Genomic DNA, 69,016 nt, shown 5'->3' with positions numbered 1-69,016 from the left:
CCCACCTCCTGCCAGAGCGATTCCCTTAGTGGTGGAACCGCTGCAGGCAGCTGAGGTTGGCTCCATGCAGTCTGCTGCTCCTCCACCAGCTCCCTTTCATCCTGCTTTAGGGTTCCCAGATGGTTTGCTGCCATCCGCCTGGCCTCCGTTGCGACCTCTCCCAAGGAGTTCGCTGACAGCCGTGAGGCTCCAGCCGTAATCTCTTCCCTGCCCACCTCTGTCAGTGAGCCTCGCCTCTGTGCTAGGTTTACGGTCACCTCTGGGCTTTTTCTCTGCCTTGCCTCTGCAGTAAATCAAGTCCACCTGCACATCAGTTCCCTTTTGCCAGCTTCTCCCCCCACCCCTGCCTGCTAACCTATCCCTAGATCCAGCGACCTTCAGCCGGGGAAGAATCCTCCTTAAGAGCCTTTTCCAAAGGGGGCACTCGCACTGTTAAATAAAAATCACACACCAGTAATAATCACCAGAGGGCTGGCAGGGACTTCAGCGAGCCTTTGAAGCCATCTTCCCCCCGCCCCCTGAGGTGGAGTCACCCGGAGCAGTGCGAAAGGCTTCTAGCCGTCGGACCACAGCCCCAGCAGCCCCCTGCGACCCAGGAGACCTTCCTGGGAAGAAAGCACTTTCCTGAGTGCAGCCCAAATCTTTTCTCCTGCAGATTAGGCCAATTACTGCTTGTCCTTCTCCTAGCGGAGCTGGATCACAGTTTGCTTTATAGCAACCTTTTATATAATAACAAGACAGCTTTTAGAGTAACTGAAAAAGAGGCGTTTGCTCACTTGCAAAGTCAGGACATTCCCTGCCAATGAACATTCTTTGTCGGGGATCCTTTGCCAGCATAGGCTGAGCGCTAAGCCCCACAATCTGCATTTTCCTTTTGAATGACTCCCACAAAATAAACCAAATATCACATCCAAGGAGATTTATTACATCCCTTCCAAGGGCGAAACATTCCTCAGCTACATTCCACTTCTGTCTTTTGTGCTTAGGAAAGGGGAAAAAAATCTCTGTGATGCCTCTGGATCCCACCCCTCGAGGGCTTCTGTCATTAATAAAGCCGAGCAGCTGGAGCCAGATTTCAGGCTACTTCTGAATGGCTGGCGCAGCGCTGCCTGCGGGAGCAGCACCGCGAGGGCATCGCGAGGCGGCCGGGGAGGAATGCTGCCCCTGCTAAAGGACAGATAAATCGTGGCAAGGCAATTCCTCAGTTCAGGCACCTCTTGCTGTTCCGAGTGACACCCCGTCCTTGTGGCAGCAGCTGCCAGAGTGGATCTTCTCACTTCCTAGCTGCTCAGGCTTCTCCTGCCTCTGCATGATGCAAGAGCTTGCAATGCTTTTCGGGAGCTTGGACGTGCTCTCAGGGACTCTGAAGCAATTGCTCTCTCTAGGCTTTGCAGTGAAGCTTTTATCCAGATGTGTAAAGGAGGATGTGTATAGAGGGAGGGCAAGGGGGTGAAAACTCTGTTGTATTATCTGAGCTTAATTAAGCTTCTCCCTAAGTAGACACTAATTGATTGACCCCAGGACTGCAAAAGGGAGCAAATTTACCCAAGCTCATTAGAACAGCAGAGTTTGGAATTTTATTATTATTATTATTATTATTATTATTATTATTTCAGAGATGAAAACTTCTGACTGATGCCTCGCTTACTGATACCCAGTGAAACAAACACCATTCAAAAAATGTTGGTAGGTGGATTTAGCTTCTCAAATACAAATGGGAGAAGTGGTGTGTCCTCACATGCCCTTTTGTCATCACTGTATGCCACCATTTATAGGTATCACTTAAAAGGAGCTCTGATATTCCTTTCTGCCCCAGCCTGGGCTGTGCCAACCAGCCTATAGTCAGTTTGAATCCATTTCAGTTTCACTGACTTTGGAAGTATTTCCCAAAACTGACAACAGAACCCAACAGAAACCAAAAATCTGTTCACCCACCATGAAATGCAGCATCCACTGCAGAGGTGGTGAGGCCAGCTCTGCGACAGCATGGGGCAGTGCCACAGCTTGAGCATTCATTAACTGAAGGGGAGAAGATGCTGCGTCCACGGGGAGCCACAGGAGGAGTGAAGGGAAGAAGAGCATCCCCTCCCAAATGGCTGGGACACTGACTTTACCAAACATGCTGAGATCATTCCAGCCTGATGGTGTTCAGACCTGTTTCACGCCATTCAGCCCCTAGGCAGACCCACAACAGCACAGAGCAGTATCTAGGCTTTTTGTTGGTGGTGTTTGACATGATGAAAGCTCACCCCACTGGGACTGAGACACAGTCTGAGACACATGCATGCCTGAAGGTGATGTAGAACAACATGAGCATGAGGCGGCTGGAAGAGCAACCGCTGGCCAGGTAGTTTAAAGGCCAGCTTTCAAAAACAGCCCAGCTGAAGCTGCTGGTATCACTCAGAGCCTTATATTTCACAGTGGCTCCAGTAGGCCTTAGAGCCAACTCAGCTGGTCTTTAAAGCTATTTAGAGCATGGAGGGAAAGCCCTGGTGGGATGGAAACTGAAGATGTTGTGTGAGCAGCCTGGGTGTGAGGTGTTGGTACAGATTTGAACTTTCTCCAGTCAGCCTGTGAACTGCTTCTCTTTTTGACCTCACTAGGACAGACTGGTGTCCCATTCCCTTCTACTCTCCATCCCTGATACGCTCACCTCTCCCTTCCCAAGAGGTTTCCATGCATTCTGCAAAGCTTTGCAAGGACTTGATGAAGCTGTCATCTGAGCAGTGCCATGGAAAAATGACACCTATATTACACATTTTTTACCACTAATACAGCTTTGCATCCGTGGCTACCTAGCCCTGTCCTAGTCCTGTTTGTCTGTAGGCCCTGAGCACTCTGGAGGTGCTGACCTGTCTTCTCTTACATTCGACATAAGCAAGCGTTGACAGGAAGGTGCCAACTTTCACGCCGTGTTTGAAGGGCACTGGTTTGTTGGGTCCCTGTGGTGGCTGCAAGAGTAAATCTCAGGGCGTACCTGTGAGGAAGAGGGACTGCCGTTCTCTCAGAGGTGAAGTGGCATTTGTCAGCCAGGAGAACAGACCCTCCAGAAGATGCTGCTGAGGAATGAGATGAAGCCTAGTGTATCCCCTCCAGAGCACATGGGCTTCTCCGTCCTGAGGAGGACGCTTGAGACCCTCACAACCCTCCCCCTCCCGCCGTCTCTGTAAGCCTCTTTCTTCTTTTCCTCTCTCCTCAACCACACCCACTATTTAACCATTTAGACATAAAAATAAAAAATAAAAAAACCACCCAACCCACTAGACAGAGGGTTTGCTAAAGAAGGGTAATTTTAAAAGTAAGTCGTTGAGGTCAGCGGGTAATTGTAACATTGGGACTGTGCGATCCAAGACAAAAATACTCTGCTGGGTATCTGGTCAAGGAGGAGAGGACGGCAGCCTGCTGTGAGGGAAGAGCAACTTACATGGGATGGGTCAGCCAGCAAAAGGCTGGGCAAATGTACCTGCTGGCCCCAGGACGAATGTTCTTGTGGGACGCTGCAAGATGCCTGGCCTGCAGCGGGATCGGAGAGCTGCTGCGGCCTTGTAGGCCGGGCGCTGCCGTGGGACACTACGCAGCCTTTCATCTCTGTCCTTCCTAAACTGAGCTGCTCTCACGTTTGCTCCCAGGTGAAAGCACCATAAAAATCAGGCTTTTACTGTGAAAGAAGTTAAGAGTACCTGAATTAATGCCTCTGTTGTTTTCATTGCAGGATGCCCTGCCACCAGCCCTCCAAGCTTTCACCACAGTTCAGCACTTCCCCTTCCCAAACCACTGTCTGGCCATGAAAGGGATTTATTTTTAATCAGAGGCCAGCAGCGGCTGCAGGGGTCTTTACTTCGTGACCTTCAATTCTGTTTCTAGGAGGAGACAGTGGGTTTCAGTACCTTCTTGCTGTGGCCACCCCTGGGTCAGCCCTTCCCAGAACAAATGCCACTGATGCAGGAGGGCTCGCTGCCTCCCCTTTATTTAAGTGCTGGTTACACAGCTCCGCCAGGATCCGTTGCAGTCGTAAACCACGCTCCAGGGATGAGCAATTTAGGGTTTGGAGTCATTGTGGACCAGCCCTGGAGACCTCAGGCAATTGTTTTTCATCTTTCTTACACCCACAGATTTGCTAGAGGAGAGTTGCAGCAGAACCCAGAGAGTTTCTGAGTTGAATTTGAGTTGGGAAAGACACACAAAAGAAAGGAATTTGTGTTGTAAATTAGATTTCTCAAATTTCAGTGATTTGTCATGGAAATGTGGTTCAATCTATGCAGTCATAAAAAACATTTCACATGTTCAGCCCCTTCTTGTGCTATTAACTTCCCCAGTGTGGCATGGTACAGCGACTGTAGGAGGTAAGGTTATTTTCAAATCAGCTGTAGCAAAACACAGACTCAGCACCCCGGCTGGGGAAGCATTAAACCTGCAAAATGAGGATTAACCTAGAAAACATTCCTCAGGCCTACTGATCTATGCTGGAGGACTGTATTTTTGGCTCGAGTTGTTTTCTGCCCCTTCCGAAGTCTCCAGCGGGGCACAAGCTTCTGCTGCTCTGGTTTGCTCCTGGCTGCTCCCCCTGCAATTGCTGCTCAGGAGTCGAAATGACTGCCCCAGCTGGAACCTGCAGCCCTGGTGGGGGCAAGGGAGACCGAAAGCCTCCCCACTGCACTGCACCCCAAAGCCAAATCTGCCATTCGCGGCCCAGGCCGTGGGGGTGGTCTGAAAATAACAGGGTTGAAACCGGTGAGCAGGGATTTCATGTGTCTGTCTGCCTGCATCACGGCCGGGGGTGTGCCTTCAGCTGGGTTTCTGCAACCATCAGAAGTCGCCTAAGGAAAGAGCGGGGAAGGTGAGGAGCTACCAGGCCTCCAGGTGCCTTAGGAAATGCACTGGGTGTCTGTCGACTCTCGGACAAGGAAAAAGATCTGGGGATACTGTTATCCCCATTCGCCACCCGGCCCCGATCCTCTCGTTTCTCTGCCGTTCCTGGCACAGCTGCCCTCGGGCATGCTTGTGCATCGCGTTCAGGCTCTTTGGAGGCGAGGCCGGCATGGAGAGGGGCAGGGGAGCTGGCTGCTCCCAGCGACATTTCTGCGCGCCCGCCCGCATCTGTCGCCATGGCAATGCGCGTCTGGGGCTGAGCAGAGCGCGTCTTCCCTCAAGTTGTGAGTGGAGCTCAGCGTTATTTATTTAAAGCCAGCCGTAACGAGCGATAGAGAGCGGAGAGGCACGTTGCAAATCCCCTTGCGCAGGCCGTCGCCAAATGAGTCAGAGGCACCGCAGGCTGTAATCAGCCCACCTGACGTCAAAGCTCTCCATCAGAGGAAAGTGCCGCCTGGAAATGTCAACATGCCCAAGTGGGAAGGCCAGAAGGTAAATCTTTTCCTGTGCTCACTCACCGAGTGGGAAAGTACAATTAAAATCCAGCCCCGTCCCCAGACACATCTGAGCAGCAATCTGATTGAAGTCTTTTCTTCTTTCCCTCCTCTCTCATCCCTGCCTTTAGCCGTGTGGGACGGGGCTCTCAGTTTATAGGACCTTACTGATACAAGCCCCAGACCTGGCCAGAACGAGGTGTCACCACCAGGAAAAGAGGCTCTGCAGGTAAACTCCTGCTGGTGAAACCAGCCCTCCCGTACACACCGACGTCAGCATGCCACCACGAGCAGCCACAAGGCTCACGTGTGGATGCCCAGGGGCGAGGACAGGAACTTTGTTTGCATCCATATCACTCGCTGACAGCAAGTACAAGGGAGGAGAAGAGGAAAGCAGTGGGAAGGAGACTGCATTTGCCACAGAAGGTGTCAGCCCCCCTCAGAAACCTGCACCACAGCAATGGGCACAGCCATGTGCCATGACAGAAGGGATGTCCTGCACAGAGGTAAATGCCTTCCTAGCAGAGCTGCCTGTGGTACAGGGAAGACAAAGTGAGAAGAAGCCCTCAGCTTTGGATTCTGGAAGTCTGCTCTTCTGCACGTGTCCTAACCACAGGTTAGGTGTGCAAAGGGAGGGGGCTTGGCCACGGATGCCACTGACCAATTGCCATGGATCTGCCCCTCTGAGGAGAGCCATCCCTGGGGGCCCCATCCCTTCCTTGCCCGGTGGTGCTTGCCAGGGGTGACAAAGGGACACGCACAGGCAGTCAGGGACACGAGCGAACTAGGAAGGAAGGAAGAACATCAGATGCAAGCCACAGTGCTTAAAAACCAGGGCGGCTCGCCAGTTCTGCCAAAGCGCTCCCCGCGCCCAGTGCTGTGCAGAAGCCAACACAGTGGGCTTCTAATCTTCCCAAATCACTTAACACTTCTCCCCCTTTTATTTTTGTGCTAAATGTAAGCATTTTGCTTTGGTGGCTGATCCTGGCATCGTGCCCCAGACATTACTCTGGGCTTGCTTTTGCTCTGGGAGATAAGCCTGTAATGAAGGTTTCCTCCGCCGTGTCTCTCGTTCCCCCGTTAGTGAAAGTCTGTAATTACCACCGAGGGGCGAGGCAGACAGGACTGAAACAATGTCATTTGAACTGGGGTGAGACATGCCCGAATTGCTGGTTTGTGCTTTTCTCCTCTGCAGTGCTGCCTGTGGATCCAGACCTCGCTGTTAACCCCTGGCCCCCCGCTCCCGCAGACCCCTGTGTGCCCGCTCTGCTGGGCTGATCCTCCTCTGCAGTCCTGAGCTTCTCTCGCACCCAAATTTCCTGAAGGGAGGTTATTTAGAGCATTCCGATAATGGGTTGTGTCTTTGGCTGCCAGCAGACTGCTGGAGGAGATGCCCACATGCCGAAGTTGCCCTTCCCTCAGTTGTCACCCTGAAAGTTGTGTGGTGCTCCAACAACGGAATGGGAAAGCTGAACTACAGACCGGGCAAAGCAGAGGGCTGCTCTTAGTCCACCATGAACTGAAGGAAGTACAAACTGATTTTCCCCCTTTACCGATTACCTCCAAAGTTGCAAGTTTTCAGTCCCCACCCTCCGCTATTCACCCCTTAACTATTTGGGGGCTTTGCTTTCCGGCGTGCCTGATCTTGCCACCGGCAGCTCAGCTGCCTTCGTGAGAGGCCGAGGGGCTCCATGCTGGAGCGAGCCTGGGCTCTCCGGTCTCATGTTCAAGGCTTTCCTTTCCCCAGGTCTTGGTCTCCCTCCATCCCTGCCTGCTGGCCCAGACGGCTGATGGGGACCTCTCTGAGGGCCCAAAGTTCACCCCAGGAAGAATAATAATTGTGGCATCAAGCTCTGCAGCTTCCCTTTCATTCCCCACATAGCACCAGGGTGCTCACTGAAACCACAGCATTCATGGATCCCTGCCATATGCAAACATGCAATTAATACGCTCTTCACTTTCCCCTGCACTTCCCAGGCGAGGGGGGGAAGAAAGCACGATCTGTGCTGTACGTTCCCTTCACACACGCGCGCGTGCATGTGTTTGCGCCTCGCTTGAGTGCTCCGGCACGTCTTGCACCTAGCTGGGCTCAGCAGTTCCCTGTGAAATGTGTCTGCTCGCAGGCAGAGCTTCTCTTTGGTGCAGCACCCGCACCGTGCAGCTGCACGCAAGGCAAGGAGAGCAACGCGACCTGCTCCTTCTTGGCACGGCAGCAGCAGGTTCGCAATTTCATGGGTCTCCCCCAGGGTGGAAAATAGCGGAGCTAGGTGTGATTTCCTCCCTGCTGGCAGCAGGAGCAGGTGCTCCGTTACCTGCCTGGGAGGCAGGGAATAGGGAGCAGCTGGAGGGAAAAGTGTCTAAACACACCGCTGGAAGGAAATTAAAACGGAGCCGGATTTCCCGGATGAGGCGGGGCTGTTGAACACAGGGCAGAGAGTGACTCTGGCATCTGCAAGTCCTTCCTCGAAAGTTGCCTCTTGCTAGAAGACGATTTTTTTAGACTCTTCACCCCCTGCTGTCACTTTTTCACAGGTTTTGAAATTGTTCCCACAAAAACTACATGAAGTCACAGCCAGAGAGCTGGGTCTGGAACTGCTCGTGTCCTCACACACCGTCCTGAGGGATTGCCTGGGGACTGCCGTGCCTCTTCCATGGACAAGGTCAGGTCCCGTTTCCATCCTCACCATGTTCTCCATGAGAACCCCGGCCAGAGGATCCCTCCTGTAGCACAGCAGTGCACATGCAGCAAACCAAAAACCACTGACGTATGCAGTTCGCCCCACATTCCTCAAGAAACACTCATCTACGAGTTTGTGAAACCTCCTGGCTCGCTCCGGGGGAAACAAAAGCTCCAGCTTTGCAGGCTGCACGGTGCCCTGGATTGCTGCACACGTGTCCCAGCCCAGTCCCCTTGCCTCGTGCCACAAGGGACTTGCACTTCCCACTCTCCCCCCACAGCCATGAAGGTGTGCAGAGGCAGCAAGACAGGGCAGAGTGGAGTACGAGAGAGCTGGATGCTTTTGTTATGAGAACGGGGCTGATTATTCCCTTATCAGCAATGATAAAATGATCTTGGGCATCCATGTGCATCCGCAGCATCAAACGCTGCAAGGCCAGGAAGGCTTATCTGCTGTCGGTTTGAGACTTCATCAGTCTAAGCACACTCAGCTGCTGTTTCAGTCCCCTGCTGCAATCAGACTGCAAATCAATCTAAATATAAGATCAGAGACAATAGAGCTGAAAAGGAATTTGAGCCATCACGTGGTGCCGCCCCTACCCGAAGGCTGGCTCCAGATCAGCCCTGTATGTGTCCCAAGAGAAGTCTGCAGGACTTGCTTGTAAAGGTGCTCCAGTGAGGGACACACTGCCGCTTCCCAGGAACCTCATAGTACCTTTGTGTCAGTTTTTCTGTGACCTGAGCTAAAGTTTTCGTTCTAAGGAGCGAGTCTGTTACCGCTCAGCCCCCCAGCGTGGCGATGGAGAGAGATGTTGGTCCTCCTGCCTCCTGCAGCTGTCTGAATGCCTGCAGACTGCAGGCACAGGAGCCTTCTCCCTACGCCAAAGCAGCCCAGTTCCCTCCATCCCTTTTTAGGGCCCCTTTTTCTCCACCCCGTCATTCTCTCTACCTCCTCTGGCCTCTGCCCTGCTATCCCCATCTTGCTCCAGGTGTGGCATGGCATTTTGGCTATTCTGCACCGGTCCTTGGCAGAGCAGAAGGGGAACTCTGCTTGTGTTAAAGGTTTGCAGGAGGATTCCTACATTTATAACCCAGTGTGCCATTTATCATTTTCACAGCCATGCTTTTGGCTCCTGAGGATCAGCAGCAACACTCAGGGAGGTGACGTTTGCACTGCCCAATTTCAGTGTTTAGAGATCTTTAAATCTTCAGAACGGACCTTACAATTCCTGTCTGAATGTGCCAAAGCGTTTTTCCCTTGGGGTGCTGACAGATGTTTGCTTTGCTTGACCTTTGGGCCGCCCGTGCTGCGCACGCAGCAGCCACAGCTCACAGCATCTCAACCTGCCGGCCTCGTGCCGAGGGCAAACACAGTGCCTGTCCCGAGAGGAGGCTGCCTTGTGCTCATGTGGGCGAGGCGTGGAACCAAACATCCGTGTTTGGCCATGGATTTTACCATCCCTTTACCGTTAAGGAGCCAGCCCAGCCCTTGTCTCCATGCGGAGGGAGTGTGCACCCATGTGGGGTTCAGCCTGCGGGGACAGGGCGGCCCGGAGAGGTGCTCGTCCGCTGTGGGAGAGCTCTGAGGTGGTCCTGTGCCACAGCCCTGGGTTTGTCCCAATTTACCACCACCACGGAATCCAAGTGCCACTCTATGGGAACAGCAAGCATCTCACCTGTTTAGACAATGATTTCCGAATACCATTCCTCTCTCACTTAAGTAAGAAAATAAAAGACTTTGCGGGAACAGCAGCGCAACTCCATCTTGGCTGAATTTATGTCTTTGACCCTTTCACCCAAGGCTCTTTACACTTGGCTGAAACATGAGGTAAAAGTAAATGTGACTGAAAGAGCCCATTGTGCGTGCAGGCATAAAGGCTTTTGTGTGCAGGAGGCAGCGTGCGGCCGGTTGTGCGAGGAGCAGCCCAGGAGTGCCGGGGTTGTGCTGTCAGTGCTGGGACCTGCGGGGAGCATGGAGCACGAGCCTGTGGCGGCCGTGCAGAAGGAACCCGGGGCCTGGCCGGGGGATTTTCAAATGTGGGTCTGGCCTTGGGACGCCGGCCTGTTCCCTTCAGAGCCATGGAGCAGGGACACGTTGAGGCAGCACCGGGGCTTCTTTGGCGGGATCACTATAAGTGGTTTTCCCGCTGGTGGTGGGAGCAAGGATCAGAGGGGACGGGGATCCACAATCCTATTTACCTGAGGCCATCTAATCTGCCCGAAGCTCTTTACGGGCGCCCAACTCTAATCACACAGCAGCCCAGGGGCTGCCTGCCCGCGGGGCCTCGGGGCCGGGGGTCGCCGCGCTGACCCGGGGGGGCTACCGAGGGGTGCCTGGGGGCTACTGGGCCGTGCGGGGACGGCGTGAGGGGGGAGCCCCGGCGGCTCCGGGCCGCCTGAAGGGGGTGTCGGCGCGCTAGGGCCCGCCCGCCGCTTCCCCAGCACGGGGCGGGGGCGGGCCGCCGCCGGCCGCCGGCGCTGCCCGCCCGGCCCCTTCGCAGCGGGGCACTGACAGCTGCCCCGAGCGGGGCACCGGCACGGCTCGGCTCGGCTCGGCGCTCCCCTGGCCGGCAGGAGGCTGGCCGCCCACCCCCGGCCCCGCCGCCCCATGGACCGCCGGCGCCTGGGCGGCGGGAGCGAGCCGCCGCTGTGAGCCCGGCCGGCGGGGAGCGGCGGAGCCCCCTCGCCGAGCGCCGAGCCTCCCCCGGCCCCCGGGCACCATGGACAGTATCCTGGAGCCCTTCCCCGCCGAGCGGCTCTTCCCCGCCGCCGGACCCGGCTTCCTCGACCTCGGCGACTTCAGCGAGGCGGATTTCCTCAGCAATGTGGTAAGGGGCGACCCCGGCTCTGTGTGCGTGTGTGTGCTGCCGCAGCCCCTCGCTGCCTGCCGGCCACCCCTCGGTGCCCGCCCCGCGGGGACACCGCTGCTTTGCCTTCGCTTCTTCTTCTCTTTTTTATTTTATTTTTTATTTTTTCCCTTTGCAATGGGAGCACAGTGCGGTGGGACAGCGGCGGGGGCACAGCCGGGCGGCAGCGGGACCCCAGGGACTTGGGGTTCACCCCCTCTGTCCGCCCCTGGCCCTTGGGCAGGGTGGCGGCGGGGCACGGAGCATCCTTCCCTCGTCCACCTCGGAGCGGAGCGACTCGGGAGGGAAGGGTGCTGCCAGCCCCGAGAAACCAAAGGGGCATTGTTCACCTCCGAGGAAACTGCCCGGCCTCTCCGAGGAGTCTGGCGAGTCCCGAGGCTGGCAGCTCGCTCTGCGCAGCGTGCACGGGCTCCCGTCCTGCCCCAGCACCGTGAGCCCGTCTCTCTGGGCGCATTGGTGCTGCAAACCCCGCTGCCCCTCTGCCCTGGTGCAGGAGGGCCCCACCACATGGGTGGCAGGGCCAAAGGTGGGCGAGCATCTCTCCCGTGCCCCCATCCCACCCCAGCACCTCCTGTGCTCCCAGCGTGGCAATGTGGGCACCTCGGAGCACCGTCCTTGTGGCAGGAGCAGGGGTGATGCCAGCAGCGTGACACCAGAGCAGGAGACAGGGAGAGGAGGGTTTTATTTGTTAAGCGCCTGATAAATCCACTTCTGAACGTAAGATACCCAAAGATCCCAAGATACCTTTTTGCACCGCCTCCGGCGTGGAGGAGAAAGTAGAGGTGCAGAATTTGCATTTATGCTAGGTGCACCGCGCTTGGTGTGTGGAGGCACACCAGCTCTGGGAAAGAGATTATTCGGGCGGTCCCATGCCTCAGACATCTCACCAGCTCCTACTCTCCGGGATACTGCTGTGCCTCAGGGACCGGCCACGGCCGGGCACTGCAGGAGGCAGCGGAGCCCGGCTGTGTGCTCGCAGCTCCCGCTGGCGACCGCAGGGCCTCAGCTGCTCCGACACCCATCGCTGGGAGCCTCGCATTTCCCCTCCTTCCCTATATACCCTGCATGGATGCAGCTGTGCTGGTACAGAAGTGCTGCGTGCCAGGACCCTTTATTTTCCTACCTGTGTGGAAATACTATGTCTCGGCATCAGCACTTTGACCTAGTTGCAACAGGGGCTGCAGTCAGAAGTCAGGAAACCCCTCGCCCATATAGATGGTACCTCCTTATAGTTTAAATACAACTTCTGCCTGCAAGCAGAGCATGAGAAAAATAAGCTTTTGTGTAAGAGTGCCATCTGGTGCCACCTGCCAGGACAGTGTGTTCAAAGTGTGCGGTGACCAGGGGTAGGCTGCCGCCAGGTTGGGGTGACTCTGGCATCGTTGTGCTCCACTTCCAATCAGAAAAAGAAGTGCTGTGTGGATTTTTCCGTAGCTACCCGCACCACAAACTTCTGTGGGAGTGCACGAGTCAAGCTGGTGCCTTCTCTTCCCAGATGCGATAAACAGAGGAGATTCTGTAGCTGTTTCCCACCTTCCAAATCAGTTGATGATACATGCCCCAGAACATAATACGTCAGCCTCTTTGTTCCCTTGCTGCATGACAACATGGGGGGAAGGAATATACTTACATTTTCCTACTAAATCCAGCAAACCTCCTGGGGTCTGGAGATGTGCTGAGAAGTTCTTTTTACACAGAACTGTGCGAAGCATCACCGTGCACAATAGATTGCAGAGTTGCCAGTGCCTTTGCTTCAAAGATGGGCAAACTTTTCCAGATATTGTTCAGCAAGTATTTTTCTTAGAATAGGCCAGAAATTTTGGCCATAAAATGCCAGTATGAAACTTTTTTTTTTTTTTTTCTGAGGATGATTTCTTCTGTTCAGAACAGAAGCGGAAAGAAAGGATGGGTGAACCTTACTGCAGAGGCTGTGCTCCTCTGGGGCAAGAATTACGTGGCTCTGAACTGCTCGCCTTTCCTGAACCGTCGATCCTCATTAGTCATCTTGTTCTTTTAAAAATGGCTCTCTGCATTGTTCATCTAAAGCTGTGAGAAAGAAGTAAGGAGAGCATGTCTGTAGATGCGTCCTCAAGGAAGTCTGTGTGCTTGGAACAGAAAAAAAATATTAATTGGGGGGCTGCCATTCAGAGGAGCCTAGGCAGGTTGTAGGAATGGCTCGAAAGGAGCCTCAAGAGATGCAGCGAGGGCAAAAAGCGACTCATTGACCCCATCTGGGGCTGGCTGGGAGAAGTGCTGCAAAGGTCCTGGGGGTCCTGGGTGGCAAGAGCTGCGTGCGAGCCAGGGGTGTGCAAAGAAGGCTTGGAGCTGCCAACAAATGTGGCTGTAAGGGAGAGGGAGGGAAGCGATCGCCCCCTTTTCCATCCGAAATGTGGTGTCTGTTTTTTTACGTGGGATATTTTGGACATTGATAAATGTGCAGCCCCCTCTGCACCCTTGAGGAACTTGCTGAGAAGAAGGAGACAGGCTCTTAACATCAGTGCACGGCAGGAGGATGAGAGACGGTGCTCATAAATCAGAACAGGGAAGGCAGAGACTGGGTATGAGGAAAGGATTTCTCACTGTGAGGACACTCAGGAGCAGGAAGAGGCTGCCCAGAGACATTGTGGAAACTCCAGCCTCGGAGGTTCCCAAGACCAGTCTGGATAAAGCCCTGAGCAACGTGGTCTGCATTTAGCGTTGGCCCTGCTCTGAGCAGGGGCTTGGATTAGAGACCTCCTGAGCTCCCTCCCAGCCTGCACGGGTCTGCGGTTATAAGATTTCTGTTTGGTTTGTTTGTTTGGTGTTTTTTGTTTTTTCTTTTGTTTTGTTTTGTTTGTTTGTTTGTTTGTTTTGAAAATCTTAAGGAGATTGGTGTCTACTTGCTAACCCGACTTATATACGATGACGTCTAAAAACACCACCAGCTCCTCTTGCTCAGGAGGCTGCCTACTGCTTTTAAACTGAGACAACTTTGTTCCTCCTTTTCTACCAGAAGGGACCCACTGTAAATGAGACTAATCCGTCATGCGGTGATGGCTTATCGATTCCACCTGTCCGTCCCCTGTCCAGCCCAGCACTTCTGGTTGTTCCTGCTAGGACCCATCTATTCACTTTCCATCTATTATGGCTGCACTCACAGAGCTCTTACTCTCTCCGCTGTTATCGGTGTTGTGAAACTCTTCAAAGGGCTTATCTTCTGAGTCAGATCCACCACTGTGCTTCACTGGGTCTGTGACACTGATGTCAGAACGAAGCCAGAATAAACCAGCCAAACAGGAGGCATGTGTTCCTTTGTAACCTAGTACCCCAGTGGGTTTGTTTCTTCCTTGTGTTTCTGTATTTTATGGTGTGAAAAATACCTTCAAAGATGACTCTGGAGGTTGGATATTCGTGTAAACACAGCTCCATTTTGACTCTGTGCTTTTCAAAGCGTATCCTGTGTCTCCCTCTGAAAGGGAGATATCAAGGCAAAAAAAAAGAAAGTAACCTACAAGTTAGTTGAGGTCTCCACTGTTAGAAGCTTGTTAGAAGCAAAATGGCAATTCAGTCTGTCTCTGTAGTGTTCACCCAGCTGCTTTGGAGGATGCACAATAGCGTGCTCTGTCATTGTGTGAGCTGATGATGTTCCTGGGCAAGGTGACAAGCAGTACCTGCTGGAGCCCGCTGCGATGCCGCAGAATGGGAGAGGAACCACTTGTCTCTGCAGGTTGCTCCTTGAGTGCAAACTGGGTTTTGTGCCTCCCATTTGCTCTTCTCTTTAGCGTTGTCACAGCCTGCAGAAAGGAGGAAAGCGGCAGGACTGTACATAGTGAGCACGCCAAGAGCAGTGCTGGTGCAACTCAAAGGGGAGCTTCCTCTGAAGATAAACACAGGCTACTCACCAGGGATGATCGTCGCTCCTGTGAGAAGCCTGTACACATTTCTGTTCCTCCTATGCTTGCTAGAGGAACATAAATAGCACTTAAGTGTTGCTTAGGTCCTGGACTGATTTCTGGTCCAAGTGAGTTTCATGCTGTGTAAGCTCCCTCCCACCACCTCAGCACGCAGTGAGGACGAAGAGCTCAGCAGGTTTGGCCATCCATCGTCCTCCCTTCCAGTGGGTAGCGAAGGGGGTTCTGCTGTGCTTGGAGGTCTGTCAGGGGTCTGACACTGCCGGTAGTCCTGCACAGGGACACATGCACAAAGCATTTTGACCCTCTTGTCCCTGTGCGTTGTAAAATTTGGTCAGTGACACATCCCTGGTTGCGCAAGACAGGACTTTTTTCTTTAAATTTTTCTTGGAACTTGCTGGTCAGAGATTCCCGTGGGATCTGGAGCATAGATACAGAGAGACCTGATGGGGTTATCAGACCTGCTCTAATGGAAATAAATCTCAAAACAGCAGTTCCCAGATCTTCCTTATCTCATTAGTCTCTTTGGATCCATCCCACCGTTCCTCCACTTTGTGCCCATGCTGCTCCTCATTGTCTCACAGCTGGACTTACACCTGCAGAAGTGCTAGCCGCAGGGTGAAACCACAGCTGAACACAACAGCTCGTGGGCCTCTGAACCTACAGCATCATCACTGCAGAGTCATCACCAGAAAACATTTCCATTTTGGTAGCGAAGAGGGGGAGAGATGTGAGCTCCCTTTGGAAGACCAGGAGAGCACTTCCTCTGCAGAGACTTGGGGATCACCTGCACATCCTTCCATGCCAGAAACTGAGAGACATCTTGGATACTCTTCCAAAATAATAATAATAATAAAAAAAAAGTTCATCTGTAGGACGGCTGGCAGCACATGCTGGGGATCCACCAGCCAGAATGAAAATCTCTGCTGAAGCAGGAGAACTCTTCAGCCATAGAGGTCGGCTGGGGCTAGGAGAGAGGCTGTAACTCAGAGCAGGAGTGCAGGAAGGCATCTGACCCAAACAGGGTTAAACAGCAGAGACAGAGCCACCGTCTTGGTGGGGAGAAGCAGGAAGGACGTCAGTGAAGTGCTTGCAGAGCAAACAAAGGGAGTGCTGGCAGGGGCTGGAAGCACATCTGTGCCACTGAGGGAGGGCGTCAGCAGCACCAGCTGGGAGGAGCCGGAGGCACACACAGCTCTGCCAGGTGATCCCCGTGCACAGCTCTGCCGGGTGATCCCTGCACCTCTGTCAGTAAGCAGTCATTTGATGCTGCCGTCACTTTCAGAGATGCGGAAACCCAGGGGTCACACCAGTATGGACCAGACTGTAGAAAGCCTGAGGTGGTCTGTGCTCCACTTCTTCTGGTCCCAGTACGAGTCCCTAGGCATGGCTTGGTTTGACTGGGACAACTAGGGAACATCTCTCAGCATTTCTTGCCCCCTCCCATAGCCCAGAAGCAAGGTGTCCTCCATGCCCAATGCAGGAGGCACAGCACTCCGGGAAATACCTTAGTGTCTAGTGGCTTCTTCATCCTGCGACAGGCGCTGGCTTCATCAAAGTGCCTCCTGCTGCCCACCCAGGGTGGCCCCATCCGGCACCGTGCTGGCTCACTGAAGCCTGGGATGGAGCTGTCTCTGGTAGGGAGGGGAATTTCCTTGTGCTCACATATGAGGAAAGAAGACCTTGTTTTGAAGCAGGGAAGGGAAGTATTAGAGTGACTTCGCAGCTGTAGTCCCGCTACTCAAAATAGGGCCATGCTGATACCTCTGCAATGTACTCCTGTTTCCTCTGAGAAAAGTCTAGTCCTGGGCTCACTCTGTTTTTTCTCAGCACTTCCCTGTAAGTTTTAAGACTTTAGTATTTAGTTAACATATAGTATATTATTTAACAAATTCTCAGTGCTGGAGGAAGGGAGTGAAAACGCTGCACTCTCTGAAGTTGTCTCTGTGATGGCCACATGGCAGGTTCTCTTCTCATAGCCACCTGTTGCTTGCTGTGAAGATTTGATTCCCAAGACTGAGTTGTATCAGCACATTTTAGGGAAGGGATGAGTCCCCAGTGTGTCTTTTGTCCTGTTGTGGACACAAAACCCAGTCGGTGAGTGTCCTTGCTGCAGTTGCAGGGGAGCAGGTGGGGCCTAGGGGTGAAGCGGACCATTACAGCTCCACTAAGAAATGGCCAGGAGCTGTCTCTTGGCCTGATTTGACCAGGAGACTTCCCAGGGAAATGCCAGGTCTGTGGTGCAAGGTGAGGGGCAGTCACCAACGCCTGACAGGCTTCCTTGTGCCAGCTTTGTTCCTCTGCAGGGCAGGCGTCTGTGGGAAGTCAGCCCTCATTGCAGGCTGGCTCTGTCCTGGGGTTACTACATCCCAAAGACCTCAGCTTTCTGTCAGGGACTGTATTTTTCCTCCTTTGCTCATCTGAGCCTCTGGGACTTCCTATCTCCACACGGGAGATGAGAAGTGAGAGTGGAACCAAAGCTGTGTTTCATGGGACAGGATGGTTGCCTGCACAGAACTCTCCTCTAACTCCTCCCTGCCTTTGGAGCATGATTTTGTGAGTAGTTTGCTGTTTTCTTGGGCTGGTGTCTGCATCACCCCTCCGAGCAGAAACAGCTGAAGGTGTGAGGAGCCGAGGGCAAGGCCAGAGCAGCAGGGGGCTGCAGGTAACGTGCTGAAAGGCAGGCTGTGTCTTCCAACCCCGGTGCTCCCCACAGATGCCGTGCAGTGTTTACATCTGTCTAACTTATTCCCAGCTGCTCGAGAAAGCAAATGTTTGTTTCTGCTTTCCTGTAGGGTCATGTCGTTTTAAGGAAGATTTTCCTTTTCTGCAATCACCCGAGCCTACCTGAACACCCCAGCCCTTCCCCTGTCACCCCTCCCTTTCTGACTTATTTATCCACCTTTTCTTCTCTTTCTTTGCATCTCTCCTTTTATTCCTTTTTTCTTAAATCTCTCCAGGGCTGTCTCCCTTCAAGTCATTTGGAGCTGCTCTGGTCAGTGTCCAAGTGATAGGTGCCTGACATCGATCTTGACACGCTGTTCAGCCAGAACAAGGTCCCGTGAAGGCTGTAACTGCACCATCCCACAAACTCTTTCACTCCTTCCTTTCTACTGCATGTAGAGGCACATCCTATTTCATCTTCTCACTCCCTGGGATTGCAGAAATTCTTTGTACAGGATGGAAGCAATGTGCATGGCTATTCTCACTGAAACTAGCGTGTAATTTAAAGCAGTGCTGGGTTGGATGGGGCTAATCAGTACCATCTTTAGGGATCTAAGGTGATGCATTATATGGGGTCATTCATTATGATCACTGTCCAGCCTGTTTCAGAGGAAACTCACCCTTGACTACCTCTGCAAAGTTGCTTTTGGCTTCCTCACACTGTGACTTTGTCTTGATCAGGAAAAGCGTTTGTTTAGGTTGGTCTGGCTGACCCGAGTCAGCAAAGCCTGCTCAAAACCCAGCTATCAGTTTTCCTAGAATAGATGCAGAGTAACGTGTTCGGCTCTGCGAGCTGTGTCAGGAGTTCCCATGCAATAGGAATATCAGGTCTCCCTTGGGAGGAATCTGGCAGCTGGATCTGGAGGAGGAATACAGTTTGGGCCAGCTACCAAGCATGTTACACAGGAGGGAGCTGGATACAACATCCACTTTGGGCACTGATAGTTGGACTGTCAGCATCTCCCCTGCGGGTGAACTTCCTTAGACCAGTGCCCAGAGAAATCTCCTCATGCTGAGCTTCCCCACCCCAGTGTCAGGAGGCTGCTGGCTTCTCAGGGTGCCATGGAGAGTCCGGGTGGGAGCACTGTGCTCAGGAACATCTCTGCTGGACAAGGGGCAGGGGCTGACCTCGCAGACATGCTCCTCGCCCTGCTGTAATGGTCACGATCCCACCTGTAGGGGTGGCTGAGGCACAGGGAGAGCAGGATGAAGAAGAGGACCCGGGTCCGGAGCCTTGGTAGTTAATTGCTGCGTGTCAGAACAGCTCAATGCTGTTGCCATAAATTCATGACAGTTGAAGGAAGGTGCTGGGCAGGTGCTTTTGGCTGAGCTCGCTGCTGCCTCAGGGGAGGGACTGCAAGCCAGGCAGCTCAGGGAGGAGGAAGCTATCGCTGACATTTGTGAAGGCTGCTGATGGAAGGTTTCTTTCAAAGCCTTTTCAGTCTCTCGATCTGAGAGCTCTTTGCCCAGGGAGTGCTGGAAATCTGGCTCTTCTTTCCCAGGAAATGTGCAGACTGTGAGAGTTGATGAGGTGCTGTTGAGCCACAAATACTGAGTTGCCAATCGAATGATGCTGAGTTTGTTCTTGTTGCCTTTTTTTTTTTTTCCTTATGGACAGTGATGCAGCAACTGGGCATGAGGTTGTCAGGGATGGGAGAATGCTAGTCCCAGCTCTGCCTGTTGTTCAGCATGCAATCTTCAGGGTGTCTCTTGGTACGACACAGCTTCTGCTCTCTAAAAATTAATGCACAGCCTTATTCTTACTTGCACAGTGCAATGCCATCAGTGGGTGAAGCAGACCCGTGACAAGTTAAGCTGGGGCGGTGGGGTTGCTTCCAGGTGCCTGCCAGAAATGGTCTGTAGGAGCTTGTTTCCCCGGTTAGTCTCTTTGAATTACTTTGCAGCTAAAGATGATATTTGTGACATTTTCTGTTTGGCAGCTCCATCCTCGACTCATGTCCCAGCTATCCACTGCCATTCTCCCGTTCATGCCACCTATGGACTGTGCATGGATGATTTTGACCTCAGATATTTCAGGTTAATCCAGAGTAATCTTTCAGTGTCAGTCTGGATGACTAAATTGGTCAGTGTTGGGATTTAAACTGAAGTACTTGGCCCATACTGTTGCTGGCCCGGCTTCCTTGGGCCATACTGAAAACCAAACAATTTGTGCTTTATAAATCCAGTGAATGGGCTGTACTCATACCTCATCCTCCACTGAACAACCAGATCCTGGCCGAGCTGTAAAACTTAACCTTCCCCTGGGTTTGGGCAACTTGCTGAGAGCACCCCGTTACATTTCTGCCCGAAATTGCTGCTTGGTTAGGGCTGTGCCAAGCTCCCAGGCTCCCAGATTATGTGTGGGCCGCTTTGTGTCTAAGGAGCTCACGAGCTGAGAGTACCAGAGTGCCATGGCTTTGTCAGCCCGCTAGCAGGGCATTAAAGACCCATGGTCCCTCTCGGTCACTCCTGCTGCTCACTGCATGGTTTTGTGCTTTCCCTTTCTCCTTGGAGGTGCCCTTTCCCCACAGAAAGTCTGCCTGAGCTGCTTAAAGTTAGGGTTGCTATTGCGCACCAGGAAGAGCAACGCTAAGGTTGTTTTCCCGATCTCTGCTGCCTCTCCTGCTCTTCAGGATTTGTCAAAGATAATTGGCAGCGGTCCGACAGCTGGATTAGCATTAAATAGCAAGCAAATGGCCTGCAGGCCTTTTTCAGGCCCAGCAGAGTGCACACCTTTAATTCCTTCCTTACACGTCTTCTAGCCCTGTTTTTATCCCACTGGGAGACAGCTGAGGAGCAGCGCTGGCCTGGTCAGCTCTGGGCACAGAACACAGGGTACTGGGCTCGTTTCTTTGTCACTAATTAGTGCCCTGGTGGCAGCTAGCAGCTGCAAGCTCTGACAGCAAAACTGCTTTCTCGCTGCCCCTGGTGCTGCCGTCAAGGCGAGCAGTCCGTGGCAGCTGCGAGCAGCTGGGGTACGCTGCAGCAGAGCGGCAGCAATGCTCATTTCTTCATGCTCCAGGCTCCAGGGGAGCTGCCCTGGCAGCATCCTCCCTTGCAGCCAGGGGCTGAAGTCCCCGTTGAGGTGAAGGCTCACATCACCGTGGTGCAGTTGCCCAGCAGCACGGGCATCTATGAGCAGGAGCCAGAGCCCCGTGCCCTGAGTAGTGCCCATCCAGTGCTCTCAGATGGCTTTCTGATATTCGATGAAATTGGATTTTGTAGAGTTGCCAGAGGTTTTATTTACTTATTCTGGGAAAGAGAAGAGGGAAAAAGGCCAGGAGGGATGGGGAATAGGGAAAGAAAGAGGGAAGAAAAAGCAAAGACAAGAGAGAGGTAGCTATGCAGTTAGCATTCCTGAGCCATCTGGACCTGTTGGCATGGCCCCAGCTGGACGGGCTCGCAGGTTTATCCACAGCATGATGTAATCTCCATCGTCCAGCATTTGATTTTTCTCCTTGCTCTGGATGGCCTCGTATCGGGTGCATGTCTGGAGCGGGCATTTTGATTTCCTGTTGCTATTTGTGGACTTTTCCTGGCCGATCCTCAAGAGCAGCTCAGGCGGTTTGCATTCCTCAAGCCGAAGAAGCAATGCCACCCGGCAGAGGCCAGCAGCAGCCAGCCCGTCATCTGGGGAGGGTCCGGCTGTGGTTCGCACCGTGCTGCAGCTGCAGAGAAGACGACACCTCTGCCTGGTGCTCAGGTAGCTGCAGCTGAGCCCAGCAGTCATCTCGGCCTTCAACAGCAGCACAGGGAGGGCTGTGGGGAGAGGCTGGCAGGCCACCCCTTCCCAGCCGCTCATGGGCTTCCCTGGCCTGCTCAGTCTTGCAGTAGGACGGGAGGAAGGAGAGTTTTATTTGGCCACGACCTATTCCTCCCTTTGGTCAATGTGAGCAAAAAGCAACAGATGATCTCAGTCCTTCTCCTCTGCTGAAGGCAGCACCGGGGCTCTCGGCTGCTCTGTGAAGCAGGTGGGCTTCCCGTCCCCGCAGGTGGGAAGGGCAGCAGGGGAGGACAGTGATCCCCTTACCTCCATCACTTGGTGCCACTACCAGGGCACGGCTGTGATCCTCGAGGCAGGGCAGTGTAACTGGACAGATTCAGGTTTGTGTTCCCCACATGCTCTGCTGGAGACAGCCATGCCTTGCTGGGGCAGGCCATTTCTTTCTTCCCGAGTCCTTCCCGGCACACAAGACAGAGAGGGTGTGCACTTCAGCCTCCACAAAAAGCATGCTGTTTGAACACGGCTGGTGTGATTTCTCTAGGTGGGGTTTCTCTCTGTACAGTTCACCCCTGCTGCAAGCAAACTTCACACCCAGCTACATGAGGGGCCTGCTTCAGAGCACACTGCTCTCTGCTCTGACTCGAGATGTGGGTAGCTGTGTGATGGGCCATTAGGCAATAGCTTGACAGTCGCAGACAGTATTCTCTCCCTCGCGATGCCTCATCCTGGCCACATGCCTTGCCTAGCTTTGTTTCCTCCAGGGCCCGGGGGACGGGGGAGTGGAGAGCAGTGACCCCCAGGGAGCAAAATGCTGTTCAGTGGAGTATCCCACCACCTGGCTCAGAAGTTGCCCTGGTTGCATCTGGAGGGAGCAGGGCTCTGCTTTCAGTAACACCCCAGGGACGGCCAGTCCAGAAGCGCTGGGATGGACTCACTGGAACCGCAGCACCAAGCTTTTCCACCCGACTCAGCTCTGCTGAGCGAGAGAGTAGCTGAGGAAAACGATGGCCTCTTTATAAAGCAACTGGCAAAACTCTTGCATCTCTCCTGGGAGCAGGCCAGGGATTCTGAGTCACTGCTTAAGCTGGTTGCAGCCAAGGTAGTCTTACCCAAGACATTAAGTGAGAGAGGAGAGGTCCACCCAGGAGTGCCAGCAGAAAGAGAAATAGTCCTAACTGTAATTAACAATAATATAATGATGAAAAGATGCAGAAATGCACTGCCCGCTCCAAAAATAAAGTCTGAGGACAATTCAAATGCTGTAAAGAAAAGAGGAGAGGAAAGAGTCGAGAAAGACCGCCAAAGCCTGCATGTCAGCTGCAATGCAAGGAGCCCCGTCCAGCTGGCCTGGGTTCAAAGAGCTCCTATTGTCCAACAGCATTTCCAAGACACCATTCAAAACTTTCAGAAAATGAACCCAAGATGCAGGGTGAGATTTATCGCACAATAAAGCCAACCCAGATGTGTGCACCCTTTCAGGAGGAGATGGGAGGAAGGCGACGGAGGAGCGTGAGGGAAGAGGGTTGCATGAGGTCTGGGTCTGTGAGCACCCAGACAGGAACAGGGCTGGGTGCGTCCATGCTGGGACACGCACCGGGCACTTGTGAAGGATTTCATGTATATGGAGAGCTCCATGCTTAGGGAAAGTCACTGGGCATCAGGATTAAGGTACAGAGGGGTAAGATTTCATTGAAGCTTCTTCTCTTTTGTTGCACATAAAACCAAGATGGATACTAAGAGCCTGCTGTTGCTTCTGGTCCTGGATCATACACATGCAGAATTAGGCCCTATCTGATAGGATGCCTGGAAGCCAAACCACTGCAGATTCCTTCTTGGTTTTCTCAGTCTTTGTTATTGCCTTGCAGTACAAAGCCACTGTGGCAGGGCTGTAACTTCTGACACAGGAACCACTGACTTCCACCTGTGCTTTGATTATGTTAAAACCTAGTAATTAATTATACAGAAGGCAGTTTAATCTTTGAATCTGCTGCTAATACGGACTTACATGACTAGAGCCTGCCGTCATTAATTAAGTGTCCAAATTCTCCCTGCCTGCAACGAGACCCGTGGTGCTTCTGCTGCCTGCAGAACAACCTGGTAGAGTGGCTGTGCCATGCCACACTATGCAGATTAAAAAGTGACTTGGTTTTGTTTTCACAAGGATCTCTGGTAGTAAGGGTTTGTTCATCTAACAGCAAAATCCCCGAGAAAATGCTTTGTCTGGAGATTTAAGCTAGAGTCAGTGTTTGAAATGACTCATTTGTTTGGTGAATGTAGTTAGCTTCTACAAGTTTTTTTATTATTATTTTTTTTTTTGTTAGAAAGAGATGGATTTCTCTGAAGGCTTTTTAACTGAGACTAGATGTTTCTTTCTGTGCAGCTCAGATAATGAGTTTGAAGCAGGAGTTATAAATATAGCTCCTCCACTCAGCTAGGTAAGGATCCATATGTTATTACCACGCCTATTCCCCCAGTCTCTAAAACCTGTGAGCACCCATCAGCTCCTTGTGCTGCTCCAGGAGTATCCAGAGAACAGATTCCCAAATCCACAGGTTTCTGCAGACACTCCAGCACTGATCCCAGGCATCTTGAGGTTTCTACTTCTTTTCACCAGCTACAGGGAGCTCAGCTGCTGGGCCTTGTCATAGAGAAGTCCTGCTTGGAGAGGGGATGGCTGGAGAGCCAGGTGTTGCGAAAGGGTGCTTTTCTCCTTCAGCCTTGATTTTCATCCCGTGGCTGAAGTGGCTGTGTTATCTCTGATCAGTCAGATCTCCATCCCTGTCTTTGGAAACGTGGGGCCTTGACCCCTTGCACAGTAACACCACACCTCCCTGCTCCCCGAAGAAGGAGTTAATCCAGGCTGCCCCAGTAGTGAGGAGTGGCCTGAGAGGTGTTACTGCCCTGAGGGAAGGATTTCCCCATCCTCCAGAGACTCCTGTTTCTGCAGCTCCACCGCTGAGGTGAAAATGATACCCTCAGCGCTGGAGCTGAAGTTTAATTTCCTATCTGTTGCTCAGGGCACAGATTTTCCACTGGGATATTGGCAGCAGGTCAGAAATCTGCGTTCCAAGCTGAACTGCTTTGAAAACAGTCCTGGTGCCCAGAAGCAGGAATATCTCACACACATGCACGCGCACAGACTGCAAGAGACAGTGCCCTGTCCCATTCCAGCTCATGCAGGGCTCCCCCAGAGCCGGGACGCCTGCACATATCCCATCTGCAGAGACAGCAAGCACTTGGGCAGCTGGTGGGACCCCATTCAGCATGCTGGTCATAAAACCTGTCTCTTGCCCAGCCTTGCCGCTAAAGAGAGTCCCAGCTCTCGACCTCTGAAGATTTTGAGTCAAAACCCTTCACATCCCTGAGTCATGAATCAGCTGGTCCAGATTTACTTGCTCTGTATTTGCCCTTTACAAAAGGCCCAAGGAATGAAACCCACCAGTAATGTTTGGTATTAGCTGCATGCCTCAGCTTTTGGACTTGAACAGAGTACTGCTATCGTCCTCTTCCAAGGCTTTTCTTTATGGCTCTCCAGGGACCTGACAGGGGACAAAATGTGGATTATCTCTGATTTTGTTCTCCGAGTGTTAAACAGTTTCAATGAGACAAATGAAGATGATTGTAAAGATAATACAGATCTTCCTGCTCTGGTTATCTCCCAAAGCAGATTTCCTCTGTCTCCTAGGGCACCTTTCCCATTGCTTCGATTGCCTTTCATGCAAGATACAGAGAAAAAGGCCCATAATAACATGGGGGTGAAGAGCTGTGTTAAGAGTGGAGATCTGCCGACTCTGGTGGCTCTAACCCAGTATTGGACAGGGCCAGAAGCTTCCAAGAAAGTTGGAAGAAATGTTGGAGTGGTGTTTACAGAACAAACTTCCCCATCCCCCTGACTAGTGACTGGCTTGAGCAGTTGCACCCTTTCCAAATGATTTTTAATTGCATTGTTCATTCATGCTTTATTTCGTGTCTTTCGGGATACCGCGACCTCGGCTTCCCTGCAGCACAGCAGCGTAGTGCACAGAGTCATGCAGAGTAAAGTAGCACTTTCTTTCTCTTGCCCTGCCTGCTGCCTTTCATTGCACCATGGGGGTCCCTCTCTGCCAAGACCGTAGCGAGACACAGGCACTCACAGGTGACTGCCCTGGACCACAGGTTCCTCCTGGTGTCCCTCAGCAGCTCCAGTCTTTCTATGCAGACCTCCTGGACCTCTGCTCATCTGAGCCGATGCTCTCTGCGCCTCTGTGATCTGGAGGGAACTCAGATGAAGCCCTACAGTAGCGTGGCATAGCCTTACTCACGGTATTTTTCCTTTTTTTCTCACATGTTCTAGCCTTCTGTTTGCTATTTGGACTTTTGCAGTGCATCAAGATTTTTTCCCTAAGCTGTCCAGGCAGACCTGCCACACACAATTAACATGAGGGGGCTTTCTCATGGTACATTTGGCTCTAGATTGTCTGGGCTGGGCCTGAGCTGCACCTCTAGGTTGTGCAGGGGTGCTGCATGCCAACAGGCATGGCTGCAGAAACCCAAGTGTGTTCTGGCTGCTGTGGCTCTGCAGGGACTGAGAAGGGATATGTGTATGGGCTTTGCAAAGGGTAGGTCTGGCTGGAGGTGGATTGGGGTAACGTAGCAGATGGGGCCTTCCCAAAGCTGATGCATTGCATTTTCACACCTAATGAGATAAAGTTTGCATTAACCCCCTCCCAAACTACAGCAGCTGAAAGACTCCTGGGGCCCCAGGAGTGTAGTTAGGGTGGGTTTGGAAGCCTGCTGCAAACTCAGCAGCGGCTGCCACGTCAACACAAAGAGGTAAGGCACCAATTCAGGCAAGGGAGCAGAGACCTGGAGGCAGGGACTTCTTTCTCTTGGCACTACCTCAGCATGAGGAGCAGAGGAAAAGACCCCAAATGGCTTGCCCAGGGGGTACCTGCATTCCCATGGGGAATACCCCCATTTACCTCCATTCGAGTGCAGCCCACCAGCCACCACGATGGCTAAGAAATGCAGGCTGCTTTTTGTAGTAGGCAGGTATCTTTGGTTCTGAGCTCTAAAAATGCTTTGAAAGCCCCAAACTTTTTAATTGCCTTTCACAGACTCCTAGAAATAGCCCCCCGTATTCTGCCAAATGACAGTTAAGAACAGCTGATCTAAATGTTTCATTCCGAGGGGGTTGCGTCCACTTTTGTACACGGTTTAAATCCTGCTCTAATTATATTTTTTTTTACCCGAGTCAAAGTAAGCCAAAGGAAATTTGGGCCTACGTAGCGCACATGCAGCACGAGCGAGCTGGAAGGCAGAGGCATTCCTCTTATCCTCCAGGGCGCTGCTGCTGGGAGGAGACGCTCCCGTCTCCACAGGCTCCGCGAGTCTCGTGCAGAGCCGGCAAACGGCTGCTTCCCACCCCGGAGCGTGTGGAAAGCCGTGCAGCAGGTGCCTCTACGGGGAAAATGACTGGGTAGACGAGGCCGCCCTACGGCCGCTGGGTAGAGGAGGCCGCCCTATGGAGCAGCGCCGGGGGGGATGAGGGGGCGAGGGGGGCTCTCGCCCCCTCATCCCCCCGGCGCTGCCCCGTGAGGTTCCCTCAGTGCCCAGCCGAGCCGTGAGGGCGACAAGGCAAGGGCAGGGGCAAGGAGCCGGTGCCGGTGGCGGCTCGGTGCGCCCCGTCGAGGCGCTGCGTGTGGCGGCGGCCCGCGGGCCGCTCCGTCCTAACCCTGCACTCCTCCCGCCCGCCTCGCCGCCGCCGCCGCCGCCCGGCTCCTGGCAGCCGCCTCCCATTGGCCGCCGCTCGGCGGCGCCGGCCAATGGGCTGCGGCCGCTGCCGGCCGTTGGAAGCGTGCGGCGGCGACCGTTAACCGCCGGTGATGGCGGGGTGCCCCCCTCACACCCCCCAACAGCACCCGCCGTGCGCTCTCCTCAGCCCCTGGTCCCCCCACCCCGGGCGGTGTCGCCTCGTGAGGGGGCTGCGGGTCCCCGGGGACCTCGGCTGCCCTCACCTCCCTCGCTTCAGGGCCCCAAGGGAGCGCCTCGTGTTGGCGCCGCTCCCGCAATCGCCTTCCCCTGATTGTGTCTTGAGCCTCCGTCGTCCCTCCTAGGTCTTGTGGCGCCTAGCGCTGGAAATTGTAAATCCAGGCCCCTTGGCACAGGTGCTCGGTGGAAGGAGGTTTCCACAAGGAGCTCTGCCGGGACTCCGTGAGGCAGCGGGGACATGGCTGAGGCTGCTTCCAAAGAATTACAGCTCGAAGCACCTTCGCTCTGAGGGGCCATGTGCCCTGCAGGGATGGCACAGCTCAGCTGTAGGGAAGCAGGTCCCCTGCCTTGTCTTCAGTGACACTACACCCCACCTACCCATCCCTTTTCCTGTCATTCTGCATTATTCTACAGAAGGCAATAAAATCTTGGGCTGGTTCCAGATAAGGTTGAGCTAAGCCCTCTGCCGCTTGGAGGCTGGGTGTCAGGGAGGTGTCTGGTTTATGTCACAAAGCTGAAAATCATCTTGGGTTACCTGGGCATTACTGGCAGTCTCAGAAAGATAGGACTGCTGCTTGGGATGCTGGAGGGAAGTAGTGTTGGGGTTTGCAGATGGTTCAGGATGAAGCGCTTCAGCCGTGCCATGCAGAGATGCAATAACAGCAGGGGGCAAACTGCCCAGGCAGAACAGGAGCCTGGGCTGAGCAGGAGTGGAGCAGCAGGGAGCTGTGGTACATGAGGGGTGAGGAGACACAAAGAGCCATGTGGGTGAGGACACAGGGCTGCCAGCATGGTTTGAGAGAGCTAGGAGGTGCTTGGATGACCGCTTGTGCCCCATGGGGTGCACATGCACCAACTAGACCGTGAGGAGAAGTGTGCACAGCATCTGTCCATCCTGCATGGATCCTGTTAATGATCTCAAGACCTTCGCTTTCATAAGCTCTGCAACTCACTGCATTTTAAAGCGAGCAGAAGGACTGTCTGGAGTGTATGGGCTCTTCTTTCCTGGAATGTAAAGGAAACCTCGGCTGTGAAGCTGGAGTGCAGGGGGCTTCATTCCTTAGTGAAAGCAGAGAAGGGAAATGCAGATGTCACAGCTGGGACAGAAGATTTATCTTGGCAAGCAAAGAGGAAAAATACTTTCAAAAATAAAAGAGAAAAGTCAGAAGAATCCCCTCCTCATCTGCACTGCCTGCCAGCACAAGCAGAACCTCCAACCTGCAAAGGCCCTTCGTCTCCAGGGCCTGGGCTGCCGCCCAGCTGGATTAGCCCCTTGCTGCTTTCTCCTTGGAGTGAGACCATCGTAGTGGGAGCATGGAGGCTGTGAGAACTAAACTGGTCCTGAAGGGAGATTGTCTCCAAACAACTCCGCTGGAGGTGGGGAGAGGAAAGTCACCATCAAAGGATGGATGTGTGAAAGAGAAAGGGAGAGACAGAAGTGACCACAATGCAGAAGTGGATGCAGGGAAACAGTCCCCTCCTTCAGCTGTCTGTGGGGCCACTGGGCTACCGTAGTGGCACCTCAAGGTGTCCCATGCACATCTGGGCAGTGGAAAAAGCTCAATGCTTCAGTTTCTGCCTGCGGCCCCCAGAGGTCCAACACCAGCTCTGGGTGGGGGCAAATAGAGAGCTTGCATTTGGATGTCTGGATGCCTTGCATTAGCTCCCAAGATAACTGCTGTACAACAGGAAGGGGTGTTCGAATGAGAAGTGCACGCACGCACACACAGTTTGCTATTTAGACAACCCTAAGCATGAGGTCAGGGTAAAAACATGTGGTGGAAATATGTTTGGAAGATTCGGTGCCTATGTCGGTCACCAGGAGTGGGAGGGAGCAGGAGCCAGCAGCTGACAGATTCGCACTCTCCCTGCAGCTGAGGTGGCCTCAGCCCGAGCAGATTCTCCTGTGGCATCAGAGCAGCTTCGGGCTGCCTGGAGATAAGGGGGTCATCACCTCCCCTGTACCTGCACACCCAGGTTTGTCCCCTTTGGGCACTGCTTCCCCATCCTCCCGGAACCACGCTGAGGGGGATGGGCAGCTAGAAATCAGGCTTGGATCAGGAAATCCAGCACATCCTCGCCATTGCGTTTCTGTCCCTTGGCTGCCCCCTCCCTGACCGCTCACTGGTAATACAGCTTTGGAAACACATCTCGTGCTATTTCTTGGCTTTTGAGAGTAGTTAGAAGAAGGAAGGAGGGTGTGAAAGGGAGGGGGAGATAGCAGGAGGGAATAATGCAAAATGAGACTGTGCTGTGAGCTCCGTATCCCATCTGGAAGCTGTTTTCCCCCAGTACACTTCACACCCGCTCTCTCTGGCCCAGGATGGTAAGGAATCACGTTTCCCAGTTGACTGGTCCCCCTTGCTCAAGCCAGTCCTGTCTGCATGAAAGCTACTTCAGATATCTTAAAGAACAATCTCAGCAGAGTTACAGGTTACTTCAGTGTCACAATTAGAAATGCTTGGCCAGTTCCCTCAGGAGAGGGAGCTGGCTAGAAGATGCTCTTGAAGAGAGACTGTGTGAGGTGATGAGCCTGCTCTGCTTCTGCATCTCTGTACCATCCCCACCAATGCCAGTGCACTCTTTCTTGGACCTTCTACTTACACATGACCCTGGTCTGCTGAGATGTTCATTGCCGTGGTGTCATAAAAATCTCTCCACAGCCCCACACAGTCATTCCATTTAGTGGTAGCACATGCAGGCCTTCGGCTGTGCTTGCTCCAGTCTGTGGAAGGGCAGGTACAGCACCTTCCCGGGCACGTCAGCTTCCAGCCAGCATAAAACTACAGCTCATTTGGTGGGGCAATTAACCTGCTCCTGTTATCATTCAGAATCTGGGAGCATTGACTCTGCCATGCTCTGCCTCACCTGATCCACACAGCCCCAAGACACTGCACCCTGGGACCTGCAGTTACCCAGAGCATTCTCGCACACTGTAGGGAAGAGAGCAGCCGATGCCCTCTCTGAGTTTTGCCAGATAAGTGCAGCTCTCCTGCTGAGAATGGGTGGCACAGTCTGCATGTTCTGGGCCAGCAGGCTCAATCTAGGCTAACTTGCGGTGGTTTTGAGGGCACCTGTCCAAAATAGCTCTGGGCTCCTCTTCACTGTGCCCACCACGGTTGGATCTGGACAAGAGGACACTTTCTCCTGTTACCATGTGGCTGCAGCCATGGGTACCGTTAGTAATCAGCAATCTATCCTAAAGCTAACAAACCTGTTGGCATCAGAAGAGGACAAACCCCACCCAGCAGACACAGCAATCTTATTGGGACTTAGTGGCATAGTTTCCTGCTTGTCCTGTAGTCTCTGTTGTGGATTTAGCCAGCTACAAAGCCATGTTGTTATCCTTGGTTTACCCTTCCTTCTGTTTTCCGTTGCCTCTTGCTTCCTTTTCTGAATAAAATAGCAGTCTCTAGTTCTGTGTGATGGGAGATGAAAAGGGGCTGCTTTGTCTCTGTCTCTTGGGAGAGAGGGGGCTTCGGGGGAGCTGAGCTCCTGCATCTCTGGAAGAATGGTGCTGCCTCTTCATCCTCACTTTGATGCAGGGAGGTCCTCCTGACAGCCTGCTGTGGGGTGTCTAAAAGAAGAACCACAAACCCTCAAGGACATGCTGATTTTTGTGCCTGAGTTGGTGCTCAGCCCCTTGCTCTCACTACTGATGTCTCACCCCTTAGCCACTGCTGGGGCGATTTTTTGGTTTCAGAGTAAACCCAGAGGCGCACCTCCTCCTCTTGCCTCTGGGTAGGTTTGTCCTACAATGACAAGACTGTTGACTGACCAAGAAATCCTTGTTCTGAGTGTGGGTGGGAAGCTGCTAAAAGACAGTGAGTGGAACTAATGCATAAATGCATCTTCTCCCTGACTGTCTTCACTCCCACTTCTGCCTTTGTTAATGCAAAGTTGTGAAAGAAATGTGAAGCACGTGGCAGAGCCACAGACGGTTCTCCCTGCAGCTGTCCATCCAGCCCCGCTTCTCTTACAGGGTTATGTGGTCACTCTAGTTTTGATGGCTATGACAGTACGTAAACGATTTGGAGGCCTCGTGTCAGATCTCGGCTTTGCTGTGGTCTCGTGATGCACTGGCACCCAGAAGCCTGAATCCCTTCACTTTTCCGCGGTTACATTCTCACCCTTACCGTAAGGGTATCGTGTTCATATCCTGTGTTTGCTTGTGTTGTTTGGAGAGAGCAAGACAAAGAACAGCTGTTACATGAGCAGGCACTCTCTGGGGTTAATGCTCAGGACTCCAAACTCTCTTACCCCCCCTGTGCTGTAGGATAGGCCAAAACGTGGTTTGCCAGGGCTTTTTAGATAAATATCTAACCCAATTCCATCTGCTGACTCAGCTCCCTCCGAAGAACGGTTATGCTCAGCACAGATGGGAGGTGTCTGCTGTCACCCGACTGAAGCGCTGAAATGCTTCTAGGCAACTTGGAAGTGGCTGGGTAGCTTTTACCAAGCTACCTCGCCAGCCCTGCTTCCAGCTTGGGAACAAGTGGAGGAAACTTCAGCCCTGGCATCCCGGGGAGGGCCTCAGCGCTGGGATTTAGCACGAGTGCGCCTTTGCCGCTGTACCTGCACAAGCAGTGTCTGCCCTCCCAGGGATGACAGTGTGTCGGGCTGGGCTGTCTGTCACTCCAGGCAGTGGAGTGGGCATCTAGTTTTTAACTGAGTGGCTGAGGGACGATGTTAGGGTGTGAAGGGCACTGCTGCAATGGAAACTGCAGCAGCTCGCTGCCTCCCTCTCTCCCCCTTGGTGGGAAGCGTGGTCCTGTTCAGCTGGAGCCTCCTTCGCTCTCCAGCCTCACCCTGCGCTCTGACAGCCTGCGTAATGTTGACAGAGCGTTATTGTGCTCAGGTAAAACAAATATACCTTCCTGTAGGAACAGGAACCTGCAGGCTCCGACATCCGGGGTCCTCTGGCCAACACCTCCCTCAGTGCTAGAGGTGGGGAAAGAAAGGCTGCGTGCACCCCCTGCTCCTCCAGGAGCTGGGCTCATTCCCAAGCTCAGCTCTCCCACTGGAATGTCCTGGCGTTCATGCCTCTGCTCCAGGACCTGCGTGCTCTCTCCCACTCTCTTTCACCCATACCCTATTTCTCCTGGTATTTCAGTATGCTGCTTTCAATGCCTTTCTGCCCACCCAGATGCTTTTGCAGGCGGGGGGGACCCAGTCTGACTCGGCTGAGCTCTCTCCAGTTCATTTAAGTTGCACAGTTCCGTCTGTGTAATATAGTCACTTGAATGTATCTGTCTTTTCTTTCCTCTCTGTGAGCCAGAAGCCTCAATCTGCCAACAAATGGGATACTTTTTCAGCTGGTGTTTGGCAATCATAATTTTTCTCCCTGCCCAACCAGTGCTTTGTTGTAGCAAATGGAAAAGTTAGCGATCTGACTTCTGAATAGGAGGATATGCCTCAAAGGAAGCAGGTTCCCTGTGGCATCAGGAGCCCAGCTCCACAGCCACCCCGGCCAGATTTACTGGCTGTTACTGGAATGATTAGTGGAATGATTGTTTGTTGTTAACAGCCCATCTGTAGTGTTTAAACTTCATCGGGGAGCAGAATTTCACAGGCATTATCTGGCTGAAGGACAGCTTCATATGGTCCACAGAGGGGCTGTGAAATCCCAGAGGAAATTAAATACAACAGGGGGCCTTCCTGTTATGTTGATCCAACTGATCTTTTTTTTCTCTGATAGAAATCAGCAGCTGGTTTGATGTTCTCTGGGGCATCAGAGTGCCTATTGCCGCTGGCAGAGAACATGAGAAAGTGTCTGTCACCACAGACAGGTGCTGAAGACCATGATTTTCTGCCACACTTGCATTTTGTCATCACAGGGATTTCTTGCCTTGTGCTCTGGCTAGATGTCGTAGTGAGATGATGCTGGGAAGCTGAAGACAGTTACACACTGAGGAGGGGGGGGGATGTGAGAATACAGAAGAGTTTCGTGAGTGTTTGCAGCATAGATAAACAGGCAGAGATGCTGAACAGCACCTAGGCCCTTTCTATCTAAATTTGTAGTGTTTTTAACAAACTGATGAAAGGAAGGGATAGCAGCTGCGTTTTCCCATCCAGAAAGGGCTGTCACTGAGGTTTGGCTCTCAGCGCAGAGGAAGGCTCTAAGATACATCCTGGACTTGACACTAAGAATCCCTCTCCCTTGGTCTTTCCTCAGCATTTCTCCGAGAACCTGGATCACTTCTCCGACAACATGGAGGATTTCTCCAACGACCTCTTCAGCAGTTTCTTTGATGACCCAGTGCTGGCTGAAAAGAACCCGCTGCTGGACATGGACCTGGACCCACCCACTCCAGGCATCCAGGCAGAGCACAGCTACTCCCTCAGTGGAGACTCTGCTCCCCAGAGCCCCCTCATGCCTGTCAAGACTGAAGATAATGCTAACGGTGAGCATGAGACGTGCGCACTGCACAGCTTCAGGCACATCTGTTAGCAGAGGCTCTGGCTGCCTTCCATGTATAAGGACAAACTGGCTATTCCTTGGGCTTGCGCATGGCTAATCCAGGGAAGAATTTGATCTGCCATTGTCAAATACAGCCCACATTTTTTTCCTTCAGTTTGTGCTCTGACGGCCACATTGCCGGGCTAACTTACTTATGAGGATGATAGTTGGCTGTGGTTCTGTGTGCTGCCAGCTTCTGGCAAGCAATAGGCAATGTCTTTTTAGGATCCTGCAAGCTTGGGTGTGGATGCCCCAGATCCAGGTCTGTTTTGGCATCCGTCAGCAGGGTTTTGGCTTGGAAATAGGAAGCATGCGTCTCTGGCTGCAACCAGTGCTGGTACATGTGGAAAGCTAAGTGGCTTCTTGACCAGCAGATCTTTTAGCAGGAGACAGAGAGGAACAGTCATTTCAAAACCTATTTTTAAAACAATTCATTTCAGGATAATTTATGATGGCTGGATATTTTTAGAGCCGTCCTTGCAGAGAGTCCTGTAATTTGCGGGACTGTGTGGGTGTCCCAACAGCTGATGGACAACCAGGCTGCCTGAAAAAGCAGTGGCATAGGCTCAGTATACACAGAAGAAAGCCATTACTTTGAATGAGAGTGAGTCCTGGGACAGAGGCTTCCCTATTATGGCCAGGAAGGATCCCAGCTCTGTGGTACAAAGGCAGGAGGAGTGGAACTGACCTCCACTGCCTCTTTGGTCCCTGCAAAGAGCACAGCCATTCCTCCCATGTTCCGTAGGGGCCACTCAGAGAAGTGCTGGGAGAGAGGCTCGTGGCAGGCCGAGCAAGCTCTGCTTTGGTACCAAAAAGCTTTCCATTTGCACGGTTCTTTTTTCCTAGCTTTAACCCCAGTGCGGTCTTGGAGAGCACTCAGCCCAGACAGGCAACCAGGCAACTAACAAAAAACAAACCAGTGTGAGCGCACAGACGAGTCATTATTTTGCCCCTGAAAATGAACACAAGGAGGATGAGGCTTGGGAATGAGAGAAGCAAAAAGCATGAGTTGTAGAGAGCAGTGAAATGCTCCATGAAGCCTGGCTGCATGAAGCTACCTCAGGGACTCCTCCCTTGGACACTTGTCACCACATCCTCTCCTCTCCTCTGTGTCTGGGCATACGCCTGCTTCAGCTGCAGTCTCTCCAAGGCAAGACCACGAGTCTCCTGAATGGAGTGTGACATTCCCCCTTGGGCAGAGGCCAGCACAGCGTGAAGCACATAACCCTGGAGAGCTCGAGGTGGGCCTGCCACTTGCTCTCTGAGGGTGCAGATGAGCTCTGTACAGGGAGAGAGGCCAGGTGTCAGTGTGGCAAGTACAGGGGTTGGTGTGGCAAGTACCTATGCACCCCGTCCTGCAGTGGGATAATTCAGCCCGTCTTTCCAGGGCTATCTTGGCTTGTAATGGGATGTGAGTCATATTGTAGTGTAGCCCTGAGTCAGGTCCAGTATTTCTAACACTGTGCAGTCCTTTTGGCACAGCTCCATCCAGTCTCAGTCCTTTTAGACACTCAGCTCAAATTAATTACCCAGGAGTGGCTTTTCTTTAACATTAACCAAGCACTGCTTGGTCTGCAGAGCTCCTCAGGAATGCCCAGGCTCTGTCTAGGCTTGGAGCTGGCCGAGGATTGCTGTTTATCAGCTTTCTCCCAGCTTTGCTGCAGACCTCCAGCACTTCCAAATCCTGCCCCTTCCCACATGGTTCCCACTAACATGGGTCAGCTAGGGCAAGCTGCTGGGTGCATTGTGACCCTGTTTATCAGTGGAGTCTGCTTTCCAGATGGTTTGCACACACAGACTGGCTGCTCCAGTTCTCAGTACCAGCCCTCAGTTTAGCAGGGTGTGATTCAGGAGCAGGGAGAGCCGGGGTCGTGCAAAAACAGTGGGTGCTGAACCAGCCTCAGGGCTAGTGTCGGCACTCCTGTCCAGGTCCTGCTTCCTCGCTGCTCTTTGTCTTACCACCTCTCCAACCCAGGGCAGCTATGGCTATTTCACAGCCATACTTTTTCCCATTATGTACAGAGTACCGACAGCAGAAGACGACCTTCCTGGCATCCCTCACCCAGCAATATGCAGTGGATTCTGCAGTGGTTACAGACTGGCCATACTTCTGAAATGTTCTCTCAGACAGCAGAACTTAGATGTGTCCATACAAAAGGCCTCGTTCTCAGTCCCTCCTTGACCCTCTCATGGCTTATATGTTTGAGTCTGCAACCCAATCATTCCCCAGATAAATCTCTGAGGGTGGGAAAGAGAGCAAGGTCAGAATGTAGACAGGAAACGGGAGGACAGCACATACTTATTTGGGTGTCTGCTCCTTGGGCTGTCTGGGCTGACAGCACAGGGGGCTGCTCTCTTGCTGAGTCAAATCTGAATGGGGAAAACCCTTGGTGGTCTGCTCTGGTAACTTGCTTCAGCAGCAGCCCTCCCAGATGGAGGATGCCTCTGAGAAAAAGAGATGTGCAAAGTTTTGCAACAGAAACAAAGGATGAGGAGAGTGAGACTTAAAATCATAGTAAGGGAATTTCAGATTAGCCAATAGGCAAAACCTTCCCATCATGGGCATAGTGAAATCCTAGAAAAGATTTAATGGGGAAAGCTGTGGAGTCCTAACCGCCTTGCAGAGGAATAAGATGAAGTCAGACAGCCCTCTGCCAGGCCTGACACAGGTTTAGCTGGACTTGCCTGCAGTGGAAGCACAGACTGGAAGACCTCTCAAGATCACTCATCTCTGTAACAGGCTGTGGTCAGACAGAGAAAGTCCAAGGTGTTTTTGTCTGCAAATACTTGTGGCTATGTAACACCTTGCCTCCTTCTATAAGAAAGGTCTTGCTTGCATACCAGGGGTGACTGGGACTTCATTACCAGCTGTGGTTTGGGTGTACATAGTCGGACAAAGAAAATGCAATTCAGTCTGTGTCTGCTCAGCGACCTCTCAGTTGTCACGGCCGTGCAGCACAGCCCTGCCTGATGCGCTCCCCAGTGCTGCTGGCCCTGCTGCATGGTGGAAGCTCCAGGAAGCAATCCAGCAGCACTGGGAGCAGCACGCTGCGCCACTACGCACACAGAGCAGCCACAGCAGCTGGTGTCTCAGTTCGAAGGTTTCCAGCCACACGGGGAGCTGGAAGGAACGAGCCTCTGCTAGGAAGACCTATCGATGCAGCAAACTAAGGGGTGCCAAACCAAAGATGGGAAGACGACACATGCCAATGGCAAGGGACAATACTGTGTTAACTGATGTAATTCCTGCCCAAGCTTTGGCACCTTCGTGTCAAAAGATTCTACCCTGTCCTCTCCTGAGGACAACATTGCAAAAGATGCCATGCATCTAAAAGATGCCTCTTTTGTGCCCTACTTTGTGCAGGCTTTTGTGGAGCTGAGAAGGACCTTTCTCGCCCCCTCCTCTTGCCAGGATGTCTTCTAGACTGGGCCCTGCACTGCAGAGGTGCTGTGGGCAGCAGACAGCTAGGCAGCTCCCCCAGGTCTGTGAGCACTGTATGCATTTAGGGAAGTGCAGGGGGCCAGCGAGTGAGCCTGAATGTTTCCTCATGCTGAGCCAACTGGGGCACTATCTGGTGACATACTTAGCAAAACTCTGTCCTGTGTCAAGACAAATGAGTTTCTGGTTGTCAGATAAAAAGGGGAAGGGAAGAGATGAGGATTAGAGAGGAGGATACAGGCTCCAGGCCAGCTAGAAGTAGCTTTTTGGCAGGCTGAAGTGTTTGAAGAGCAATAAGGGGACCAAAACTTCAGAGCAGAGCCCAGGCAGCTCTCCTTCTTAGCAGCTTTTTTTTTTCCACATCTGAGCTGCACCGCTGCCTGAATCCTAGCTCTTGGGATCTCTGCTTCCAGTGGTGAGCCCGGCTCATGCCACAGATGTGCAGGGGACAGGGGCAGGCAGGGACTGAAGAGAGTGGCCCCACACAGCTCCTTTCAGTGCTCTTCAGACACTTGGTGCTGCTGCTCATGCTCTTGCCAGCAACGGCAGCATGGCAGGCCTGCATGCAGCCTCTGAGCAGCACGGGGTGGCGGAGGTGAGACAGGGGAGCAGCACCACAAGCAAGGAGCCACACCAGACTTCTTTCATCCTTTCCTCCTTCATGCAGCAAAGCTCTGGTACTCAGCACAGCATCAGCAGGATGTCAGAGCAGCACATATGGGCCCCCGTCAGCCTTTGCTGCCTTCATGCTTGCCCTCTGCAGCTCGCTAGCACAGAGGTGCTGCTATTCTTGGTAACACACCTGGCAGTTCTGTGATGCTGCCTATGCTGCCGGAGGAGCCCAGCCCAGCATCCTTCTTACACAGAGCTCTAAATACAAATAGGCTCCAGAGGATAGATCGAGACATCAGCAGGGAAGAAACCCAGCAGCTGTCCTCCAGCGCACGGGCTGCACAGGGAGAGCAGAGAAGAGCAGAGACACAATCCCTGTAGCTCTGTCCTGTCTGCAGCCCGCAGGCTGGGGGCTTGTTCCTTTTTGTTCCCTCTGTTGTGGGCTTGCACATGCTTGTGTGGTGACAGTGCTAAACTTGGAAAGGCAGCCTCCCTGGGGGAGGGGGGGAGCTGTCGGAATGGCTTTTTTTTTTTTTTTTTTTTTTTTTTCCTTTTTTTTTTCTTGTCCTGTTCTTGCTGGAGTTTGACTCTCACGTTGTGCATGTTTCAGAGCTGGAGAATGGAGTGTGGTCTCTGGGGCCCAAGCTCTGCTCCATCATGGTGAAACAGGAACAGAACCTGGCTCTAGACCTGCCTGAGTCCCAGCTAGCTGCCAGCTCCATACCAGTGCTGAACCTCAACCCTCTGCAGAGACTGCCAGTCCCCGAGGAGGTGAGCCCATCTAAGATCCATCGGGAACCCGGGCTCTCACACAGCTGCACCCCTGCTGATGTGGACCCAGCCATGTGACAGCAGGGTCCTGCTAGGTGATTTAGCTTTTGGGCAGACAGAGGAGGGTGATGCAGAGCCCAGATATTGCGTTATTTATCATTCCTCTCTTGAAATAGCAGTCAGAGCAGCACCAAACCTTAGGCTAGCTAGAACTGTCTTCTCGATTCCTTCAGTGAAGCTACAAGACAGTTTATCCTTCCAGAGAAAGCAATGGAAGGAGGGTTTTCTCTGGCACAGAAGGCTTTACAATCTGGGTTAAATACAAGCATGTTTCCTTGGCACAATACCCAAAGGCTTTTAAGCTCGCACATGCTGGAGGCCTGTCCCCTCCAATCTGCCAATATTTCTGTAACCACTCTTTTGCTTATTTTCATTGACTTGGGATTACATTTTTTCTCAGAGAGCAGTGTCAGTTAATGTGATGCCAATGACCCCACTACTTCTGAGTACAGAACCTTGCCCTGCCACTGTCTTTTTCATGGTCTTATCATATGGCCTCTCACTTTTATCAGCTGCTCACTGGAAATGGAAGCCCCACTCCAGGTCCTCCTCACATTTTCCTATGAGGAAATGGGAACTAGTATTTAAGAAACAAGGGGCCAAGTCAGTTGGTCATATCTAAGTCCTTAAGAAGTCTGTTTGTCTGAAGGAGAGTCACTTTATGCCACTGCTGTGTGGGAGGAAGCTGGGGGCTCAGTTTGGCTGTCCTTGAGTCCAGCCGTGTTGGACAGGAAGGTCTGACCAGTCAGTCTCACACGAACCTCAGCTATCTTGTAGCAGCTCAGCAGATAACAGGAGAGCATCTCTGGGGTTCACTTCCTTTTTTCACTCATGCTGAGCATCTTCCCATTTAAACAACCTTCCAAAACAAATGTGTACTTCCAGCCAAAACTGTGCACAAACTTCCTCCACTATTTACACAGCTTGAACTTGCTGTGCCCTCGAAGCTCTGCTGTGTGTGCTCGGCAGCCATACCATGGCGCTCTCTCAGCTGTGTTTACAGTCTGGAGGAGTTTGCAATGTGTCTGTTCAGTGTAAAAACTCCCCCAGCCTGTGGTGGCCTGGGGGCTGGTGAGCCAGGGAGCTGAGGGGCAGCACAGCCCAGATGGAAAGAAAAGTACTCTTTATTTAACTCTCAATCCCCTCCAATTGGAAACAGATGCCCAGTGGTCCTGGTGAAGATCATGTGAGCAGGATGGGGGTTTTGTTCTGTTTCTTTTTCTGTACAACCTCTATACTCCCATTTCTAATGAAGGCAGATCAAAGAGGGGCTTCCCATGGTAATGCAGAGGTTGGTTTAAATTGCACTGTCTGGGTCTAGCAAGGGAAGAACTGCCAAGGATAAAAGTAGTCTCCTGCTCGGAGGTACTCAGTGCACGGGCTGGCAGCACATCCATCTGCCACTGCCTGTTCCTCTGCAAACACGTGTTTGCACTCTTTCTGCCCAGTGACACAGACTTCAGGGGGTTATGTTTGGACTCCTGGCTACTGTTGTGTGCAGTGAGAGGCTGCTTTGGGGCAGAACTGTGATATGGGACAGAACACAAAGCAGGAAGCAATGGCAGGGAGCAGAACTGGTGGGAGCCTCTGGGCAGGGGAAGCGACAGCATCCAAGAACTCTTTCTGCTTCTCTTCCACAGACTCCCATAGAAATGACTCCAGCACCTGTGATCAAAGCTGAACCCAAAGAGGTGAACCAGTTTCTAAATGTACCTGCAGGTAAGAAGATTTGCTGGTTGACATAAATTCCTCTAAATTACTCAGATATAGACCATCATTATATAACACCTGAGAGCAGAGCCACGTGTACAGGGTAGTACTGAGGTACAGACCAATAGATGAGTGGGCACGGCACGGTTCCAACTCGGATCTGTGTCTGGACTGACAGTCACACGCAGAATTGTTGAGACAGGGAGTCCCAGGCAAAACAGGCTACCTCAGAGTTGGAAATATGCAAGAGTGCCTTTAAAATCCTCAGAGGGACTGCAACATTATCCAAAAACAACCATCGGAAAGTCAGGATATTCAGGATCCAGTTTAATTTGAAAGAAACCCAAGCATCTGAAAGTCCGCTGATGTACAAATGAAAGCACTATAGGAACTCCCACTCTGCCTCAGAGAGACATTCCTTAGGCATATTCCCACCTCCATGAAGGCCCCCAGGGCTCTCTAGTACAAAGTGGGGACAGTTTTCAAGTGCTTGGCAACCAGCTGAGTGACCAGAGCCCCTTTGGATCAAGTGTGCTGGCAAGTGTGCAAGCCCTGTGGTGCTTTTGGAAGAGCTCTTCTCCTGCAGAGCTTCCTGTACATGTGAACAGGCTATGGAGCAAAACATCATGGGCTTTGTACTCCATTTTGGTTGACACCAGGGCATCTTATTGCTTTGTGTCTTGACACCTATTGCTTTGTGTCAAGACACCTTCAGTGTCTTGGCAAAACCCCTGCCAGTTCTCTGACTCCTGCAGTTCCTAGTTTAGCACATTTGAGGTCAGCCTCACCTCTGTCTTGGGCAATACTCAGTCCATCCTTGTTCTTGGACCCACCCCACCTTGTAAAACTCATCACCCTCTCCTTTCAGTCCTGTTTTATGGCAGTGCCTTCTCCTGTTGCTTCTCAGGGCACTGTGACTGTCCCAACAGCTGACATGACAGCCATTGACTTGATATCCTTAATTCTCAGTAGATGACCTGGTGCAGATGCCTCCAACTCCGCCCAGCAGCCACGGCAGTGACAGCGACGGATCCCAGAGCCCCCGGTCCCTGCCTCCCTCCAGCCCAGCCCGACCCGCTGCTCGCTCTTCTACTGCCATCTCCTCCTCACCTCTCCTCACAGCACCACATGTAAGGAGGCAGCAGGATGTCACTGAGACACGGGGCTCCTTGGTGCTCAGAGGGGGCTGGAGGCTTTCTGAGGCTCTCGTGAGGGATCCTGTCCTCGTTAAGGTCTCGTAGCTGAAACACCCTGCCAAAATAATGTGATGTCCTGGCACAGGGGTGTGTGGGCAGGGTGGTGTTCACAGGAGTGAGGAGAGGCCTAGTGTGTCCTGCAAAATGCAGCTACCTTGTTTTAGCAAGTGCTGTCTTTCACCCCGTACTTTGGGAAGTGGCCTCTGCACTGGGGGATTTTTTTAGGAAGTTAATGGAAGAGAAAGGAATAACTGAGCAGGTGTCCTTCCAGGTAAAGAGGAAAGCAGCTGCTGAGCTGTGTCCCCAGGATCAGGGTGACAGCAGGAAGGAGCACTGCACTGTGCCTATTTGTACTGCACCCCTAGCTGCCCTACAAAACTTTAAGGAGGACCACTGGGATTGGACTCCTTGCTGATGCTGATAGCAGCTCTGTGTGTGTTTCAGAAGTTACAAGGGACCTCTGGCCCTCTGCTCCTGACTGAAGAGGAGAAGCGCACCTTGATTGCCGAGGGCTACCCGATTCCTACTAAGCTGCCCCTCACCAAAGCAGAAGAGAAAGCACTGAAGAGGGTCAGGAGGAAAATCAAGAACAAGGTGACTGAAAAAAAAAATAATAATAATAACCGTGAGGTTCCCTTGATTCCAGAGCAGCTTCATCTGACCAGTGCTATAGTTATCCTTGCCTCCTCAGCTCAGAAGAGATGGGATCCCACCTTTGGTCCACTGGCACAAGCCTCCCGATCCACATAAATGGTACCATGGGTCATAGAACAGTTTGGTTGGGAAGGGACCTTAAAGATCATCTAATTCATCTCTGTATGCATGCTGTGCATGCAGCTGTAGCAGGAGACTGTGGCTTCTGGCCCATCTCCTGCAAGTACATGGCCTGGGATGGGGCCCACAAGCTAAGACATCAAAAAACAGACTGATTGTCCTGGTCAGGCCTCTCTGCAGGGACAGGGAAACAAGAGCCACTTCACAGCGTAGGACATGAGCGGTTAACAGAGCTCATTAGCCAGGCAGAAGCTATCAGACTGTGATTGGAAAGCATCTTGTGGGAGAAATAATGAGACCCTGAATTAGTCACCCAGTGACTCAGAAGTGGTCTGGGGCAGAAGCTGCCCAGATGGCCACAGCACGTACCCGTGTGAGTCAGAGGAGTTAAATGCAACCCAAAAGATGCTCTCAGAAGCAAGGGGATCAGGCGTGCTGCAACAAATGGTTGTGGTCTACAGGCCCAAAGAAGGCTGCATGCCTGCAGCATCCATCCCTCCCAGAGACCAGTCAGAATGGCAGACTGGAAGGTGCCTTCCCCATTTACCTGAGGGTGCTGTATATGCAGGGAGCAGACAAGATAAGGGGGCCACAAAGAAATGTCTAGAGGCTCCCGATAACTCTAGATACTGACACCTCTCTGATGGCTGCCCCTCTCACAGATCTCTGCTCAGGAGAGTCGCAGGAAGAAGAAGGAATATGTGGAGTGTCTAGAGAAAAAGTAAGTTTCTTCTTTTCAGTCTTACCTTTAAAAAGGATCCCTGTTCCCTCAAAGCCCCTCTTTCTAGTGCTTTCAGCTCTGACAGTCCCCTCGACCCCATCCATTTGTAGTAAAAGAAAGAAAGAAAGAAAAAAAAAAGCTTATTTTCAACTCAGAAAACTACTGACTTGCTCAAAAAGCACAATTCCTTGCAAGGCTGGCTGCACAGAAGTTTGGTTTGGGATCTTGCCCCTACTCCCCTCCCTCCTAGAAATCCTCTTCCAGGATGAAGAATGCTCTAGAAACCTAGTGTTTCCAACTGCTTAGTTTGGCTGGTCCCCTACAGAACATGGGCCATTTTGGCTGCCAGCAAGGTGGGATTTGGGGTAAGAGTCATGTTCTCCACTAGAAGTTGCTCCTAATTTGCCTGTCCCATAAGGAGTAAGCCCTTGGAGGGCAGTGACTATAGCTTTTCCCCTTCTCCCCATGAGGTGGAGACACAAGCATCCGTCAGCCAGAAAAACATTGTGCTGTTATTACCATCTTCCCTTCCCTTCCCTTTCCCCTTTCCTTGCATGAGCTTTGTTTTGCTCCTTGCAACCCTCAAGTCCTGCAGGTATGGCAAGCATACGCCTTAGGTGACATCACATGACAATGACATATGTCACCGAGGGTAGAAAATAACTCCTGAGAGCCTGATCCTGTGATCCTCTCCATACTGACAGCCTCTGTGGACATTCCCAGGCAAAGAAGAATGCAGGGATCCAGCTGTAAACTCACATTTCTGTTTAAATACCATCTTGTTCCCTGTTATTAACACCACCTGAGATCAGCAAAATGGGAAAAAATCCTCCAAACCAACCTTAATTAACTCTTCCCCCGATGCTATTTGTTTATCTTGCCTAAGTGCACAGAAATGCTGAACGAAAACAGATGACTCAAGGCACCTTCGAGTTCCCACGCCCTTCCACCAGCAGCACCTCGGTGCGTGTCCAGGCATCGGAGAAAGTCACCTCTAGCTGGTGTCCCACACTGCCACTGTTCACGCCGGGGCTGGGGAGGTGGCCAGCCTTGCTCAGTGGCAGGACCGGGGCTTTCTGTGCTGGGGCCTCATCCCCAGACGTGGCTGCAGTGCCTGTGTGCACTCAGTGAGTGCTCTGTAGCGCTAGCGCGTTGCTGTGACAGATGGCTTTCAAACAATGCCAGGTTTAAATGCAAACCAAAAGGAGCATTCAGTGACTTTTTTTTTTTTTTTTTTTTTTTGAATGCAACAAGTCGGTCAGCTTGGCTTTCTGCAACGTCTATACTTGGGCCCTTCAGCATTCAGTTTGACACCTTTGCTGTAAGCCCAGTTTTTACACGGAACGCCTGGCTTGGAGGTGGTGCTGGCAACCCTGCGTCCCCGGGCCTGGAGATATCTTGTCCCGAGCACGGCACAACCACCTTCCTCTCGGGAGCGGTGGGAGGCAGCCTGCAGGTTCTCTGCTGCCCTCAAGTGCCTGCAGTCAGAGCTGGCCCAGCATTTGCTCAGAGCTGCCCGCTTGCCCTGTGCAGGGCGCCCAGCCAGGACAGGTCCTTGCTCTGGGTGGGAGAGGTGTGAATTTGTACCCCCCCGCCCGTTCCTTTGCCGTTCCTCCATCCCCGGGGGGGTTGGAGGGGATGGAAACACCTGCATACCCCCGTGTCCTGGGTGCAGGAGGTGCTGCTGGCTCTCTCAGCCCTCAGCAAAGCCTGGGCCATCACACCTAGCTGTCCACCCGCACTCGCATCCCCTTTCCCTAGGGACTGGCAACAGCCAGGCAAGCCAGGAACATCTGGCTCCAGGACCACATCTGCAGGCGATGGATGAGGCCACTGCCCCCCCCCCCCCCCACTGCCAGAGAGACAAGGATAACGTCTGCTTCATCTGACCAGCCCATGTAACTAACCAGCCGTGGGTTTTATTCCCACAGGGTTGAAACATACACGACAGAAAACAATGAACTCTGGAAAAAAGTGGAGACCTTAGAAAACGCAAACAGGTAAGAGGGGCTAAACCTGACCTCCCTGTGAGGTGTGCAATGGAAGGGAGGCCAGGGGAGCGCTGGGGCAGGAGGGAGAGGAGAGAAAGGCTGCACCCCATCTCCTGGCGGGGCGGGCGCCGCGCAGCAAGGCGCTGGTTTTCGGCCCGTGGCAGCAGCAAGGCAGCTGGGTTTGGTTAGCGAGCTGGAATGTTTGTGTTGGGACGGCCAGGCCGCGCCGCAGCGAGGGGAGGGAGGCAGGGAGGGAGTTTTCTCCCATCTCTTCCTCCTTCTCCCTGCAGCCCTTCTGGCTCACACTGCCCTCCCCGTAGCCCTCCAGGCCTCTGGCTGTCTCCAGGGCTCCAAGGGAGGCCCCGTGCAACAGCCTCTCAAGCCCGCTGTTTCTGCTCTTATGGGCATCAGGCAGCTATTACAGGTTTCTCTTGAGAAACAGCTGAACAGAGTTGGTGGGTACAGGGAAAGCCCCTTCCTCTAGTACAGGCATGGATTCCAGCTCCCTCTATATCCAGGGCAACTTCCTGTGCAAGTGGTGCCAGTGGGAACCGTGCAGTCCAGTCCCCCAGCCCTTGCCATGCCTCATCCCCTGGCAAAGCAAGGCTGGAGGCTCTCCCTGCAAGCCTGGAGGTTTTCCTTCCCATCTGCTGCTGCTGCCTGCCTGGAAGGAGCAAGCTGCTCCCACAGCCCTGGATCAGGCTCCTGGCTTCCTCACCCAAGGCTCTGGTGAGCATTTGTGCCCCAAGATGCAGAGCCGGCCAACAGATCATGAGGGGAATTTGCTTCCTCGGAAGCAGATAAGGAAGATTGGTGCTGCTGCGGTGGGGATGCACAGCAGGAGCTGGAGGAGAGCCCAGCCCTGCTTCCTCTTACTGGGCGCAGTAGGTGTGAGCAAGGGCAGGGGCTGCTGCAGGGCTGGTGAGAGGGAAGCTCATTTCTATAGCTCCATTTGCTGCCTCTACAGCTTGCAAAGATCTGAAGCACTCCTCAAGGCTCTGCCAAATTCCTTTTCTCCCATCCGTGACACAAGGGCTGTGTCCCCAGCTTCCAGGCCAGCCAGTGCTGCTCGGGCTGAGGGCTGCCATGGGCCCAGCCAAAGTGCCCTGTTTGCCAGACACTGCTGCCTGGCCACTCTTGCCGATGGGGCACAGCCCGCTGCCTGGCCTCTCTGAGACCACAGGCAGCCCTGCTGCTGAAAAAGAATGAGCCCCACCCTGCAAAATCAGGAGATTGACCTAAAAGCCAGGGGATTTTTATTTTATCTTATATTTTTTGAAATTCACACTGTTCTTTCTAATTGGGTTTGGTTTTCTAGCACAGTCAGGGGGACACTCTGTGCTTCTCTCCACATGTACAAGGAGCAGAAGAGGATTTGGAAAGAGATAAAGCTGGGATTCTCCTGCAACCTCCTGGCTCTATGACCTGGCATTTTATAAAAGCTCAAGCATATTTGTGTAAAACAGCCAGTGATCCCAGGGGGAGAACGTTCAGTAGTCTGTATTTCAGGAATTTGGTGCCCTTGGGAACTGACTGCTCTGTGGTTAGTCTCCCTTGTCCCAAATTTCTTCACCAGTCAGTGAAGCGTTTGGTATCTCTTTGTACCACACCTACCACTGTTCTGTGTTTGTATGTGCCGATGCCTGTGTTCAGTTAAACGGGGCAGAGAGACCTCAGCACGTGTTCCCACCAGAGCAGCCAGAGAGTGAATTAATCGCTGAACTCAACATTTGGCTTTGCCCACATCCCTCTGCAGAGTTTGCCAAGATTGAAGAAGCTGGAGGGGATCAGAATTGTTTTTTGTTTCTCTCTCCACCATATGGTTTGGGGCATTGGTCGAGCTGCAGAGCATGCGTCTCTGAGGGAAGTGGAAGCAGGCAGGCCCCTGCTCAAGGTCTGACTTGACTTAACATTCAGCCTCCATCCCAGAGGGTGGTTTTCATGGTAGCCTAGCTCTACAAGGCTTTGGGAGATGACTGGCTGCACTTGAATGTGACATTCCTAGCTGTGGGTAGTAGTACTGAAGGTTGTGGTAGATCTGCTGGTGAGAAGACTGAGGGAAGGTGCTGCAGTGAGTTACCTCAGCATAATGGCACATCAGGGCATTTCTCCCACAAGTTCCTGCACACCTCATATCTCAAATTCACCCTTTTTTGTTTGTTTTCTGCATCCCTAGCCTGTTTGGTGGGAGAAGTTGGGCAAAATATAGCAACAGGCAGAGATTTGCTTTTACAGAAAAGGATAATCAGGGTAAATTACAAAAGGGGTAGTGGAAGTCTTGAATCACTCACTGTCTGTTACTTCTTTATCAAATTCTGATTTGGTTTGTTTCCTATTCCAGGACTCTGCTCCAGCAGTTACAGAAGCTGCAGGCTCTGGTAGCTGGGAAAGTCTCCAGACCTTACAAAATGGCTTCCACACAGACCGGGACCTGCCTAATGGTATGAGCATCGTTTACATCATTCGTTTACATCATTTGTTACTGGCCATGCTTCCCCAGACAGCTTTGTCAGTTGCCTGTCCCTGCTCTCTTCCCCACTGTCCATCTCTGATATGCCTACTCTCTACTTTTGTGTTAAGAGTCACTAGAACTAAGCCTGTGTCGTACATGCATCGGTAGTGTCAGTTGTTTATGGAACAGCATGAGAATAATTCCTGTGTTTTCACTGTCATGTTCTTTGGACAAAACAGCACTTTGTTTACTTTTCATTAGCTATTGGACATTCAGCAAAAAAAGTCTTCAATGAGCTTCCATCATAAAGGGTAGATTTTTCTTCTGCTGAGTTGGTATTGCTTAATGTTCACCCTCAGCAGGGTGGACGAACTGTTTGAGTATTCCTCCCAGTGGACATTACCTTGTGTTTATCAGCAAGAAACGGCATCTGCTCTTGCTATGCCTGTACATCAGGCATTGTTAAATCCAGCTGGAATTCTCCTCATTTGCCCTTTGACTAACCAAAATGATTCGAGGTCATCTGTTGGTTTTGGTAATCCCTGTTTGCCTCTCATTTCTCGTAGTGGGGGATCATAGTTAAGCAATCTTGGCTTCACTGTGGAGCTTTAGGGCATGCCACTGTGTGGCCATAAGTAGCGTCTACTGCTTATTCTTCATCTTTTTTTTCACTGGGGAGGAATCTTTCTGATCCATGATAAAAATACAGCCTCCAAACCTGTGATGTCTTTGCAGGATTGTCATAGTAGGTGCTTGTGACAAATATGTCAAAGTTATCTATTTATCTAGTTACTGCTTCTATACTGCTAACAGTCATGAAATAACAGACAGATGGTGAAGTGCTTGCCCCACTTTCTCATCACACTCAGTGTCCTGAGTTGGTTTGTTTTTTATTTCTTTCTTTCTCTTGGTTCAATCAGTTTCTCCGGTTCCAGAGCCCCTGCTTTGTAATTCCCAGCACTTTCTCCTTTCAAAATCTGCTCAGACTTTTGCTACTCTTTGCTGCCCCCACGTTAGATCAGATTTTAAAGACAGGCTGTCTTTTCTGTTGGCTGCTCTGTTGCTTCATTCCCGAGTTCTTTCCACATTTTTGGGTGTGACCCCACTGGGCCCAGTGACTCATTGCTCCTTAATGCAGCAGCTCATCAGAGCACCCCTGGCTCTGGCAATTCTTCATCACCACTACCTGGAATGAGCAAGTCCAGGAGAGGTGCCTCCCTGACGTCCCCTGTGCTATATAAGCTGATAAAATACCTAATTTAGCTTCCTAGCAATGTCTTATCTCTCCTTGCTGCTCTCTTCATTCCACGGCATCCCAGCCCACACACCAACTCACTCAGGCTTCTGAGCTTTGAAGCATTTCAAGAATTTGTAATTTGCTTTCTATCTTTGGCCAGTTCCGCTCATAGGCCTCCTAGTTCCCATTTTCCCATTTAGTCTCCAAATAGAGAACTCCTTATCATGACAGATATGTAGAATAATCATGCCTTGCAGCATGGGAGTGGAGCAGAAGACCCTTTTCTTCTAGCGCTGTGTCATTCCTGCTGGATATTTTTCTAGCCAGTTCTTGAAGGCCTCCAGTGGTAAGCAGTCCTCAGCCTCCCCAGGCAAATGCTTCCAGGGCTTTGTTATCTTTCCCAGATAAAGCTTTCTTGATATCTCATCTGAATCTTCCTTGTAATAGCTTAAGCCTATTACAACTTTTTCTGCCCACTATAAGCAAGATCAGTTTACCCCTCCCTTTGGAAAACTATGGTTTTTAGGTAACACCCTTCAGTCTACTCTGCTAAATCACCAGTTTCTTCGGTCTTCCCTTGTAGCCTGTTATCCTCAGAGCTCTCTTCCAGCTGGTCAAGATGGTCAGGATCATTCTGAATTTGAATCCTGACCAAAAGCTGGTCTACTTGTGGTCTCTCCCATCTGTAGATTTGATACAGTCCATCATCCAAGTCAAGCTTTAAAATGTTGTATCTTGCCAGAGCCACAACAGATCTCTTTGCTACTCCATCTGCTACATCCTCCCAGTTTGAGAATGAACCATCTGATACCTACATTCTGAAAACATCTTTTTTTGATGAATTTTGCATCCATCTTTCTAACTGGTTTTGCAGTATTTCCCTCTAGCCTAGTTTCCCTCACTTTTTAAGAGGTCAGAATGGTGAGGTGTTCAAAATCAGGGAGGTGAATGGTACTTGGACTCAAACTAAGAGCTACTGTTAACGAAATGTTTTAGAACTTGAACTAGAACTGAATCAGCCAATATCAGAGTTAAACTGAAACAAAACAGAGTAAAACAACGTTGTTTTGCAAAGCCCCAGGTGAAAGCCTTGTTAAAACAAGATGTTAAGTATACAGCTCTTTCCCTGCCTATAAAGCCTGTTTTGTTTTCAAAAAGAAAAAGAGGCTTCAGAGGGCTAGCTCCATTTCTGAATGCTGTGTTCTTGGCTGTGATAATTCCAAGCAACATCTATTCACAGTTTATTTTTTCCTTTTTTTTTTTTTTTTTTTTTTGTTTGTTTGTTTGTTTGTTTGTTTTTGTTTTTGTGCAATAAGGAGTCTAAATACCTCGTGGGCACAATATGATGTGCTCAGCAGCCATGCTGTCCACAGGTAATTTTCTTACTTCAAAACTACTCATGGAGAGTCTCGAAAGCTAAACTTGCCATTTACATAGTATAGTATCCCCGTGCTATCATTTGATCTTCTGCATCTCCCGGAATACACAAGCAGTCAGCAGTATCTTGATGTACCAGCTTCTGTGTGTTACTTAGGCATGGCTATTCCAAAATAGTTGCCTATTCTGAAAAGCAGTCAAGAAATTGCTGGCTGTCCTAACAGATGTCCCCACAGGTGACACTTAGCTAATTTGAACATAGGTAGTAGAAATCATCAACAGATGCATTTCCTCTTCAGACTTTTGCAGGCTGAACACTAGGCTGGAGGCAGCAATTAATATACCACCCACAACATGTGGGTATTCAGGTAATAAAGATTTGGCTCTTCGTCATTTCTCATGTGTCCCCTCTTGCTTTGTACTATTTAGCTCCCTAAACTTTGCGGAGTCCCTTACGATCAGCACCAGCATCTCACTCTGAAGCTTTACTATTATGGCAGAATTTACAGACAGGTGCAGACCTACCAGGGGGAGATTTCCAGGGAGCTTTCATCTTTTCTCCTTTTATCTTTGTCCAGTAGCTCTGACTGGTCTACCCAACAGCCAGAAGGCAGACACATCCCAGAATATGTGCAGGCTAAGAATAAATTTAACCCCTTCCTTGGACTCTCCATCCTGCCAGATGGGCTGCTGCAGTTCTGCTGCCACTTCTGTCCTAGCGTGGAGGGTAGTTTCACTTTGATATGTGCTGTGGTATCTTAGAGATTTCTCTGCAAGCATGTTTTCTTTCAGCCCACCACAGCTCCTGCTGTGCCAATGGTCAGGTCCCCTCTGGTAAAGGCAGACTTCATCTCTTCTGTTGAGCCTTCTTCCTTCCAAAATTGTTCCCTAGCTGTGAGCATCTCTCATCAACCGGACAGGCAAGTTCTCACCATTGAACCATAAATCCTTCAGAAAAAGCAACACGAGGGAGCTTCTGACTTCCTTTTCTTAGATCTCCAGCAGAGATTAGCAGAGCAAGCCCTTTCCCTCTCTGGGGGACTGCAGTGACCCTGCTGTAAGCCTGACCACATGCTGTCTCTCAGCCTTGTGTCTGCATGCTGGGAGGGGGGCTTCCTGGTGGCTAGCAGCACTGACTGCATGCTGATATCTCCTCGCTAGGTGCTGGCGCTCTGCTTCGTTCTGATCCTCGGATCCGTGATGCCCTGCCTCCCGGAGTTTTCTTCAGCATCACAGACAGTGAAAGCAACACCAGCACCAGACATTTACACAAGTAGTAAGAGTGAGTCTAACGTCATACCTCCCTTTAATCCCGTCAAACCATTTTCAACTCTTCTCCCGACACACCTGGTTCAGCGGTGGCATCCTCCCTTCAGTGCCTGCCTCACATGCTCTTGCACGAGGGGATTCCTGGCCTGACAGTGGTACGAGCCCTGATAACAGCGCCTTGCTTGGGTCTGTTTTCATTCTCTGCTAGTCACTGTCCTAAAACATGACAAATAGTGATGGCTATGGATAAATAAGGGAAAAGCTCTGGGGTGGATTGGTTGCCTTCTGGAGAGATGGTGTGTCCAAGGGAGCATCTGCCCCCGAGGTATCTTGCAGAGCAGGCCCCTTGCACAGTCATATGTGGACAAGGCCATAGCTGGGTGAGCGTGTGCTGAACCACCACCACGACCCACTCCCTTTTCAAAACACCTTGTCCTCATTATTAACCAGTTCTCTCCTTGTTTCCAGTTCAGTCACGGAGCCTTCTGTTCTATGATGAGGGTGCTGGCTCCTTAGAAGAGAGCTATAGCTCCTTCCTAACCATGGACCATCCTGAAGGGTGGGAGGCTGAAAAAGGGCAGTCTGACGAGCCAAGGCCTCATCTGGCCAGGACACATGAGACAGCCAAATATCTGAGCAAATCCCGTCTGGAGAGTCCTGACCAGAACCAAACTGACCCAACTCTCACTCACCTCAAAGAGCAATTCCATGAGAGGTAAGCAGGTGGGGGCCACACTCCCAGCCCCAAAACACAGCATGGCATCTGGGAGGGACCATCAGGCACATCCTCTTCTCTGCAAGCGTAGGGTAGCCAGGCTCCCTGGGACAGACAGCTAGCTAAGGAGCAACAGCTGGAGGAGGCCAATGCTGGAAGAGAACATAAGACCAAGACTGTGTTTTAGAGCAAAAATTTGGGACTCAATAAAGCAGTGACCCACTAACCTAAAGCTGAGGATGGGTGACTCAGGTGGTCCCAGGTTTGCTGGACATTCTGTGTCCCAGGGAAGAGCTCCATCCTGGTCAGAGCAAAACAGCTGGGCAGAGAGGTGAATTTGCCTAGGAAGCTGCAATGAACCTTGACTGATGCCTTGTCTTTTTTTTTTTTTTTTTTTTTTTTTTTTCGCAGGGAGACAAGCTCCAGTGAGACAACTGAATACTTGTAGCAGCTGCTGGACCTCAAGGCCTCATCTGTCTGACTGCAGGATTCCCTCCTCACCGAGCAACTGAGGGGACTTGGCAGGAGAGGACACTGCATTCAGACACTCCTAAACTGGCCTTGGGTTCGGCTCCTCCCCTTCCCCATGGCCCCCTTTGGTACTGATCTATCTCTTTGAGGGGAGTTGCAGAACTGCCAGAACCAGCAATAAAAGTCTGGCAAAGTCCTGAGACGCCCTCTCCTCCTGGCCTTATCTTCTGCTTGAATGAGCACTACCCTATGGGTGTGGGCTCACCTTGGAGTGGAGGGAGGTCAGGGGGAGGCTCCCAAACTATTCAGCTCACTCCCTAAAGCCTCCAAGGGGGCTGTCCCCAGGCACGTACCCCTTGGCTACATCAGATGCACCTGAAGGAGAGAGAGAGAGAGAGTGCTGGATTTTCTACCCTGCCTGAGGGACTTAGGAGTGGGTGATGCTGCGGCTAGAGAGATGACTCTGGAGAGTTTGAGCTCATTCCTTCCCCTCCATCTGTTAGTATACTTCTGCCTCTGTTGAGAGAAAAACTAGTTCTTCCTTGCTCTAGTTTTCTCTTGATGGATGTGCCTACATAACTTCCACGCCAACTATCTGCAAAGATCTGCACACAAACGGAGTGGGGGAGAGAGATCCCAGACTGAGATAAACCACCATGAAAATTTACTGGCAGCTTCTGGGCAGCCAGAGCTCTGAAACAGAGAACAATTTTTCCCACAGCCCACTTCTCCCCACCCTCAGCACCCATGCTTGGCAGGGGTGGCATTTCCCTTTTTGTTCCCAGCTTGGGCCCTGCAGTGCAGTGCTAACCAGGTCAGTGGCTTTCCCACTTCCCGTTCTGCACGCCCCCTTGCTTTGAGAGCAGGTGCCAGAAATTCAGTCCCATAACCTGCTCCTTATCACAGCTCTCCATCCCCACTTCTGCTTCATGCCAAATGGGGTCTTCCTAGGAACCATCGACAAGAGCTCTGGAGGGCTGTCAGAGAGCCATCATTCCCCTCACATCCTCTGTGTGCCCAGCAGTGTTGTGAAAGCCACCGAGGACGTGCTGGCATCTCTGGTGACGGGTACTTCTGTCAGCAAAGAGGTGGCATGTTGGAATTGGCCAGGGTAACCAAAGACTGTTTTAGACCTCCTCCTTCTCAGTGCTGGCACCAAAAGTACCAACCTCTTGCCATACCACCCTTCGGGCCAAACTTGCCATGTTTGGTGCTGAAATGACCTCATCTCAAGGCTGTTCTGCTCTCTTTAGCACCCAGACATCCACTTCTGACCCTTCTTCCTCCCTTTCTCTGCTGAAAGGCTCAAGTATCTCCGCACTCCGTTCACTCAGCTGCTCTTTGCTGGAAGGACAATGTGGGACTTGAGTGCCTGAGATTTGGGACGCAGCAGATTGCCCTGTGTTTGTACACGGGAGTCCCTTTGTGCTCCGCCAGGTCTCACAGCAGACACCCCCTTGGCTTGTTTCTCTTCAAGCACCCTGGACTCGCTCCGCATTGCCCCAGCCTCCCCACCAGCCTCTCCCCTGGAGAGGAAGGATGGGACGGCTCTTACTCAAGGACTGGAAGAAGTGAGGGAAGGGCCCTCACATCCCTCTCTCTCCTCTCTTTTGAAAACTGCTTTTACCCCCCCTACCCCCACCCCCCAAAGCCGTTTAGGACAAATTTGGACACAGCTAGCTGCCACCACACATGCTTGGCCAATGGGAGGGACAAGAAAAGCTTCAGCAGAGCTCTTCTCCTCTCAAGGTTCACACAGGATCCGCTGGTCACCACATCTCACTGCGTTCCCCATCCTCCACCCCAGTGCAAAGAACCACTGCCGGGTCCAAGCATGCCCTCCTCCCCCCCAACACGTCCACGTGCATGCCCCTGTGCCTCCCACTCACACCGTTGTACAGAGACCAAGAGCAGAACTCGTTTGTACATAATGAACCTTATTTTGTATTATTGCTGATCCCTTAAGATATTGTATTTTGGAGACTCTCAGATCCTATTTTCAGTATTGTATTTTATTAAGAATTAGTGCGGGCTTGGCATCTATGGACTTCCTTCTTGTTAGCCGCTCACTTTCCCCTTATACTCCAGTAGCTGCCTCTTCCCTCCCGTTTTTTGTTTTGTTTTGTTTTGTTCTGCTTTTCAAGCCACCTTTTCCTCTCCTCCTATCACTTGCTCTGCATTCGCTTAGAGAAGCAAAATAAAAATAAAATAAAAAGATGCAGCATCAATCCTGGGTTGATGGATCCTTTCATTCAAGCACGGTTGTCACAGCAGCCCACGGGCACAGCTTCTCACCTCGTGCTCCCCCTGTCCCACTCGCTGGCTGCATGCAGAACTGGTTCAGCTCTGGGACGTCATGCTCAGCGTTTGGGCTAGAAGCAAACTTGCATGTTTTATTGCCAGCAGCACCGTGAGATCTTCTGCAGTTCTGGGCACATCAGAACTGTTATGGCTCAGTTTCATCTCCCTCTCCAAAATATTGCTAACGTGGAAGAGCATGGAAGAAAGTTCATGGGGTGCAGTGAGCTCCTCTGATGAAGGGTCTGTGCAGGGTCTGTACAACAAAGACATTGCTTGTAGTCCCGTGGCTGTGGTTCTATCCCAACTGAAAAAAAGGAAAAAGAAAAAAAAGAAAGAAAGAAAGAAAAAAGAAAGAAAAAAAACCTTTAATCCTTCAGTTAACTAAAAGCAGAACAGCTGCACTTAGATCAGAACAGCTTGAGACCTGACTGCCTGTTAGCCTGCACCTCCGATAGTCCATTTACATCTGTGAAAACTGATTAGTTTTGTCATGATTTTGTGTGAAACACAAGGCAACAGGGGGTCTAGAAAATGAATCTTCGTTTTCTAGAGAGCTCCCACTGGGTTTGTTAGGCTTTGGGCATTGAAATGACTCCATCTCACAATCAGGACCTCCGCGGCTGGAAGGGAGCCCAAGCAGGAGGCAGCGGGGCTTCAGAGATGCTCAAAGGCTCATTTTTAAGCACCTCGTCCAAAAGCAGCCTCCTGCCCATATCAGTGATGCGGAGCCACCTTCCCACTGCGTGGCCAGGTTCTCAGTGCATCTGCCAGGCTTCATCCAAAGGGCTCCTGCCTGGCTCGCCCCTGTGAAACATCCCTGAGCTCTCAGGGCATTGCCTTCCGGGGAGAGCCTGGCTCCAGGGAGAGCCTTCACTCGTGTTCTGAAATGCCAGGGGGAGGCTCTTAAAAGGATGATTTATCCGGCATCGTCCCTTTAAACACTGATGCAGCCAGAGCAACCAGAACCCCCTCCGTCACAAATTTCCCTTCATCAAGACAAATCCTCTCAATTCTGCAGCCTACCAGATAGCTCTGAGCCTCTCAAAGCAGGCACATAAGGATCTTTTTATCCTCGCTATGCCTCCCAAAACACAGCCAGCCAATCGCACCTACCAATTTGGCTACAGCAAGTAATTAGAGCAGAGCGAGGGACACCTTAACAAGTCACCTCCAGCCTCACTCCCTTGCACTCGCTCTGCTCCAGGTGCCCACGGCCAAGCTCTGCCACTCCAGGCTGGGCTTTCTCCCTCCTAGGGTCGTGTTCCCAGCAAGGTTGCGCGCTGTCAATACGGACAAGCCCTGCACAAAAGAACCCTGACAGAACACGGTCTTCTTTTTGCAGAGACGAGTTATTCCCAACTGCTCTCTGTTACCAGGCCAACTTGGAAAAAAAAAAAAAAAAAAAAAAGAAAGAAAAAAAAGCATTGCCTTTGCAGCTCACCGCTGGGCCACCAGCGGTCCCTGGGAACATTGATTTGTTACAACAGGACGTGAGCTATTAGAGCTTCCAGCAGAGCGTCCCCGCTCCCTGAGAGCAGCGTGTTCCCTCTGGGTGTCACTGCTCGGGGCTGTACCTGACCGTACCGCCCGTCCTCGTGCTGATCTCTCGTGGGACGTGCAGGCTTTGTTCCTGCTCCTGGGCAAGGAGCCCGAGCTTTCGGTTACCTTGCGGGGCAATCACACCTCCTCGCACCCCCTGGTGCCGAGCACTTCATGGCGATGAAGCTGGGGCCGTGAATCCATGTGGATTTTCTGGCCTGGTGGAGGTTTCTCTTCTTGTGCCCGGCAGAGGAGACTGTGCCCTCACAGAGCTTTCCTCGCTGCAGACATTGCTGCTCAGGGAGTGCTTGTCCTGCCTGTGATGGGAGAGGCTGAAAGGAGGAAGGGGTGTGTGTGGAAACACCGAGCTGTCCCTGCACGGTGCCACGTGCCCACACAGAAGGATGGAAAGGGCAAAATCCCCTGCTCCCTGCTTCTCCTCCCACAGAGGCTTCCCATAGTGTGGGCATAGCCTGTGGGCAGGCCGGAGGCATTCAACAAGAGGCACTGCAGCTCCAGGGGTCCTGGGCATGTGTAATAAGCCCCACAGGAAGACCCCCATCCTGCATTCCAGCCCAGGTGAGGGTGATGTGACACGTGTAGGGGGACACCCAGGCTGTGAGCAGCAGGCACTGGGGCACGGAGCTCACCCAGGTGCCCAGGGGAAGGCTGGCCCCACAGCACGGCGCTGTGTTGGGGAACAACTCCCCTGTGGGGGCTGGAGGGGCTGAGTCACGCTGTGAGGAGGGCTCGGGGCTCCCTGAGAGTCACGACTGCGTGGGTTTGGGGCCTGGGGGCTGCAGAGCCGGCCCTGGAAAGCACTCGGGTCCCTGGGGCAAGTGGGTGGCTGCCACAGACCCGAAGCACCGATGTGCCAGTGCCCAGCAGGTAGAGAGCCTTGGTGCGTGAAGAGGGGGAAGAGCAAATCCCAACCAAGCTGCCAGGCACATATGGGAGCCTTGCAGGGGTCTCTCAGCCAGCTGGAGTGGCTGGGACCGGGGTCACGAAGTGCGGCCCCAGCCCAGGACAGACAGACGATGCAGCTCTCCTGCTGAGTACCACTGCCTGAAGCCAGAAACCCCTTCCCCAGGTGGATCTTGCCTGCATCGGACAGGGACCCCGAGCAGCAGGTCCTTTGCTCTGCTGTCCTGCAGGTTTTGGGGGTGCCCGCTGCGCACACCCACTTGGGGTGAGCAGCCCCGGCAGGCTGGGCTGCGAGCGGTGAGGGGTGGCTGTCGTCCTCACCCTCCTCTGCCTCCCCGGCCCCCAAAGGGTTAAGTGCCAGTTTCCGAGTGTCTCTAAGGTGACACCACGCTCCTGCCGCTCCCCGCAGCCCCCCTCCCCACGCACACGCTCACGCTCGCTTTCTGCTTTGTCTTTTGAGGGCTGCTGCAGGATCGGTGCACAGGCACCTTCCTCGCTGCCAGCCTCTCCCTGCCTCTCCCGCTGCCGCAGGGGACGCCGAGGGACGCGCCTGGCCCTGGTCCCCGCAGCGGGCACCCCGGGCTCTCCTTCGCCCTTGGTCTCTCTCCTGAGACCCCTTTCTCCACCAGCATCGCGCTCCCCTGCTGCCCTGGCACCTCGGAGCAGCGGCACCGACGTCGGCAGGTTTCTGTCCGCCGTTCCTCTGCTTCGCTGAGGCAGGGCAGGGGAGACAGACGGAGGCTGAGCCCCTCAAACTGCTACCAAGAGGCCAGCAGAAAGCACTGCGAAAAGTTGGACGGCAGCTCTGCTACTTTTCCCCTGAGATTTTGCTCCCCTGGGGAGCGAAGCCTCACCAGCATCCACCCGAGGCCCTGGGGAGACCGAGCCGAGCGGGGCTCCCTGCCTGGAGAAGCGTCTCGCCCCAGCATGGCAGAAGGTCCCGGGAGCTGGAGAGACCTCACCGCGGCCAGGGGTGACAGCGAGGGGACCAGGGGGGCCGCAGCGAGCCCCCTGGGAGCGACGGGCACAGAGAGCAGCGGGCGAGAGCGAAGCTTGGGCCTCTACGGTGTGGACCCAGCTTGGGAGGAAATGAGAGGGGCAGTGGCGGTGGCGGAGGTGGAGGAGCAGTTCCTGCACTTGGCCATCAGAAAGCAGGTGTCCTACAGGTAGGAGCCTCCGGGCTGGGCTGGGGCAGAGGGGTGCCGCGGGATCTGACCCGGGTTTCTCACTCCATCGGAGTCGCTTCCCACTAGAGACGTCCTGCATCGCCATGCCGTGGTTGTTCCCGAGCAGACAAGCCCTGTAGGAGCCTCCTGGGGGTCTCCCTACCCCTGCTGAGCCATGCCATGCCACCCTCTCCACTGCCCTGTCCCTGCGCGGGGACAAGGGGACCTCCCAGCTGGGAGCAGGGGTGTGGAAATGGAGGGGCTGAGGCTGAAAAGCCCCCAGGGGGCTCTTTGCAGCGAGAGGAGCGTCTGTGCTGGCTCTCAGCGTGACTCTTCTGCTTGTGCCTCACCCAGCACGGCTGCAGCCCAGCGGAGGGGATCCCGCAGCATGTCCTGCGGTGCTCACAAAGTGCCTGCTGCAGGGATGTGGGGGACGCGGGGTGCAGAGCTGTGCTGGGAGGCAGGTTTCTTGTGCTTCGGGACACACTTGGTCACCTCCTGGCTCAGCTCCCAGGCGTGCAGCAGCCCTTCTCCCCCCTTGCGAGGGCTGCGGAGCAAACTGGGAGCGAGTTGCTCTCTAATACTGCGGTAATGAGAACTAATGGGAAACCGAATTAGTGCCTGCAGAGCAGGAGGGGCCCCGGGCTGACTCATCCCAGGCACTTGTTATTCCTGCAGTGGGTGGCGAGCGGGAGCAGGGGCGGCAGAGCCTGTACCAAATTAGCGCTGGCTGTGTGAGATGGGGCCGTGGCAGCGCTCCTGGCCCCAGTTCGGTCCCCAGAACTGCTCTGTGAGGCACCCAGCAGACTGGGGGGGGTTCTGCCCCGCTATGATGCCAAGGAGGAGAGATGGATGCGCCGAGCGCAGCAGCAGAGCAGGATTTTCTTCTCCTCTCTGTCTTCCTCCAGATGTGTGCGGTGCGCTCTGCAAACGGATTAGCCAGCTGCAATTATCCAGCCTCCCCAGGGGAGGAAGGGAACATATTGCAACCTAATTTGATCAGCCTGAATTCGCTCCAGAACTGTCCGGTATGGCAGGGGACTGTTTACATCCTGCTACTCCCACCCTGGCCACCCCACGCACGCGGCTCTGCTAATCCTCTCTGACCCGTGCTGCCCTTCCCCAAAACGCTTCTGTCCTGTTCCCCCACTGTGGGGCTCCTTGGGATGCTCCTGGGTGGAGGGCACCCACAGCTACCGGCCACCCCATGCCAGGGAGGAGGCTGAGCTGCTGCCCCGACCATTCAGTTCAAGGCAGCAGGGCAAAGGGAAGAGAAAACGGGAGAGGAAGTATCTGGAGGTGAAAATCTGCTTGTGCCGCCCACACGGGGCTGGGACCAGATGCTCCTGGTTCCTGTGCCAGGTGGGGGGCAGGCGGTGGCAGAGCTGCTGCCCAGAGCAGCTGGTGCCCAGAACTGGGCTGACCTGGCACAGGGGGGGGCGGCAGAAACCCCCTCACCATGGATCTGAAGGCACTTCCCAACCCTGCTTTGGAGCTGGGGGGCCCTGCTCGAGGGCCATGGTCATCACTGGCGCGTCCTCAATGTCAAGCGAGGGTGGGAGGCCCCAGCTCTCCTGCTGCCAAGCCTCCTGCTCCTGCTGGGACTCATTAGTCATCACGAGGGGCAGGCGGCATTAGCCACTATATATAAAGGGTTTGAAATGAGCAGAAATGATATTAAGCCTATGGAAATAACGTTCCTTCCAGAAATAGCTGCCGTGGTGTACGGAGGCGCCTTGGGCGGGTGGAACAGAGCTCAGCACTCAGGTTATATTTAGGGCTTTGAGTAGCAGTTCCGTGCCAAGCTTATTAATGATGCTGGCTTGTGCACCGGCTTTGCAGATTCTGGGACAATTTTGCCCAGAGGGAGGTGCCTCTGTGGCGCCAGGAGGGCCCCGCGCTCCCTGTCACCGCTGCAAGCCCAGGACAAGTGCCGGGCTTTGTGCCTGACTGCCAGCATTGCTGGGCCAAGGAGCTGGGTCAGCGTCCCGTGTCACATCGGCTCCTGCTCCAGGTGCCTCCATGGCGCTGTGGCAGCGGGGCAGGAGCACGTCCAGCTCGCAGAGCGGGTACAGCCTGGGGCAGCTCCAGCCAGGCAGCTCCTTTGGCCCCGGGCAATGCCCCGCAGCACCCCGCAGCCCGGCACTTGCACAGCGCAGCAGCTCAGGGCCCTCTCATCTTTCTGTGGTGCTTTGGGGTGAGGCTTGCAGCAATGGCCTTCTGTCACCAGCGCTGCTCCCAGCAGCGCAGCCCGTGGGGGTGTTTACGCAGAAAGGAAACCACAACGCACAACACTCGCTGCACGGGCTACACGTATGGGGCAAGGAGCGTGCCGGGAGCCAGACCTCTGCTCTCATGCTCCCAGCCCTGGCTCCTGCCACCTCGGTGGGGTGGCAGCACCTGGCGCAGGCACCCCGTGGCGGTCAGAAGAGGGGCTGCTGTGCCCCCCAGTCCCTCAGCCCAGCCTCGGACCCCAAGAAGCACAGCAGGGATGTGGGGTGCCCCGGAGCACAGCAGGGATGTGGGGTGCCCCAGCTGCTCGGCAGGCAGGTGGATAGGATGCACCAACACATCTCACAGGCTGTTCTGTGCCCGGGAGCTAAATATAACCCAGAGCCGAGCAGAGGGGCTTTGTAATGTAAATAGCAAGGGAAGGCGAGCTTGGTCACCCTGAGCAGGGCAGGGCAGGGCAGGGCAGGGCAGGGCAGGGGGGAGAGGAGGGTGGGCTTGTTCCAGCCACAGTGCGGGTACAGGATACATTTCCCCAACGCTGACTTCCAGGTGGACAGGGTATCAGTCCCTGTGTGGGGACAGCAGAAATGGGGATTTCTCTGCACCCTGGGAGCAGACAGTGCACAGCACCCTGTCCCAGCTGGGCAGTGCTGGGGCTGGGAGAACGCCTGGGCTGCGAGGGGAGAGGGACGGCAAGGCTGCCTCCTTCCCGCAGCCTGAATCCTCTCTGCTGCCCTGTTAATCACGTTAGCCTGGCTGTGCCGAGCAGCGTAATCAAATTCCCATTCATCTCCACCAAGCCAAGCCTGCTCTGCCTTGACAGAGACATCTGTCTCTGCGTCCCTCCGTGCAGAAGGGGGAGGAGGTGGCTGGCACCCCGAGCACGGCCAGGGGGACGCTGGCAGCGCTGGCAGACCCTGCGGAGCAGGCAGCTCCTCGCAGACCTGCGTAGGGGGTGACAAGCAGGTGTAGGGCAGCCCCAGCCCCAGCCACATGCCCTGCCTTACACCGGTCAGAGACAGTGGGGATGCTCCCGAACCCCCATCAATGCTTCCCTGCCCCCTGGTCTCCTAACCACCAGCAACCAGAACTGGACTTTTTTTTTTTTTTTTTTTTTTTGGTTTTGCATGGAGGGAAGGACAAACAGACACAGCGTGGGTCCTGGGGTAGGGAGGGACTTTGTGGCCCCGCGTTGGTTATCTGATTCCTTCCTGGGAACTGCAGATTTGCATGCGTACATATGCAAAGCGGCACGAGACTCCTCAGGACAGCAGGTTCCTGTGGGACGGTGAGGGGCAAACCACGGGGGCCTGGGCTCCTGCACTGCTGCTCGCCAGGCATCTTCCTGCGCCCTAAATCCACAGACGGGGGCTGGCGTTACCTCCTCTGACCACGTGCATGGTGTGCTGCTCACCCAGTGCCACCAGCATGCACCTGGGTACGGGGCTGGACGTTAACGCCGCGGGGCAGAGCGTGGGACGTTGAAAGGGAAATGTCTGCGGGCAGAGCGCGGACGCGACCAACCCCTCATCACATGCAAAGCGGCAGCGCCGACGAGCCACCTCGGTGGTAGCTGCGGTGACAGAGCCGCTCCCCTCCCTCAGCGAGGTTTCTGAGCTGGAGCTGGGCGTTCGGGACCTGCCTTTTCCACCCTGAGCACGTTAACCGGTGAAGTGGGCTGTGCTCAGTTTCAGAGCTAGCTGAGTGAGATCAAGGCCTTTTAATGCGCTTTTTTTTTTTTTTTTTTTTTTCTTTTAACCCTTTCTGATGATGCAGTCTAAAAGAAGAATGTGCACCCCTTTAGAAATACCTTCCCCAGGAGCCGGCTCTGCTCGGTTGCCTTTCCCAAGCTCCATGGATTCACTCCATGGACACCCTCCTGGTCTGAAGGTCTGCTGGAGGCAGAGCAGCCCGAGCAGAGCCTGGTTGCACAGAGCTGGGCTTTCGGCAGCCGGGGACATGCCAGCCTCCATGCTGCGCCCTGCAGACCCGGCCCAGGTGATGGATTATGAACTGGAGGCCGCCTCTTCACCATTTGGAGGCTGGGCCGTCACCTCTGGTGCCCGTACCTGCTTCACCCAGCCGTTTCCCCTCACCAGTGCCCGGCGCAGGGCGAGCACGGACGGAGGACGTCCGGAGAGCCGCCAGCCGGCCGAGGCCTCGCGAGGCTCCTCCAGAGAGCTGGCCCCAGGACGCGGGCTGCGGGGGGAAGAGCGCGGCGCCGCAATGACAGCCGCCCTCGCACTTCCAGGAAGTGCAGAGAGAGGAACCAGGTGGAGGGTGCAAACAAAGCCGGGGCCCACGCCACCACGACCGGGCGGCGGAGCCCTGCCAGGGACCTGCCCTCGGGATGACTCCGGAAAACAGCCGCCGGGGGAGGAAGAGCGAGAGTGAACCCTGGGCCGGCTGAGCAGCACCAGCTTGTGCTGCGGCAGATGTGGCGGCACCGCTCATGGGACGTTCCCCAGAGCCCCGCAGGGGCCACCACCATGAGGTACCCACCAAGACGGGGCGTGCTGCCTGCTCGTGCTCCGGGGGGCTGAGTGCTGGCAGCCCGCGCGTTGGGGAAGGGGTACGGTTCCTCTGGGCTCTCCTGGCTCCTTGCCTGCAGCCCCTCCTTTCTCCCGGTGCCGGGGCTGGATGTGCGCAGCCTCGCCAGTGGGGATGCCGGCAGGCTGCATGCGAGGGTGCTGCCGACGCAAGCCCACTGCCTTCCCCCCTGGGACCAGAGGTGATCTGAAGCCCCCGCCTGCACCCTGCACACTCTCCCACGAGGGTTCCTGCTTGAGGGGCACCTGCCCAGCGCGGGGCCGGGGGCTCGGCACGTGCCACACCGTGCTGGCAGCAAGGGTCCTGCCCCAGCAGCCCCCCAGGAGCCTGGTTTCGGCATGGGCTCCGTGCCCTGCTCCATGCAAGCTCCATGGCTCATTTGCCATGCAAAGGAGGGCCGAGGGCCGCCACTCTCGCCACCTGGCACAGGAGCTGAAGGTGCCCCGCGGGCAGCACCCAGCCTGCGGGCAGGGCCCCAGCCCCGTCCCCATCCCCGTCCCCGTGCCGTGCCGCGGGGCCAGCGCCAGCGGGCGAACAATGGGAGGACGCGGGAGGCTCCGGGCCTCTTCCCGAGCGCGGGGGCGGCGGCGGGGCCGACACTCGGCTTCCTGAGCCGGCAGCGAGCCGGGACGAGGGAGGGCCGCGGGGCCTGGCGGGGCACCCGCTGCGGTTCGCACCCGGCGGGGCAGCGGCGGCCGCCCGGTGCGCGGTGCCCGGTGCCGGGGCGGCGGCAGGGGGCGCTGGGGGCCCGGTTCAGCTCCCGGTACTTCCTGCCCGGCTCCGGGCCCGGCGGGGCGGGCGGCAGCGCCGCCTCCCTCCCTCTCTCGCTGCCTCCTCCCCTGCCCGCCCTCCGCCGTCCCTCCCCTCGCATGGAGCCGCGGCGCGGGGCGGCGGGCCGGTAGCGGCGGCGCCGAGCCCCCAGCCCGGCCATGGAGGCGGCCGGGCCCCCTCCGCCCGGCGGCTCGCCTTCGTCCTCCTCCTCCTCTTCCTCCGCCGCCGCCGCCGGGGCGTCGGGCGGTGCCGAGCCCGAGCGGGGGCCGCCGCCGCCGGGCCGCCGGCACAGCAACAAGCGCTTCACCGGCCTCAAGCTCTTCGGGCGCAGGTGAGCAGCGACCGGGCACGGCTCCCGCTCCGCCCGCAGCGCCCCGGGGCCTGCTCGGGGCGGGGAAGTGGGCTCCGGGCAGCGGCTGCCCCGGGGGACACGGGGGTGCGGGGGGCACGGGGAGCAGCCCCAGCGGCGGTGCAGCCCGGCTCTGCCCGGAGGTGGCCGCCACCACCGGGGCTGGGCACCTGTGGTGCGGGCGCTGTGGGAGGGCGATGCCCTGGGGTGTGCGGTGAGCCCCGGGGTGCACCCCCCTGAGGGTGTCCGAGGGGGGCAGCGGCTCTCGGGCTCTCCTGGAGGACTTCCAGGCAGCCTCCGTCAGCTCCCGGTGGCTTTCGGCAGCCGCCTTCGTCTCTCCGTTGTGGCGCCGGGCCCCGGAGAGGTGCTGACCCAAAGCAGGAGACTGGCGGAGGTGTGACGAAGCCGCCCAAGGGTGCGGGACGCAGCGTGGTGATGGAGGAAGATGAGTTTGCGTTTTTCTCCTGAACTGTTGGCATGAATAATGGGAAGTTGGGAAGCGTTGCCCTCGCTGACCCCAGCCGCCTTCCTGGAGAAGTCAGAGCCTCGTGTCTGGAGGATTTGTTTCCATACTCTCAGCACTGCTTGTCCCCATCCCCATGAATGTGCTTCATGCTCCAGCTGTGATTTTGGCAGTCCTGCAGCAGCGAGGCTATGGCTGTGCAAGTCCTGTGCTGCTCCCAAGGGGTTCAAGGACCTTGGCTGCCCCGTTCTAGGCTTGCTCACGCACCCTGGCCAGGTGTCCTCAAGGTGCGTGCCACGGCTTCCTCCCCAGGATCCTGACACTCACCTGATTTTTGGCATGCTCGACCCATGTAAGTGTAGGGGTGCCTGCACATCAGAGGTGTGTCAAAACTAGGTTAGTTTAGGTATGAGGGTACCTCTAGAGGCCATCTGGTCCGACCTGCCCCAGCCGTCTTGGTGGCCTTCCGCTGACTTGCTGCAGCTTGTCAGCATCTTCTTGTGCAGGGGGGTGGAAGCACTAGGCAGTGCTCCCAGCATGGTCTCACAGGTGCTAACCAGAGGGGAAGGGGCCCGCTGCCAGCCTGCACAGCACACAGCACTGGAGCTGGGAGTAAAGGGTTTGCAAGGTCACTCCACCCCAGAGCGAGAGCTGCTTTCTTCTGCTCTGGTTTCAGAGCTATCGGCAGCGGCCACGTGGAGCTTCTTGCAGTTTCTGTCCTTTCCCCAGTATTAGAGGGTGTCTCTGGCTCCCGGGGGTTCACGTGTCCCTGAGAAAGCCATTATTTTTGAGTACAGCAGGGAAATTCTCCATGTGTGGATGGGCTTGTGTGGTGCAGATGCGTGGGACGGGCAGGAAACGCAGACCTGGCCAGGCCAGCACACCCCACAGAGTGCCTTGAGATGTCCCTCAGTGCTCGGATACATCTCGTGCTCTTCTCCCACTGACGGAGGAACTTGGTTCCCTCTGGATGCCGAATACAGCACTCAGAGCTGTGAAAAGCTGTAGGGGAGGAAGAAGAAATTCCCAAAGGCCGTGAGGAAGGAAGAAACCCCCGCATGCACCTGTGGGTGGAGCGAGTGGGCTGAAGGCATGGAGGAGAATTGGCTGGGAGCTGCTGAGAGCAGCCAAATTTGTGCCCACCTCAAGAGCAGAGCAGAAGGTAGCACCGAGTTCCACTTCGTCAGAGGGAACTGCGGGGTGAGGTGCTTATTCTCCTTTGTTTTGGAGAAGTACAGTCAGTCCTCATCCGTGAAACGCTTTCGAACAGCGATTGGTGAAGAAATCTGCACCCCCTTGGATTCTGGAGTTTAGCCAGAGCTTGTTTGGCCAGGAAAAAAGTGGAAAGGAAACTTTGCACGGGGAGATGAAGCCTTGCATCTGGAGAGCCGTGGCTGCGAGGAGAGAGATCTCCTGAGCTGGGCACACGCTGCTCGGCTCTTCGGTTCCTCTGAGACCGTCGGTTGCTCAGGCCAGTTGCAGTAACAGCAGGAGGCACACCCTCACAGATGAGGATCCAAGAAACAGGAGACTGCACCAGCACCAAATGCTTCTTGCCTCTTCTGACACCCCCGGGGCCCATCTGTCCTCGGGGCTGGCACGCAGGGCTTCGTGGGCATCTCACTGCAGATGAATCCCGAGAGGTTTTTAAGCAAAAGAGGGGTGAGACCCTGAGTTCTCCCTGAAGCTACGGCACGTTATCCTCCTGCGTGCTGCAAGCGGACTTATTTCTGTCCCTTGTAATTGCCTTAAAGGAGGGTGGAGTAATTGGCTCCAGAGCTGACAGAGACAAGTGCACAATACGTGCATCCGGGCCACAGATGGGTAATTCTTTTAATTGGGCTGATAAAGAGATTGGAGCTGATCAGATAATAGGTGGTTAGGATTAAATTTCCTTCCTAGGTGCCCTGTTTCTTGTGGTGTAAGTGAACAGCGTGGTGTACCCCTTCCAGCTGTGAAGGGGAGGGAGTACCGTGCGAGTGCTGGGGGGACAATCTGTCTCCTGCTCTGCCCCGTGCTGGAGAGGCAAGCCACTCACGTGGGTCTCCCCACAAGGTTTGGGACCCTCACCATGTTCCCCTCGTGTGATGGAGAGGTCTGGCACAGCGGGGCTGCCAGCAGAGAGGGGAGCGTGGGACTGCAGCTGGGAGCTGAAAGCCGGGGGGATGCGTGCCATCGCAGGGGAAGGTCTGTGGGTGGCACAGCGTGCGGGTAAACGGCACTCGAGAAACTGAGCTGAGCGCTCGCCTACACCTTTCTGGGACGGCACTCATCTCTCTGCTCAGTGCTGACGCCTGTGTGAAAGCCGGGGGAGAAGCGCCCGTGGGAGCTCTGGCTGCCCCCCTGCCTTCCCCCTGCCCACCGTGCTGGTGGCACCTCTGTGTCCCCTTGAACTCGCTGTCCCTTTGCCGCTGAGCTGCCTGAGTGGTGAGCCTGGACCCCAGAGCAGCCGCTGTGGGATGCAGGGCTTTGTGTGTGCTTCCCCCTCATGCAGCCGTGGGGTAAATCCCAGGTGCTGCGAGGGAAAACCAGGCGGCTGTGGCAGCGGCGAGGTTGGCAAGCTTTAAAATCAGCACGCTGCCAGGGCCAGAGCAGAGCTTACCTCAGGACAGGCTTTTTCACCAAGTGCCTCGCTGCCAACTTGCTGTTGAGCAAGCGAGAGGATGCCTCCTCCTCCTCCGCACATGCAGATCTCGATCTGCCTGGGAAGCCTCCAGCTCCCTGCTCCTCCAGCCTCGTGCTGCTCGCAGGTAATGGGCGGGTGGGGGCCCCCAGCACCGCAGGAGTCCCCATCCTGCAGCACCTGCGGCACGTGTTGGTGGGCTGTGTTGGTGGGCTGCTGGTGGAGCCTGGGATCCTCGCCAGCGAGCTCCCTCCTCGCAGCTGGCCACTCTCTGGCGCCAAGGCGAGCTCCAGCTGCCCTGCAGAGCGCAGTGTGCCAGAGCTGGAGAAGGTGGCAGGACCCCTAATCTGATGAGGAGCTGGAGATCGCCTTCCGAGAAAGCGTGTCATCTCATCGAGGGGCTGAGGGATGGGGTGGATGGAGGACAGTGGCCCTGTAACTTCTGTAAGGTAAATGTGATTTCCAGCTCCACTCTCCTTGGAGCTCTGGTTTCCCTTTCTCTGGTGACCCCCTGAGCTTCAGCTCACGAGTTAGCCCTCAGCCACACTCGCTTGGTGCCACAAACGGGTGCTGGTTTCAAGGTGCTGAGTTCAGAAGCAGAGCTAAGGCTGCAGACTGATGCTTGGGCTCCTTGATCCTCGGGATCATAAACTCTCCTTTTCTGAGAGACTGGGGGCTGGCGGGAGGTGAGGTGCTTCTGCAAGAGGCTTTTTGATGTAGGACTTGGATGCAGGACCTGCTTGGGGTCACGGGCAGGGTGTGGAAATACCGAAACCTGCCCTGCTGGTTCTGGGGCTGGCACCAGGCTCTGCAGGAATAAGTGCCTCTGTCTTGGTGATCCTGAGCCCGGGAGCTTTCCCCGGGCCAGCTCTCCAGTGTTACAAAAGCACAGTGCCCTTTCCTCATGTTTCTGTCGAAACTTGCAGGCATGGCAGCAGCTGCAGTCTGTCTCTGGGAGCTGGGAACAAGAGGCTTTTCTCTCCTCCATGTCAGGGCGTTAGGCAGGTGGTGAAACTCCACCAGGGCACTCAATGAGGCCGTGCTGGCCAGGCGAGCTGCGTAGGGGGCACGGAGCCCTCTGTCCTGCACCAGGCCCGTGGTGCACCCAGCCTTGCTCTCCTCCAGCCCACGATTCAGGCCTTGGTACCTGGAGGGGATAACTTTGTAGTGAGCAGCCCGCCCTGTCCTCATCGCACAGGGGACGGGTGTTTCCTGCTCACTCAGAGGATGTCTTCTGGTGTCCCAGACAGTGACGGGCCTCCTGCCTGCCGGGCAGGTCGTGCTGTCTGGGCTGGGCTGCTGGTTTCAGTTTCTACCTCTGTGCCTGGGAACAACCCACCCCAGCTTTGTCCATCTCACGGCTTTCCCCAGTGATCCAGGGCCTGTGGAGCTGAGCTGAGCACCTCTGGTCCCTGAGGAGCCCCCCTGAGCTGGCAGGGACCGGCAGTAGCAGGGGACAGGGCAGGTACATGGCACTGGGTGGGGGAACGGCACCTGGCTGTTCACCTCGCCCCGTCTCCCTCCCCGTGCTTGCTAGCTGCAGCTCTGTGGGGCAGGAGCAGTCTCAGGCTCCAAAATACGCTGTGGCTTTGCAGAAAGTCACGTGGACCCACTGGTTTTCTGTCCCA

At 54.0% G+C, this 69,016-nt stretch overlaps 2 protein-coding genes across 4 annotated transcripts in view; both read left to right on the top strand.

The window, feature by feature from the left end:
• Positions 1-10,457: 10,457 nt before the first annotated feature.
• On the top strand, positions 10,458-54,698 carry CREB3L1 (cAMP responsive element binding protein 3 like 1). 3 transcript variants are annotated; one of them, XM_035328217.1, is made up of 12 exons: positions 10,458-10,868; positions 33,391-33,619; positions 38,337-38,497; positions 40,198-40,276; positions 41,240-41,397; positions 41,908-42,057; positions 42,900-42,958; positions 44,890-44,958; positions 47,291-47,390; positions 51,177-51,297; positions 51,753-51,999; positions 52,411-54,698. In XM_035328217.1, exons 1-12 carry the CDS (start codon positions 10,761-10,763, stop codon positions 52,445-52,447), a joined length of 1,518 nt encoding a protein of 505 aa, XP_035184108.1. In that variant the 5' UTR covers positions 10,458-10,760; the 3' UTR covers positions 52,448-54,698. The 3 variants fall into 3 exon arrangements, with proteins under 3 accessions (XP_035184108.1, XP_035184109.1, XP_035184107.1); XM_035328218.1 differs by having other exon boundaries at positions 10,459-10,868; positions 41,237-41,397; positions 51,177-51,291; XM_035328216.1 differs by having other exon boundaries at positions 10,461-10,868; positions 41,237-41,397.
• Positions 54,699-64,015: 9,317 nt separating this feature from the next.
• Positions 64,016-69,016, top strand: part of DGKZ (diacylglycerol kinase zeta) — a 41,390-nt gene continuing 36,389 nt past the window's right edge. The window contains exon 1 of the mRNA XM_035327773.1: positions 64,016-64,284. Coding sequence (XP_035183664.1) covers positions 64,112-64,284 — 173 coding nt within the window. The 5' untranslated portion in view covers positions 64,016-64,111. The remainder of the gene's footprint in view (positions 64,285-69,016) is intronic.

Source organism: Oxyura jamaicensis, chromosome 5 (genome assembly GCF_011077185.1).
Source record: "Oxyura jamaicensis isolate SHBP4307 breed ruddy duck chromosome 5, BPBGC_Ojam_1.0, whole genome shotgun sequence".
Taxonomy (NCBI): domain Eukaryota; kingdom Metazoa; phylum Chordata; class Aves; order Anseriformes; family Anatidae; genus Oxyura; species Oxyura jamaicensis.
The sequence above is the reverse complement of the archived record's forward strand: the minus strand, read 5'-3'. Positions and strand labels throughout refer to the sequence as shown.

What these genes read in the sequence shown, in the direction of transcription:
- CREB3L1 (XM_035328216.1), top strand. Translation starts at nt 10,761, where the DNA reads ATGGACAGTATCCTGGAGCCCTTCCCCGCCGAGCGGCTCTTCCCCGCC. An exon ending in CATTTACACAAGTAGTAAGA is followed by an intron (nt 51,298 to 51,752) that starts GTGAGTCTAACG and finishes CCTTGTTTCCAG; the next exon opens with TTCAGTCACGGAGCCTTCTG. An exon ending in AAAGAGCAATTCCATGAGAG is followed by an intron (nt 52,000 to 52,410) that starts GTAAGCAGGTGG and finishes TTTTTTTCGCAG; the next exon opens with GGAGACAAGCTCCAGTGAGA.